Here is a 72089-nt window from a genome sequence, read left to right on the forward strand (position 1 = left end):
GGGAAATGTTCCCATTCATTCCAGTACTAGATCATGCTGATAGAGGGTGTAACGACGTCCGTCATAACCTGTGTAGAATAACAGATCGAAATAATGTTTGTATCATAGAGCTGCAAGTAAAGTTTGACAATTTCGGTCATTTCAGTGAAGTGCATCTCCATGTTCAAAATAACTTGATATATAGATGTACTAAAGTCGAATAAATGGAATGGTTTAACTCCTCATGTTATCATACAACTGTGATATTCGTTGCAACCATGCTGTACAAATGGGATAGAGAGATGATGATGTCCTCGCCTCACGATTTTCCCATTAATTTGTGTTAAATTATGTCAATTCAAAGTTCAAACAATAACCCAGCCTCCTGTAAAATCACCTTTGATCAATTGTTACAACTCTTTGAAAGTCTGATTTGGATTACACGATTCGTTCTTGTTTCACGTCATTAGAAAAGCAAAGGTATTGAGGGACGATTTGTATGCAGGTACATAAGAGAATCTCGTAATATGACGTCATTTAATTGGCATCACGTGATTGTGTCCAAAATCTGAGTTTTTCTCTCTTTTTTGTGAGAATACGTGACCCTCACGAAATCTGTACATAACCTTCTTATCCCTATCTGATTTTAACTTCAACTTTTAAAGTGTCTCTTTATTACTCTCATGGATTGAGGTCTTAACGTCTAAAAGTGGAGTAGATTCTACTTGAATTCTGAGATGATCAATCATCCATGCAATATAACAATTGGCTGTGCCAGGTTAATAATATTTTTGGGGGTTTTTTTGTTCATGTTTTAAGATGAGATGGGTATAAACTGCTGCAAAGGCCCATATATTTCCTTCAGTCGGAATAACTTAGACATAAAAGTTGTCAAAATCACAGTTGTTATAATCAGTCTTAAAAGTTGCACGCATATAATGATCGGTGTGTGTACAATATTGGTTAACACTTTGCTCTTTGTGCAGTACTTCAATAACACGTAAAACTCCTGAAATTATGGCTGTCCTTCCAAATATCGTGTGAGTTTATGTCGCCATGATATAAAAGTAGTAGCGTTTTGTTTTGTCGGGCAGAGTACCAAGTAGGGCCTATTGTATAACATAATAATTAGAGTGTCACAGACTACAAAAAATTAATATTATTTGTTTAATCATTCATTCTACCATTCTATTATGACGTAAGTGTTCATAGTTGCAAAGGGCATCTGACTGGTAAATTTTGTTTGTCCTGCGAATGAAGGCCTATAAAGCATATTCTCCGACTCCATTGTCGTTTATGCCACATGCGAATTCTTATTGCAGGAGCTAATCAATCAGAGACAGATAATCGGTCAAAATATAAATTGAGCTAGATCAGAGGAAATTCTTCTCTTCTAAGTCTCCAAGTCTTCCTACCCGGATCATAGCGTGATTGGTGGTTGACATCATATTTATCTTGGGAAGAAGGTAATAGACTCTGAATTTCCCCATTCGCCACACACCATAAACACGGACCATTTCGAAATTAAACCTTTTTGAATTATGTGTCGTGTTAGTGTATATCCCTTCATTTCATGGCTTGCCTCTATATACAACGACGGAGCCAGCGCCTGCACATCAAGTTGTAAAAGTTGAGCAGACCAAAACGCCTCGAATGTAAACTTCCTGGCAACACGCAGCATTTGATTGTAGAGTTTAAATACCAATCAGTGGTTCTATTTCCTCGCCGTTCGTTTACGGGAGGACTTGATATATGCGTCGTGATACAAGCTTGGATGTCTCTTGATTACTACCCATCCCGATGCCCATATTTCACCATGGATTAATTTGGTGATTGAGGTAAGGGAACGGACAAGTTTTCCCCGCGAAATCGCTCTCCGCCATTTGCGTCAAGACGGATCATGGACCCGCGCCGGAGCCGGGGATGGAAGACCGCGGCTCCGGTCACGGGTTCGAGGGAGGGGGAAAAAAAGGCGCAGTAATCCTGCGCGAGAAATCCTAAACCTATCATTAGCCACTATTTTCCAATCAAGAAAATGAGAATTGAGATAAGACAACAAAGAAAAGTAAGACAAGAGAAGTATGGCGGTGATTTGTTAAACAGGAAGATGACAAGTAATGGCGAGCCCAAACCCCTTAATGAATCTTGCAGGTAAGGAGACTTTATGGGGATATTGCGAGAAGAAGAAGCGCCAGTCGGGAGAATGATGACGGCCTTGTCATATCTGTATGATAACGCCAAACGACCGTCTGCGCTGATCAATCAGGGTAATTCGGCGGGAGATTAATTAGAACGACAGCTGAAAAATATGGCGCGAAATCGCGAGGCATTATCCGCGCTGTACTCTGTACTTGCCCGGGGTCGTTTGTAATTAATTAGTTCGTTTCTCTGATTGTTTTTCGGAACGGTGGGTAGCTAAGCGGGAAATATATCCCATAACCGCGGGAAAATGTGAGGATTGCTTCGTCTTCGGGCCATCAGTAACTTGTTACGATAATTAGGGGCCCGTTCTGGTAAACACGAATGGCATAGGGAGCAGGACGGATCTCACCCACTATCGGAAATGGTTGTTGCAAACAGTGAAGTAATGGTTAGGAGTTTATTGATTTAGTGGTGAGTTATCGCCTTATTGGATGTGCTGTATGTCAGTTGTGCGTGTGATTTAATTACAGGTGCCTCTAAATTATGCAGATTTGTTAGGATACCACCGGACAAGTTCACTATACAAGACACCCCTATAACCTATATCTGAAAGATCCAACAGTGCACTTAGAGTTTTCCCCTCTCTGAAATGATTATCAATTCTTGCTTGTAAAGTTTTCAAATTATGATTTTCATGATTTTTCCTGCCTTTCTCCGAAGAATAGGAATTGTGTCTTATTCATCGAATTAGATTCCATTTATCGCCACGGGGCACTTCTGTGAGTTCTCATGGGGTAATTGTGGTCGACAGTCCAAGCAATCACATAGCAAGGAGGCAACACTTAATGAGTTTGCTTTTGATGGCCAAAGAAGTCAACCGACAAAGCGCAAATCAAGTCTTGGAAGAAATGAACAGCAAATTCTATTCCGCATCAATTAATCTATCTAAATCTGAAACATCGGACAATACGAAATTAATATCTTACAATAAAGACCTATAGTTTGAAGAAAAATATGGTAAAAAGAAAAAAGAATGAATAGAAAATGTGGATGGTAATTTCTGATTTCGGCTGATAGCCGCCAAGAGCTGGTTTTAGCAACCTTTACTTCACCTCAGCAGACAATAGCGTATATAGAACATGAAACACACTCTCAATGCCGACAGCAATCATATACCCCACGCAATACCCAGCGGACTATGGAACAAGTTGATAATAACATGTGCTAATTGCGCGCACATATTGGCTTTTGGGTGTCGACTTAAGTAATTGAAACCGAGCAGTGTGCATTGCATCGATTTCTGGACATCAATGACCACTGGTCAGACATTCAGCAATTAGTCTTGCAGGAGAGGCTACGAACTGGACATAAACGAAACTGACCACAGCAATAAACATTATTACTCTCATGGCCTAAACATAACCTCTGTATTATATTGGCCCGATACAAGGGGTTCATTATGTGCTGTTCTTTTTATCAACCTATCTCACTTTTTTTTTCTCTCCCTGCAAAACAAGAGGGAACGTATTTGTCATGTTGTAATTTGTTGATGAAACAAAAGGGATAATTTGTCTCGACATCGCAGTTTGTTAGGCGACCGTATTTCGTCGATAATATCGATATGTTTAATGTGGCAATGAAATGAGAACACATTATCCTCTCGCCAAACGAGTAGTGATAGGCCTGTCTATGTAACACTATGACAATGGCATGAGCGAGTTCTGGTTTGAAATCGATTGATGTTATTGGCCAACATTCGTAGTCATCATTCGTTTGAGGAAAGAGGTAGGCCGTATGAACGTCACTAGTCTGCGTAATGTGTGCGGATTTGTGTTCTTGTTAATTAGCGCTCGCGAAACACCATCACCAATCTGATTGATGTGAGGGAATCCGACCACCACATGTCTGTGCCACGCTATATTGTTCTTTATCAGATGCGGTGTACTACAATAGTGAAAGTGACGTGGCATTCATTATAATACTGTCATTATAATTCTGTCTAATTTAAATGAAATGTAACCATTTTGCGTGTTCGATCTTTCTCTGTCTATGAAAATCAATTTCATTCCATTTCATTTTCAACAACACAAAACATTTACGTACACATAGTAACACAAACTCAGTACAATGTTGTAACAAAGAAAAATACTGCGTAAAAATACTGAGGCACAAGATGCGAGGGCTCACCAAGGTATATGAAGGAAATTGTGTATTGAATCGATAAACGATTTTGATATTGAGAGAAAAGGACTTGAAATTAGGAGCTAAAAAAAAATATAATTCATTCTGCGACAGAAGACTTTATGAAAAAGAAAACCTTCAATTGTAATATAAAAAGAATTTAAAGTTAAAGTCTTCTCTTTTTTTTTTGCTGTTACCAAGAGAATTCCAGAATTTAGGGCCAAAAAGAGAAAATATAGATTTAGCAAAAAAAAAAATTATCCTTCAAAAATGGTACCTCAAATTTCAAAAGGAAGTGGAGTTACATCTTTAGGTGCCACCCACACCTTTCAAGAGCCCTGCCAATGCTGGTGATAATGAAAGCTCGTGGATAAAAGGCACTATATCATGCAATCAATTGTGTCAATAAAACCGAACTTTTGGAAAAGTTTTCCTAATTCAATTTTGCTTCCTGCAGTGTAAGAACAGTTCTGGAAAATGGTCATTTCATGCATAAATTGTGATAAATGTAAACGTAACTCAAACCGAAGGTTAAAAAGCAGCCATACATGATATCATCCTTCTTGAAACATACTCATAAAAACAGTTTACACACAATGCAAGTTACCACACGCATGTACACATGTATTTTGGTACAGAAATTAAAAACGAATCATTTCATTTCAATTACGTCTTTAAAAAATGTAACAATCTTGCAAATAGACATTTGAATACACACAATTATACAAAATCAGTACACATGTGTACAACATTTTAATCGTGGAAAATACTGTGAACTGAAATACAATAGCCATTGATTGTGATCTTTATGACAAATACTGAAGTCAGACAGACAAATTGTCTTGAGGAAACTTTTTTTACATAAATAAGAAGTTCAGTATACACCAAATAACTCGAAAAAACCCCACACGAATACGTGGATAAGGCAAGGGGATAGAATACTAGTAATGAACGAACGCATTACTCCACATATGCATTGGAATTCCATTGAGACTCTGAGAAGGTAAGATTGGGGTATCGACCGGATGACCATTGCTAGAGTTGGGCTATTTGAGACGAAGGCAGTCAAGAATAATTGCCTTCCCTTTTGTTGTCCGAGGGGCCGTTATTTTCAGCTTGAAAGCCATTATCATTAGCTCGGCAGAAAGCGTCCTGGATGAGAGCCGAGGATTAGCTTGAAATGCCCCCTTGTTCTGCCGAGCGGCTAAACCCAGACGTGCTCCTCCCTACCCATCAAAATCGTATAGGATTAACAAACCCGAGGTGTATTTATCTAATTACCTCATCATTATAAATGTTAATGGCAGTTGAGGGGTGGGAGGGGCAGGGAACGGCTCAGAATGAATGGGATGCCTGCTCCTGGCGAGGAAGCTACTTCTTTCTTAAACGAAAAGAAGAGAGAAAATATCCAGTTCCTGTCTTATCTGCAGAACCTAGACTATAGATGGCCACAACTCTATCTGGTGTATATACCCCTGTCCTAAATCTTCCCTTCCGTCATAGTGGTGGATGACTACGAAACCACTCATCTCTTTTACCTGTCCAGGAGATGGGTTAGGGAGCAAAGGCGATGGAGTATGGTCATGTGGGCCTCGCTGACAGAGGGGGTTCAATTAATCCTCGCAATTCTGGAAAGGGGTCAAAGAATGCTAGTCAAAACACGCTGAAATATTTACTGGAGTATATACATTGCTCTGTCCCAATCATATTCATATTATGCTGTCATAATGTATCTCCTGTAACATTATAGAGAACAGGACATTACTGAACTTGAACTTGAACTTAAACTGCATAAATTGGTCGGAGTCCGACTATGTCTATCATAAGCAGTTCTCAAAATGTGAGACTATACCATTCAGAGCTGTAGCATCAAAAGAGCTATTTCCAAGGTCGGAGTTAGCATATAATAATGTATTTCTCGAATTTGATCTTTCTGCCATACTATAGACCTAACCATAGTAAACCACAGTCGAATACGAAGTGATGTTGTGTTTTCCAAAGTTCCAACATCTCGCAAAAATAGAATTCAACTGAAACAATTGTATTGATCCAGAATTACGAGGTGTCTTTATGCAATAGTACCTATCAATATTTCTTGTGAATCGACTGCACACTTGAGATATAAAGAAAATATATTTTCACTTTTCTAGTATAATGAAAGAGCTTTTGAACACGTTTCAAAAAGCAAGGAATGATATCAAACTTGACATAATATGACAGTAGGAATTCGAGGAATGCGGTTTTGTTTAATTTTCTTGATATTTTCGAAAATATCTATCTTCACACGCGACGTCACAAAATGTAGAAATCTTCTCTTCCAGCGATAGCTACACCAAAACTTTGATAATTCATAACTTTCGAAGTGTTCTACTGATATTGCTACATTTATTTAATTCACATATGTGTATGATTTCATTCTCCTTTGAGGAAGAACTGGTAATAAATTGAAAGAAGGCAAAATGAACGGAGATAGACAACTGTAAAGAGAGGTACACGTATAGTGAGAGAACTAAGGAACCAGAAGGCAAAAAATCCACAGAGAGAAAATTGTATGGTAAGGTATGGGAATCGTCCTGGTATGGACAGTCGTCAGAAGTAGTTTGAAAGTAAGTGGAAACGGAGAACATTTCTGTGTGTTTGAAAAGTAATCATCGGGTGAAAGGCCAATTCATTATTGGAAGGAACAAAATAAGACTCTGATGAAAAGAGAAAGAGCTCTGACAGGAAGATTACCCTCGTAGTACTGGCGTAAATAATGCCCCAAATACTTGATCTTTGTTGCAAAAAGGTTCCCCGGGGGCTTGGACAATGGCTCGCTTGGTCACTTCATTAGCATGAGTGGCTAATTGGATAAGTAGTGGACATTGTGGTCCAGGGAAAAGTTGTAAAGTAAAATCCCATTTGGGAGGGGAGAGCGCGAAAGGAGGGGCGGGGGCAGAAAGGGGGTAACCATTGATGGAGAGGGGGTCGTGGGCGCACCTCTCTCCAGGCGCCATCTAATTATCTCCGTCAAGAGCTCATAATGTCCGATGACACCTCTACAGTCTATCGGGGTTATCGATGCTCTTTTGCCCCCTTCCTTATTCTTCCTCTTCAGCAAAACCCACAACCTTTTATCTCTTGCGGTGGAAAGGGGTGGCGCCCGCCCCAAAGAAGCTCTTTAGAGTTTGACTATCCTTATTGAGTGCGCTCATCAGGAGGTATTCACTAACAACAATTGACATTTCAGATCTGCAAGGCCACCGGCATGGATTAGAAACTGCGGAAAAAGAATTGAGATAATCTCCTATACTCTCTCTCTCTCCCTCTCTCCCTATCTGTGTCTGTCTGTCTTTCTGTCTGTCTGTCTCTTCTCTCTCTCTCTCTCTCCGCAAATAAAATGCTGAATAATTTACAATTTGTGCATGCTAGAACAACTTCTCATGTATTCACCACAAGTACATAAACAGTAGCACACAACAAACAAACAAGCACACTTGTTTTAGAGAATGTCCACTCGTGGAAAATGGAAATGAAAGAGGAGAGCGGGGGGGGGGGGGGAGGAAAATACAAAAATCATTGAGAAAGAATGAGAAAAGGTGAGGACAAGAGATATAAGCAACCAGTGGAAAAATTAATGGAGGATAAGTAAGTGAAACCTGTAGATACCAGCTTTGGAAAATAAAATAACTTTTAGAGACGATAATGAAAACTAGTTTTCAGATCACGAAATCAAGTCTTATCAGGTAAATGAGAGACTTTTATTGCTCTACAACTGAGTATTGGTCTGTTAGACTCTTCCTCAGTTTTTACACATGGGTAATCAAAAGATAGTCGACCCGATGACTGAAACTGTTACATATCCCCTTTCATAACGAGCAAGAATCCAGAATTGGAAGTGATGTCCGCCATTAGAACAGAAGATATACCTGAATCTAAACAGGATATCTTCGTTAGATTTACATGTCTTGTATTAATCGATTGCTTATAAGGAGAGAGAATTAGTTACGGGTGATGTAGAATTACATAGGAAATAGATTATATGCATGCTCCAAAGACGGTATATCTCATAATTCCTATCATAGATCAACAAAATTACCAAAAACACAACCAAATTAACAGTCCAGTGACATCAGTGATGTCCTCAAGACCCAATTATCTACCTAAAAAAGAAGAATTACTTCAAAAAATGAAACTTTTCATTTTTTTACTTAAAGAGATTTACTCTTCTCAATTACCTGTGAAGGCAGACAACAACCCAAAGATGCCAAAGTTAGACTTAAGGGAAAGTGTTTATATAACTTAAGGACTTGTTAATGAAAAAAAACTCTTATGAAACTGCAAATTGGTTCACTAAAAAACTAACCAACCTTAAAAGATGACATAGTTTTGGTTGAGATGGGGATTGAGGTTTTAACTCTTTAAGAGGTAATTAGAACAATTGATATAAAATATTAAAGAGCATACAATCCTAAGAGGACTTAAAAGTTTATTTGATGAAAATCGGTTCTGAAATGCTTGGATATAAAAAAACAAAGAAAAACAATGTGCTTCTAATAAAAGGAGGGTCCCACATTTTACTAAGACTACTTTGTTTTTGGATGTCTCGGCCATTTCAAACCAATTTTCATCAAATGAACTTTTAATTCCTCTTGGAAATATATATGCTCTTTAATATTCCATATAGGTGGTGTCTCGATTATCTCAATAAGAGTTTATACCTGAATTCCCTTCTCAACCAAAACTATACCAATTATGACATACTATGACATGGTTGATTATTGCACTCTAATACTACTTGATACTTATATCTATATTAGGCTGTGTGTTATAAAATATCTTTACGTCATGAGCATTGCTGCTAAAAAATAGAGAAACGCTTGTCTAAAACCACCATTGGAAACAAAAAATATCACAAAATGATCTGATCTTCTCATACGTTTGCAAGAACAAGAGGAATACTAACATGATACATCATCCCACCAATACATGTACCCCATTATATCATATCAGCAGTATCAATAGGAAAGAAAATTGTGTTGTATTTGTTCTGTTTAATATTGCATCCAATGAACAGCAGTGAATACACTTCCAACAATTCCTCACTGTTAACCGTCTCACAAAAAAGCCAACAACAACAACAAACAGATAAACAAACAAACATTGAAACTTGGTTAACCAAGCGCTTGAAAAAAGTTATACTGGACTAAAGTAATACGTGAAGTGTGCCTGTCCTCTTTATCGTCATTGCAGTAGACCATCTTTAGGGGAAGATAAATTATTACCAAGTGGTCAAATCACATTTTTTTTACAAGCAAACATGAATTATTGCATACACATACACACACACACAATAAACACAAAACCAAAACACTAAATTTGTATGTACTGTACATCTATTCACACGAAAATTCCTAGATTAATTTTACATCCTAACATGTCACCGAATATGAATGGCATTCGAGTACGATGCAGAAAACTTTGAAGACACCATTCTCAACGGAGACAAGAAATACTAAGAGAAATCTTTTAAAAAAAAAGCGCAACCGTGTGTGTGCATCCTACAAATAGATATGTCACGTGATCATCTCCTCGGATCGAGCCACATTTTTTCCACGTCAGTGGCGGCGAAAAGGAAGCCTACAGCTGATGACAATGCGTAAGGGTGGGTGATGATCCACTATCTCCCAAAATGTCGCCATTTAGTTCCAGGGAGGAGATCGGGGCGGTGTTCTTTTGATTAATCAAGTCCGATCGAAAGTTTCTTCCAAGATGCTCATAATACGGCGGGTCGCAGGCTTCGGTCTACTAATGTTACCCGGATTGTCTGCTGTGGATTAAAGCCCGAAATACCCTGCTATTGCCCTCGCCACCATGGTACCACGAAACATTGATCCACTATGTATCAATGCAACTGAAAAAAAACATACATTTTATTTTTACTTTTCGATTGATGCACTTACAAACACACACACACACACACACACACACACACACACACTCTCAAAACCGATGCAAAATAAGACAATAATCAAGATGTACAGATTATGTGAAAACACGTAAAACACACGCACACACACACACACACACACACACCAGATTACGTTTACGCACGCATGTGTGCGCTGTATACATGTCTGCATAAGTATATATGTATGTATGTATATATATATATATATATATATATATATATATATACAAGAATAAGCCCCTTAGATGTGTTGGATATTTCAGTTATCAAAACATGTCAATACAAAATATCCAAGAAAATCAACTGATCATGCTTTATGAATACATAGAATTTTATATTACTCGATGACGATGCTGCGGAAAATGGTTAATGAAAGTTTTCATTGGTATGTGCTTTACCTCTGCCTTAATTGGGTCATAACATTGTTGTTATCAAAATCATTATAATCATTGTTACACGTATCATAAACATTATCATCATCTTTTTCATCATTATTCTAAACATCAGTGATATTGCGTCCAACTTGTACGGGACGTGAGATTTTGATTACTAGTGAAATGCAAAAAAAAAAGAAAAAAAAAGAAAAAAGGTTATGGAAGATGTAGGGGCCTACAAATGGTGCCTAAGAAACCCTAGTTGCATCAAACCATTTGTTACTTTCCATCTTTGGTACCCTGTATGGCATCATAGCAAATTCATACCTTTCCCTTCTCCCTTTTTTGATCTCCCTCTCTCAGAACACTTATCTTCTGATGATCAGAGAGTTCAGGCCTACAGGTCAATACACTGAAGGCGCCACACTAAACCACTAAGTCTTCATCCTACAGACCGTCGCACTCGGACGTCGTCGGAAATCGGACTTGGCTTTACAGGAATGCACATTGATTTTCATTTTGGCGGAGAAGAATAGAAAATCCTATCTTTCTAAGACTCCCCATAATGATAATTCCACTAGATATGCCTTGTACTCGCCGGCCGACAAACGGTATCACCGAGCAACCCCCGGGTCGGATGCGTTCAAACCAATTTAGCGCGCGCAGCGGGGGAGCGAGCCCGCCTCCGGTTCCCGAGCAGTTTAAAGTCAATTAGGGCACCATTGTACGCAGGAGAAATCTGAGTACCACTTGCAAAGCGAGATGAGAAAAGGGGCAGAAAAGCAGAACGATGCGTTCATGAGGAGGATAAAAGGGACGCCACCCAACTAAGAAGAAGTTTGGGACAAACAGTGCTTGTCTGAGTCGTAGAAAACTGAGCAGAAACTTGTATGATTTCAGTAATATTAACCCAGATGACTTTACGAGTTCTATTATCGCAAATCGGCCCTATTTATACAATTTACTTTATGGCTCGGTAGGGTTGTAAATGAATGAAGCAATTTTGTTTTCACTTGTTAACTTAAAAGGTCTCTCCCATTTGGTTTTTGACATGTTGAAATGCTATATCAGATTTCCAAAATACCTCTTGTTTAAAAAAAAAAATTGTTCGAAGAATGGCATTCACCTTTCAGAATGTAGGTAATTACACATCAATATCATTTTCCTCGCCGGCATTTTTGCAAACTATAGTACAAAGCTTACTGCATTTGACCAGTGACTATTTTTGCTGAATTTGGACTGCTTAATCTATTTATTTATTTATTCATTTATTCATTCATTCATTTATTCATTTTCAGAGTTTGGACCGCTTTTACATGTATTAAGCGATACTCGAATTAACATACCGACAGACAAGCACTCAAAGATATATGTAGATGTATATATATTATAATGTATTTATATAAACATATATATATATATATATATTTAATATACATATGATACATAAACATACACATATAACTATCCATATCCTGACTATGCGGATGAATTTAAAGATGATCATAATTATTAAACAATAGCCCTCGAAACTTGAAATAAAAATTTTCGTACCCATGTTTAATCGAACAAAAAATACACAGACACAAAATTGATTGGAATCTCGGGCGAGCAACAGTCATTGCACCGTGTTTATTGCTCTTTGGTAACAATAAATTTCATCGATAAATACAACATTATGATAACACATTTTTATGACAAAAATATAGCGAAACATGATACAAAACGTGGGATTACATTTGAGACTAGAGGACGGACATTTTCATCATATCTCTTCAATATATTTGTACATGTTTTTGACAAAAAACCCACTTAAATTGTAATTTTTTCATAAAATGTTCGCAAATGTTCGCACTCTCAAACCGAATCTTATCCCTTTGGCTTCAAACCGGGCAGTTTGACAGTACGTGTTATGTTTCATTTCTGTCTCTATTAGAGTATCTTTCTTTTCCACCGTGTTTAACTTTTAAAACGACTTTGTATTGTAACCTAAAAGAAATTGGGCGAAAACAAGTCAGTGTACTAATGAGTTCTGGAAGTATTCTTTGATTCTTTTTCTGTTAAAAGTGTGCATGCATAAGCCTATTAATGACGTCATTCTGTCGTTCCAGGATTCGAGGAGTAGGATATGACGTACCTAATTGTCATTAATGTTGTATGTTGGGTGAGTTGATAATTCAAACTGTAGCGAAGTTATTTCCTTCTGGGCTTAACTGCATGATGTGAACCTAAACAGCTCCTTTTTCCTGACGTACTGTCTGCGGCCGGAATATCATTTGTGTCTGCACTTTCATCCACTTTCTTCCTAGATAAATGGATGCATTTGCTGGATAAAGTAAACAAAGCATATTTAGTAATTATCTGTCCAGACACGTCGAATTTCTTATACATGTAGTTGCATGGTCGTGACTGAACTTAAGTTTGCAAGATGAGCACGAACGATGCTGTTAGGAAAACACGATTGTGTTTCCGTATCGGAGTTAACATAAAGGGAAGAGATCGCCTTACAACGTGTTTATTTCGTCTCGTCACAACATCAAACCGAATAGGGTCAAGGATTGTAGAACACACACGAAACCAATGAGAAGGAAATTGCTCGAATCGGCGCTTAGTTCAATGGTACATGAAAGGCACGGACCTACACCAGAGAAGTGCAATGCCAAAACTGGCTTCGAAAAATTTACAATTCACCTATTGACACCAATCAAAATTTACCGAAAGTCTGATCTCTCATTTTCGATATGTATACTTGAATTACTGTCGATGATAAGAATAAATCGTGTTTAACGGAAAAGTGGCGATTTGATAAAGACCTTCTCTGTTTTCTTTTTCGTGCGCCTCCACACTGTAGAAAACACACTGTGTGGAATACGTCCTGCTTGTGCGAACATCCAACATCAAAAGATTGTGTTTGAGTTTTCTTATGCATTTAAGGATGGCGAAAGTACTTTGCTGGAATGTACTGATCGGATGGGTGAGGAAAAAAAAGAAATACTGATTGACAAGTACGTGTTTGGAGTGTGTATGAACATGTATTTCAGTTGTATCCTTTGAAATCCAAATTAACCGCAAAAAAGATAATTCATTTTTGATAAACGTGACGCTCCTCCTCTTTAGCGCCCTTTCTCTCACCAACGTCTTGCTAATCAAAAAATGGCATAATGAAGAGTATTAATAGCTGATTTTACAAACAACTGAATTAAAATGGAAGTGGGAGGGGGAAGGTTGACAACAAAGAGAAGCTAGACCCCCCCCCCCCTTTTTTTTTTTTGGCCAGTAAATCCTTGAGAATAGTTTGTTAGTTGTTCTGTCGGGAAAGGGCTGTCATCTCGTCAAACATCATTACGCATTTTTATTGTGTCTGTCCTTGCAACGTGGAACATGTCATGAAACTGAAATGCCACAATCTGTTACTGAATGATGTTTCTGAATTATTTATTGATTTTAGTTTAAACACTTCATCTTCGATGTGTTGTATTTTCGTTGGTGCATTGTATTCTTGAAAAAAAAAGTTGTAGAAATACATCGTAATTGAAATTGAAAAAAAAAAGATACAATGACTTTTTGCATGCTCGGTGAAAGCGAAGGAAACATGTAATAAGATATCTCAACTTAGCCATCAACAGGTCAGTCAAGGGCAGCGTCCCCCCCCCCCTTGTTTACTTGCTAAAATTTCGGCACTTCCAAATGATTTGATATTGATCTGTAAGTCAATTAACTGTGACGCCATTTACGTAGTATACCCTTCATTCATTTTTGGAGATGAAACAGATATGAACTTTGCTTTTCTCTTAAGAGAGGAAAAATTACTTTTCCCCTTCAATTTAATTAGCAAAGAAATTATCGCATGCTTCCGTTATATATGAAGCGCAAAATACTTCGTTCAATTAAGAATGACATTATTTTCTGTTTTTGTGCAGAAAAATGAGGAATTTTGCACCAGTGTCGGTAGCGGAAGATAACGATATTGACTATACATTCCAATGACGCTCAAATGTTCTTCGATTTTCGTCATTGGATACTGATTTTGTTTCCACATATCTGTTGCACTCACTTGATATTGATCCCCTGGAAAATATGCATAATATTTAACCTCAAACAATCAATACATAGTAATTGATACAACGTATGCATTGCGAAGGAACTGAATACGCTTTTCGATATTATATCTGCCAAAATCGCTTATCACCATACATTTTGTCAAGAGCTATAAAGTATTGATTATTGAGTGTTTTAAATCTGCCCCCAAAAGAAGGAAATCATAATTCTCTGAATGAGAGTTCAATTAATTAGCTGCTGAGTACATTCGTGCAATTCGGAGGAAGAAAAAATAGTCATTTTTCATCGTCCAGTGTTCTTCAAAAGTCACTGTCAATAGAGTTATCGCTGAAGCATGAAGCGTCCGTTAATTCAGCCGACATTCGATTCGAATCGAGGTAACTTCTCGAAGACAACGATTGCAGATCGCTGTAGAGAACGTCTCGGCGTTCGCTCGCGTAATCGTCACCGTTCGCCATCTCTTCCAGCAGCATTCGGTCGTTCGGGTCGAAGTCGGCGTTGTCTCCGACAAATCGGATGAGTTCGAATTCTGTCGGCTCCTGCTGCATCACTCCGTTGAGGCAGATGCCGGGCACGATCATGGTGCGCGCCCACCGATTACCGTTGACCGTCCGCCCATTTCCCGTCCTCGCATTGCCGTCGTGTGTCGAACCCGACTTCTCTTCCGACGACAAGGTGATAAGGATTCTTGGCCCGCTGTCCTCCGCGTCAAAACTTGCCCACACGCTCGACGAGTCGTCCCCGCTGCTCTCCATGCTGTTGCTCCGTCTCAGGTTGGTGAGCGCCAGGCGGCTGAGGTTCATGCGCTTCTGGTGACTTCCGTTGGGGCGTCCGCGTCCCAGAGGTCCACGGCGCAGTTTATTCTCTACACGACTCTCCAGCTCGTCGATGCGTCGAAGAGCGCGCTTCAGTTCACCGTCGCGTTCACACAGCTGTTTCTTCAGGTCATCACACTATTTCCGCGTGGAGGAATGAGAAGCAAAATAAACATACATGGGTAAGAATTTGCATTACAATTATGGTGCTGCAGGACAGGAATTAAAAGTAAATGTAAGAGAGGTAGCTAGACTTGGAGAAAGGGAGGGAGAACGAAAGAGATAGAGAGGGGGAGGGAGAGAGAGGGGGAGAGATGGAGAGAGAGAGATAAAAAACATCGAAAATAATTCATTCAAGATGTATCAGAATACTGCATGAGAATGATACATGTATCATGGGAGCAGGATGAAAAATATGATAACCCCTTTCTTTGTACGATAACGAATGTAGAATGTTACATCGACTGATCTTTTCACCATGGTAAGAAGTAAAGAATTAAAGGCCACCGCACACAATACGACTTTCTGACTGACAGACTTTGGATCCGAAATAAATCTCATTAGCCTCACAATAAACACGTTTGTTAATTTCAAATCCAAAGTCGCTTAGTCGTGTAACCGAAAGTCGTACTAGTATACTATAGTAGTGTACATACGGTGGCCTTAAAGGAATACATAGGAATAGGAGAATGAGAGAGAGAGAGGGAAAGAGAGATGGAGAAAAAGAGAGGGAGAGAGAGGGAGGAATGGAAGGGATGGAGAGACATAAATACATAAATGTAGGGGAAAAGAAGAAAATACGATTGGGGATATAGATAAAGGAAGTTGAGCAGGAGATACAGGGTGGAGAAGAGAGAGAAAAAGGCAGACCTGAGTCAGCGTTAGATTTGAACACACCAGACAGTCAGACAACGACAGATAGCTTGAAGTCAAGTGGGAGTGGGTAGTGGGGAGGGGGGGGGGAGGGGACGGCAGAAAAGTGGCGATATCAGACTCCAAAACCGACATCGGGCCGGAAAGGGGTAAGTGGAAATTGGAAGAAAATTGGCCTCATTGCAATCGAGGGTTGTTATGAGAAGATTCCAAAATGAGCTCTTCCGAAATCTCCATCGACTTTCATCAAGTTGATTGGTTTTGGATCGAAGCCGGGTAGAGATAGAAAGAGAGCTCCGCTGGTGGACTATCCCGGAGATCGCCGGCGCGTGAAACTTGAGAAGTCCGTCGGTGCGCCGAGCATCTCGGTGGCGCAATTAAAGAACAGCGCGACGGAAACTGCGTTTAAATCGGATAGGCAATCACTCGTTGGCGGGGGGTTTAGGGACGATGGGCTTTCCACGCGCGCTCACGGATCGCTTTTCTATTAGGAAAATGGAACGTCGATGCCGTGCGACGGCACTGCTCTATCATTTCACGGCCGCCATGATGAATGAAAACCAAGCTGTAGCATCCATTGCAATGCCCAGTCTAAACAGGCGCGGGGAATTAATCGGGACAGGAAGAGACCAAGTAATCTACTGGCGATTGTACCAGCTTTATTGAGCGTGAAGTGAGAGATGGGTATAGGAAGAGTAGAGTGAGAGAAAAAAGAAAGATATAGCGAAAAAGGACGGCCTTTTGTTGAGGTGTGATAAGTGTTAGTTGGTTTGGCTTCCCCTTTCGCCTCCATCTCTGAGAGGTTGTTTATTGTGTGACAAAACGGTTACTTTGGCGTTGCTTTTAATTGCACTTGAAAGCGATTGGATCAAAGTGGATAGACTAACTCACTCGCTTCGACAGTTCGGCAACCTTTTGTCTCGTAGCCTGCAAGAGAAGAAGAGAGAAACAGGGCGAAAATAACACAGTGGCGAGACTTTCACATAGGAGCTAGAGGGCGTTGGCTCTCTTGGGCAAAAAAACGGCAACAGAAAAAAAAGAAAGAAATTGATGACATCACATGGCTGACGTACTTTAGATGAAGGATATTACTGTCCATTCTGTAGAGAGTCATCATTTTGTGCAACTATCAAAAAATGTCTCATTCGCAGTCACACACACTAACACGAGATATAATACACAGGATAATATTTCTTTCCTTTTTTTACGCAGGACGGACCGTAAAAAAAGCATCCTCTGACATACAGTGTACTAGAAGAACAACGAATTTTCACTTAGTTCTCACGCTCACCGTAGTTAATCTATTCGTCTTAAATTGCATGTTTTTGTTTACCCGATTAATGCACTAGACCTTTTTAACAACCGGAGTTTTTAAGTAGTAAATAAGTGAAAGTCCTAGTTTATATACACATGAGTGTAATATTGACATACTGGCTACTGTGTGTAAATAACACGTCAATGCAAGTTACAAAAAGACTATTATCCGAGAAGTTTAGGTTTCTGTTAATATCACATTTAAAGTGCATCAAAGTACAAACCAATGCATTACTTGTGATTCAATGACATAATCGCGTTATCTTATTTGCATAATTATATGTGGTTGCGACCAATCACACTATTTGGTGAAAGCATTAATTTTACACTCTAACATTCTCTTGGCATGATATGACCTTCTTTTTTGGGGGGGGGGGGGCAATAATGATATTATACACGGAAAGATATTGTAAGTTAACAGGCATAATTTTCTCTCCAGCGCTGTCATGGTCACAGGGGCAGTGACCTATAGGAGGGTCGGATGACTACTCATTGTTACCACACTATGTCGTCAATGTTTACTTTTGTCCTACAAAATGTTAACCTATTGTTTCGATGACATCTGCGTGTATTTCTTTTAATGCTATATGTGCATGTCTTTGGTGCGTATCTATCGATGATTGAAGCCAGCAACCAACTCACCAGACTGTCGAAATTGCGAAGTTCGTTGATGATGTGTCTGAGTTCGCTCGTCTCTTTGGCTTTTGGATTTAAAACAAGAAGTATGGAAATAATGTCAGTTAAACTTCACGAAGCGACGCTATATACGGATACAAACTGTCAATGACTTATACGAAAAAGGCGTCAACAACAGCAATGATACCGTTGTAATAATAACAATGATAATGATACTGAAAATAAACAATCATGATGACAACAGTAAGAGTAGAAGTAGTACTCATAATAATAAAACAGATAACAATAGCGACAATGATATTGGTAAAGACAAGAACTTTTGAGAGAAAAAAATGACAATAACGGAGTGAAATACAATTCTGAAAAATGAATGAAATGGAAAGATGAAGAAATGAAATCGAATGCATCAAATAAAGACGACGCGACGGTCCTCGAGCAATAGATACACATGTCAAAAACTTCAGAGACTCAACCAAACTACTTCTTACAAGAATTAAAACATGATCAAAGAGTTTTAAAAAAAGACATTTGAAATTGATACACCTCGTCGATGAGTCGCGCCAAACTGGGTTTCATTCAACATCGATCCCACCATGCCCGACAAACACCCATCTCATACCACAGAACCAAGAGCCTCCCCGGTCGCCCTGTTGGATCGATCAATCCATGAAATCTAATCTGCTCTGACCATCACGCTCAGCCGAGCAAGCAAGGCTATATCGGAAAACGGTTAGAATGATTATACGCCATTGATTGACACCGCATTGCACTTTAAAGTCCGTCATGTTAAAGCGCGGAAGTGCTTCCTATGTCATGTTGCTTCCAGCACATTGGAATGCTACCCCTCCCTCTGGAAAGACTTAAAGGATAAACGTTGACCACATGGAAGAAACACATTTTGTTTACTCACTGTTATCTTAACATTGTGAGCACTTTTTCTTCCGTGATAAGAGATACTTAATACCCAACATGAATATGAATCGAAACATAGATATAAATATGAATATAAATATAAATATAAATATATAATGTAAATAGATATACCTATACATATGAAAATAAACATAGATGTAAAAATATAAATGTAGATATAAATACAGATATAAAAAAAAGATATAAAAAAAGATATAAAAAAGGAAATGATTATAAACACCACAATCATTACCCCTTCTCTGACGCCCGGTGCAACTGTAAGTATTGATTAAAAAAATTAACAAACAAGCAAAGAAACAGGAACACAAGCGAGCAGAATCTGCTAATGTGGTAGGTTTAGGATTAGCTGTGTTGCCGATTACTACAGAGAGTTACATAAGACTAACTTCATTCTGAAAAGATTTTAGAGCTGTATGCACAAAAGCCACAGTCCGCATTTACATCTGAAATCATTCCTTGGGAGGTCTCAAGAAATAAAGGCAACTCGTTATCTTTACATGCCTCTTTTATTCAAAATGAGAATTTAATTCACGCTAAGAGCTAGTACTACGCTCAATCCTTAATTATCTTGTCGTATTTTCTCGTCCCAACCACACGCTTCGATTTTCAGTAGAAAACATAGCAAAGTCGAGATTTAGTCGCAAGCCTGGGAATAAGAAAACGGTGTTATTATGAGATTTTGACTTCAGCAGAGTTACGTCAGAGAAGGGAAAGTACATTGATTAATCATCGGTGTCATTCATGGGGGCCAAGATTTAATTCTGGAGAGAGAAGACGTGTCAATCAACGAATGTGCCATACGCCATAAAATAGGAGATTGATTAAAAAACGAAAAATCATGCGACAAATCGTGTGCAAAAGTCGGTCCACAAAGCCAATTATCTTTCACGATTCCTGTCCCTCTGCTACGGGAAGCATTTAGATGAAAGAAAAGATTTCATTTCTAAGGTGTGATGCTTCATTTTCTGGTAAATACTGCTGATTAAGCTGTCTTTATACAGCTGCATACGCTCAATTAGGCATTGTTTGGTTCGCTATAAGTCATTATAAATCGCAACGTCTATTAATCACTCGCAGTTGTGTCCAAAGTTACATACACGATCGACTTTATCTTGATAAATGCTTCGTTCCTAACCACCTAATGAGATTAGAACCCTTTTTGAACACCTTCCTAGACGACTGCGCTCTATTTCCCACTCTTTCGTTCTCTTTTCCCACTTTTCCCTTACTTAAACACCAACAATAGAGTTCGGTTTAGGGACGATTTTGAATTACAAGAAAAAAAATAGCTAGGACACTGTAGGATGGCTGACGAGATTCTTATCATATCGACGTACTCGAGATCATTAAACCCTTCATATTTTTAAAGTACACCTTTAGAGTAACGAATTGAATAAATTTATATTCTCAGTGGACAGAAGGTGAAAGTATATTTATATAATTTTAAACAAAGGGTGAGTTGAGTCTCACATACTGTATCTTTACATGACAAACTGGTAAAGTGTTTACAGCGAACATTGAGGAAACCTTCGATCTGCAAGGCGACAGGATGACACGTGAATATTCCTTGCGTGAAGTCAGGGCACCCGAACAAAACATTCAGTACCAAAGAAGGCGAAATAAAACACCAGTTATGGTACGAAAGGGGCGTTGTAATCACATAGTATGTTTCATCAGAAGACAAAATCGACGTAAAATGTTTTCCACGAACGGCACCGATAGAAGCGAATGTGTATTCTGCTTCTTACTATCTCAACGCATAGAGATGTAAACAGAGCGGCTATGTGTATGTGTAGACATACACGTGAGGGTGGGAAAATGAGAGGAAAGAAGGAAGGAGGAAAACTGTGGTATAGTGGAGGGTGCTCTGGACTCCAAAAAGGGGGTCCTGAGTTCGAATCTCCCAAAGATGCGTACATTCTAGTAGAGCATGGTGTTTGACTGATAAATGATGATAAAAGTAATGATAATGATAATGATGACAACAATGACAATAAAAACAACAACAATAACAATAATGATAATTATGATGATGATGATAACAATAGTAGAAGTAGTAATAATAATAATAATAATAATTATTATTATTATCTCTATTATTATTATCATCATTTTTATTATTATTGTTGTTAATATTATTATCATTATCATCTATCATAGTTATTATTCTCACTATTACTATTGTTTTTGTAGCTGTTTTATTAGTACTTTACTTTATGTAAAAAAAAATCAAATGAACGGTCTTCAGTTATGCATTCTATTACGGAAGGGAGGGAAATCCTGGTTGGGCAACAACATGTCACACATTCTGACACGGAAACAAATCACCACCACCAATGATATCAAACTTAAAGAAACAAAAAACTTTATTCTTCCCTCCACCTCAAACGGCATCGTCCTAGTCTTGTCTGGATCCATCTTTTTTCCCAACGTGGTCCGAATAGGCCACACCCACTTCGTACAAATTATGCATATTCATGGAAATTCATTATCTAACTATTGTTTCATTTCCACTGGTAAAAAGAGTAGGCCTAGGTAGTAAAGAATGAGTTGATGTGACTTTCTTACTCCTGTCAATCATGCGGTTAAGAATGCCCGTGACTGCTGTAGTTTGTTTGATGGCATGGTTCGTCATATTACCGCCCGTACTGCTCGCCTGACCCTCACGAGAACTATCGCCACTGTTGTCTTCTGATGGGCGGGAACTTTGGTCGGGAACTTGCAGCGTCGCCTCGGACTTTCTCCGCTGCATTCTGTGAACGAGGAAAAAAAAACCAGCAGGAACAACATCAAGAACAAAGGGTGGAGTTTTCCTTTGATTACGCTTGCTTGATCACAGTAATTATGTTGAAACAGTTCTAAGCCTGTGTGTGTATTTGTGCGTTGTGTGTGTTAAGTGTATGTGTTAATCTTAATTCTATGTGTAGCCTATAAAAGCTGAAGCTCATTCAAATGTCAATAAAAACACAAACATCAGCCATCACTGTCAGTGTATATTATGTTGTCATAATTACGCGATCGTCTGTACGTACACTCTTGTGAAGAAATTAAGGGTATCGACAGTTAGGCTAAACTTGAATTTTAGTCGGTGAATATTACCAAGGTATAAATACGCTACGTCTACTGTTTTAGAAAGGGACAAAACACGAAGCAAAGCACGACAAGATTTTGATCGTTTTGGAGAGAAAAACACGTTAGGCAACATATCGTTAGACAGGCAACTCAGTGAAGGCGTGGGCCTGATGATGTATTGATGTACAGTTATTCCACACCACAGTCCCAATCAAATCGATTGTCATAACTGAGTATCGAGTTGGCCTGAATCTTGAGACAGCTGTCATTGTTACGATGATATGAGAAACTTTTGCACACACTTTCAGTTTGAGGTATCGTTTCTCTTACTTTCAATGCATGCTCTTTTTTTTAACAATTACACGTTGATTACTCATCCCTTTTAAGTAAATGTTTAATCTTACTTATCATCTTCGTCCGTATTCACTGAAATGTTTTGGAAAGAACTTTAAAAATATTTATTTCTCTTTTCAGCCAACTAATTGAGTTCTTACCTGAATCGTGACATTTCTAGATATTGGATGTGATTGTACGACTTCAGAGTTAGCCTAGGTTATTTCCATAACACAATTAGCCGCAACGGGGACGCGTTGGGTGGGATAGCCTAGTTTAGCAAGCTGTAGACAAAACAAACGTGGCGTAGTGATTTCTTCTCGTTGAAGACATCATGTGGAAAGCACAGCCGAGATTAGAGCGGGCTCATGTTCAGCTTGTACTCTTGTATTACTTCTTGAAATGGATCCAAACGGAACGTAATCGTATATGTTTGTATGCCTTGTCAGTGCATGCGTGTGCGTGAGGCGTGTGCGTATGCGAGCGTGCCTGGGTGATAGTTGACTATCAAAAAACCTAAGCAAAGTGCGTCTCTTTTTGTCCCCCCCCCCCCCCCATACCTAGAAATAAAGCGAAAACCGGAGTTCTTGTGAAGGTGGACAGCATTTTTATTACGCAGTTCCTGTTGGTAATGCCAGTGTTGTCCATTGATTTCATAAAGATCGAGAATGGATCTATTCGAGCATGAAAAAAATATATGTTTTAAGTCCAGTGGTGTGTCACTGGAAGGGTATAAATGGCAACAGTTGCATGTGTGTCGTTTTAAATGGGTCCTATTTTCGCATTTCTCTCCTTACACATATTGTGACATCAAAATATAAAGCTAACAGATAACTATTTCGCGATGTTATTTGAATAAATGATCAACTGCTGATACGTAGTAACGATGCGACAATGTGATTAGCAAGACAATGGGACGATATTTACATGAGACGTTCGTATCGAGCTCATCAATGTTATCAAGGGAACTCCATTCGTCCATTAAGATCAATTCCTCAAAAGCAGTATAAACATTTCACGAAATTATTTCACGAAATTATTTCACGCTCGAGCTTTTCCTACAGATTGAAATACAGTGCCAATGTTCCCATACTGAAAACACAAACAGAAATATTGAGTGTCGAATTGTTAGCAGGAGGAGGGAAAGAAGAAATAGTTCAGAAAATGAAGAAGTAAAACAATTAATTAGAAGAAAGAGGAAGGGAGAGGAAATGGATGACTGACTGACTGACAGCAAAAGAGAAAAAGAGTAAAATGAAAGAGAGAACTATTGTGATTGAAAAAGAGATGATCGTAAGAAAAAGAGAGGAGGGAGTGAGTTGAAGAGGGTAGAAATAAAGAGGAGCAGGATGAGCAGCAACAAAAAGAAGGAAAATGAGAAAATGGAAAAGAAGAGAAAAAAGAAAGATAAAGGTTCCTGATTCCTAGACGGAGTGAAGAGGATGAAGAGAAAGAGGAGCAGAATGAGCATCAAGAAGAAGAAGGAAATCGAGGAAAGAATGAAAAAGAATGAAAATAAGAGAGAAAGAAAGGAAAGATAAAGGTTCCTGATTCGCAGACGGAGTGTAGAGGATAAAAAGAAAAAGGAGTAGGATGAGCAGCAACAAAATGAAGGAAAACGGACGGGGAAGAATTAAAAAGAATGAAAAAAAGGAAAGAGAAAGAAAAGATGAAGCTCCTGATTCGCATATACGGAGTGAAGAAGGGGGAAAAGGCAACGCAAACAGCTCTGGCAACGACTGTGTGGAATGGCGATGAATTACAGTGTAATATCAATTAAAGATTGGGGGAAGGGGTTTTCCGCGTCTCTGTTTATTTCGCTATAAACAGACGGATTGTCCGACAGCCGCTGAACCAAACACTGTGAGAGAGAACGTCCCAATGCCAACTAGGCCGTCTCAGTTGACGAGCGGGGAAATAGTAGTTAGGCGCGTTTATCAACTCTATCCGATGACGTATTGCCCCTCGACCCAGTAGGGCTGGATTCGCTTGTATACATCATATTGAATAGCTGGGGACATCACAGTTAGGTATGGCTCCGTCTTTTTTTTTTTCCTTTCTGGATTGATATCAATTTGTAGATGAACAGTCATTTCTTGAATCTTTGATTCAACAAACATCCAAATTACGCAGAGAAATTTGCAGAAGTCGTGGTCAGTCGAACCGTATTCGAACAACAAAGACAAAAATAGTTTCTGCCTAACGCGACTGTATTGATGATGTACTTGAACGTACACAATCGAGGATTTTACTGCAGTAAACAGACAAATAAGGACAGTCATAATTGCTGAGCTCACCTTGCTGCCTCCTTGTTCTTCTCCATCCGGTCTCTTCCATGCATTTCAAGGACCTTTTTTGCATCCGGGTATTCGACCAGAGCCTTTAGGTAAGGAAATGCATATAATGAATGGCACTGAATAAATACTGTAAGATGAAATTATACATAAATGAATACCAGTCAGTACATATTATTTGAATTTACCATTCATGTAAACATAAATAGATGGATGTACATAAATGAACACAGAGATGAGAACAGATACAGATAAAAGAAAAACAACACAAAATATCAATTCATTTTTTTTTTCGAAATACACGTGATGGCGACAAGTCTGCAGATAACCTAATTCAAATATGACTGATGAAGTCTTCAGTTCTCATTAAGACTACATTATCATGCCACATAATTATATTATCTTTGAAGATTAAACTGTAAGATCTTATGAAAGTAGGGCTTATGCGGGTGTCCAAGATTCAAATGCTAATGGCCAAAGTGATGGAGGTATAGGCATCTGGATTATCATTGATCCCCTTTGACAATTAATTCCAGAATATTGTCATCCGTGATATTTCATTTTTGTCCAACCCTAACTTCCCGACATTAAAGGGCAAGTTCACCTTCATAGACATGTGGGTTGAGTGAATGCAGCAATATTAGTAGAACACATCATTGAGAGTTTGAGGAAAATCGGACAATCCGTTCAAAAGTTATGAATTTTTGAAGTTTCTGCTCACTCAAGGCTGGATGAGAAGACTACTATAGCTTGTGATGTCACATGAGTACAACGATATAAAGAAAGAATAAAGAAAATTCAACATATTTTTACTTTTCTCGCATAACAAAAGAACACTTGACTTCTCTCTTTCAGAAGGCAGGGGGAATAATATTACCCTTAACATATGTCAGTAACAAGTTGAAGAAACGTGCACTTCATTCAAAAAGTAAAGTTTTGTAAAATTCTCTTTTTATTTTCTTTATATCGTTGTACGCCTATGACATCATACACTGTAGTAGTCTTCTCATCCAGCAGTGACTATGCAGATACTTTAAAAATTCATAACTTTTGAACGGATTGTCCGATTTTCCCCAAACTTTCACTGATGTGTTCTACTGATATTGTTGCATTCACTCAATCCACATGAATATGAAGGTGGACTTGTCCTTTAATATTCTTCACTTCTCCAGTAAACCCTTTGTGTGCTTTCAATGTCAATTGGCACAGAAAATCCCATAGTATTGTACACACCGTCCAAATCCTCGGAACGAAAGGGGTTAATAATACCTCCTCGGGTTCACCACTGATATTTTCACACGGGCATGACTGACTGTGTCCTTATATCTATGCTGACTTCCTGTAAAATCCAATCTTTGATATATTTCTTGCATCATTGGCATTGGATCTCTGATACCTTTGACCCTGCATCGTCAGACCACGTGACCCACCTGCATGAGATCTTTCTTAGAGAGACAGAGCAGCTCCGAGTAGCCCAGCGAGACCACGTCGGCCGTCCGCCGGTTCTGCCCCTCGTCTAGCTTCAGCAGGCTGATCTCACCGAAGTAGTTCCCCTCGGACAGGGTGGCGACCACCATCCGCTGTTGGCTCTCCAAATCCTGCACCACCACCTTAAGGTGAATGATAGGGAGACTTACTTCAAATTCAACTCTACCATAGTTAAACTTTTGACTTATGATTCATAATTTTATACTTTGCAAGATGGATTGACCAGAAGAAAAAACCCACAAATATTATACACTGATACAATAAGAAGAAAGTAATTGACCACAAATCCCATCAGTGTAGAAAATATTACATATAAGGTGGTGTGATGCCTACGAACAATTACTCATCCTTTGTAAACTACAAAAATGGCGCTACCATCGGGACAAATCAAATTTCGACCGGCTGAGGAAGTGGCGTGAAGGCTCAAATATACTTGGCCCATTTTGTTGTTGTCCCTGTCTTGTGGGATTCTATCTGTCACGTGGTACTTACATATCGTGGACGCTATTGTGAAATGCAATCAGGGAGGTGGCATTCCCACCTCCCTGATTATGCTGATACCCACACTTGACGCATTTTATCATAATGTATCTCTACCAAGGAGGACGTGCCTTTTGCAGGCATTTGTTTGTTTGTTTGTTTGTTTGTTTGTTTGTTTGTTTGTTTTCCTGTTGGTAGCATCACCCAAAAGGCATGAAGCTAATTTTGTGAAGGTTTTAGAATACTGTATGCGTAGGTCCATCGAGTTAAAGGGAACAGGTGATTAGTTTTGGCGATGCTGTGTGGACCATGATGCGGATCCAATATCTTCTTACAGGATGGGTGCAAAGTTCTATATGGCGTGAGTGACCCCTTGCGCTCTCCGAGTGCGACGGTATAATACACGTTTTGTCTTGCGGCATAGATCACCGTCATATTAGGTCAGGACTGGTGTGGCAAAAGAAGGTTATAAAGAAGGAGGTGAAGAATAAAGGAGGAAGAAAATGAAACGTAAATATGAGGTGAAACAGAAAAATACAGAAAGTATAGACAAGAAAGAAAGATAAGACAAGATAGAAAGATAGACGTGATAGATGAGGTTGAGGTGAAAGCAGGGAAGGATAAAAGCAAATGAATTGTAAACGGAAGAAAAAGATACTAAGTAGGCAGGCAGAGAGAGGGGATGGGGGAGATGGGGGATGGGGGGGGGGAGATATTTCCCTAACATTATGAGTCATCGGTCTAATGCGTGAAGTGGACATACAATGACCACTGCTAACCTTTGTTAATGTGAGTCTAGATGAACTTTCCGTTTTGCATTATACGCTTATAAGTGCACTATTTCGCACCTCAACAAAGAATGTTAAAAAAGCTACAACTATTTCTAAAATGATCTCACTCACGTCAAATTAAACCATTTTAACCTCGAATTCCTCTCCTCTTTTTTTTTCTCTCTCTCTTCTTGTATACTGTGTCAACTACATGTATTCGTCATATCATGAGACATGGACAGGATTTCGCGGAGAGTTCGATTCATTAGCGGCATCGAGTTTTTACGGATTGGAATCGAAAGATTTACTCAGGAGAGTTTAGCGGAGCCATAGTTCTTGGGGCTACTTCTCCGGATCTTCCAACCGATTAGACACACCCTAAACAGCGGTTGTCCGTGGGTAAACCGATCCGGGGTAAGAGGGTCGTCCCGTGGGCGACGGAGGGCGCCTTACACTTGGCGCCTCGTTGATACGGAGATATGCAGGGGGCGGAGTAACTTAGCAAATGGCACGGAAAATCCCTAATTGATTGGACAAAATGTTTGAGATGAGGTAGAGTAGGATTGACCATCTTAGACTCCTCTCGAGTCGCTTCCGACCGTATTCGTGTGAACGAATGGAAGAAGGCGCATTGAATAATCTTTTCTCTCTGTGTGCCACAGTAACTTCCTGTTCATGGGGTTGTGTGTGAAATTATATAGGTATGTGTGTGATGAATTTGTGCACATTGATATTGATTCATTGGCACAGAAGGGGGTAAATATCCATGTTTAATAAATTATTTTAGTTGCACCCTCGTACATCCAAACGATTTAAAAAGAATAAGTGCATAGGTAAAGTAATTTATCAAGTAATCAAATGTATAGAATCTCATAGAAACTCAAATCAAAACTGACTTCCCATCTCCTTCCACTTTTTTTTTCTAATGGATGTAATGATAGACTTGTATACAAGTATAGGCTATCCTATTGTGTTTATTTTTGTTTTGTTTGTGTGGACAAAATAAAAGAGCATAAGTTAATTCATGTGTTCGATTCTTGTCTCTGACATTGATAACACCGGGTACTTTGACATAACCATTTCAAATAAGGTATTGATTATGTTGGCTATGTATTATGTGCCTTTTTGATCAGGCTATTAACTGCAACAGGATAAAGACTCGACAAATTAGTTTCATCCTGAAAGTGCACAATACCTTCAACAGACAAAGGCCTTGACGCAATTAACATGTTTGAAAACACGAACTCATTTGATATATCATGACCGTAAAATTCGGTCATTGATTTAACAGCGCTATATGTGTTCCATAATTAGCAGCCATCTCCGCTCTTGTATGGACGTGGCGGAGAAAATGTTTCGCATTTACGTCACGTGGAACAAAGAAATCTCTTCAAACAATCGTCCGCTCTGTCAGTTATGGCGCGAACAAAACGCTATTTTAATCCTCATTAAGGGGGCATCAATAGGTGACTTCTTATCATGGAGGCTGTAGGTTGCATGATGGCTCGATTGTTGCGCAAAAAAAAAGAACAAAATAATGTACGTGAGAGAAGGCTTGAGTGTCGTCTGCCTGTCGAGGCTGGTGAGATAGCGGGCTCGTCGCCAGCAGACGACGCTGAGTCGCCGCTTGTAGGCCGGGGAGGTCTGACTACATCCACCTTCATTTGTTCCGCTGAATAGGCGCTGGATATCTTACATCCGCGCGTATGCTATCATCCTACAACCACAGGGTAAGCTTATCGGACTCGCGGATAATACGTTGAGTATATAATTGAAAAACTACGGCTGGGAGTCTCCGAAAACGGACGAAACCGAAACCGAGTCTGATTCAAAGTCATCGGGTTCTGGTTACAGAGATGTTGTTGTACATCGAATTTCAGTTCCCCTCTCATACTAAAGGAGGACCTTGGGTGTTTGCGTGATTGGGTGCGTGCTCGACTCGAATGTGAGGGTGTATGTGACGACGAACATCTTGTTTGTTTTCCTGTGTTGTAAACAACGCTCTCATGTCTCGGTGTCGTCATCGTGAAACACTGGCAAACATGGGGCGTTGTAGCCAGTTAGTGTCGGCTTTCAGACAGGCAGATGCATATGACCAAGTGTTACCATAGTGTGGTGAAGTTTGTGATCGGGATCGCATGAACGGTACCAAGTGCGTTCGCCACGAAAACGACAAAAATGACGATCTTTGACCCAGTTCAAATCTCTGATATTCGATGTAAACTTCTCATTCTGAAGATTGATAGAGCGATTATTGTGATTTCAGTTTTAGAAATTACGCAGAAGAAGCATCGAGTTATGGGACATAATCGACATTTCGACACCAAAGACACAATTCCATAGATGCACTTTACTGCCGACAGTGATTGCGGTAATCATGGCAACAGCTTGGTAAACAATCAGCCAGGAGTCTATGGGCAGTCACTGTGATAACTGAAGTTATCGAAACTTGTCATTAGCAAACCGTCATGAAACATGGCTGTTGGCATGATCATAATATATTATAGAAATTGGGACCCAATGTGGAAACTCAAGTCAGAGTAATCTCGCAAAGAAATATTCATAAGAAACTTTTAAGTCATATCAAAAGTAGGTATACCATTTCCACTGTGATATAAATGATCCCCACCCCTAATCCCTGAAATTCACTTGAAGGGATTACACAGGAACATGTCGCACAGACTTTTATTTTAATCACCACACCTCACCAGGCAGTTTGATTCCCAATTTAATCATCATTTTAGCCATTATGACGTCATCATTCCAACAGCAGATTCTACTTGCCAATTGCCACACTCAGATATTGAATTGAAGAGTTTGAATACAACAGATAAACGTCATTTTCAATTATTGTTTAAAAAGTGAGTAGAGAAAAATCTTTTGAATGATACCTCACTCCACTCGTTATGTTGTAGCAAGAAATATCTCTGAAGATGTAATTGAAGTTATTGAATAAATCCTTACTATTTTTTTCAGCAGCGTTAATCTGAAATGTCTCAACGAGATAAAAGTGGATACATTTGCTTTTTTAATTAAATTCTTCAGTTGGTCCATTCTTCTGTCACACCGTTCTCGATCTGTTTGTATACAATGTCAATGACATTTTGGGGTGGCGAGAGTAAAAGGGTTAAAGATATTGACAACCACTGCAGACTTCATGGACTCACCTGCACGTGACCGTGGTTGATGATGTACATCTCTCGCCCGATCTCCCCTCTGCGACATATGAAGTCCCCCGGAGAGAAAATCTGCGATCGCAACTTGAGGACCAGCTCGCATAGGAGCCCCTGTTCGCAGTCTTCGAAGATCTTCACCTGCAGGGATGGGGCGGCGGCGGCGGTGGTGGTGGTGGTGTTGGTGTTGTTGTTGTTGTTATTATTATTATTGTCGTTGTTGTTGTTGTTGGTGGTGGTGGTGGTTGTGGTGGGGTTGGTGTTGGTGTTGGTGGTGGCGTTGGCGTTGGTGTTGGTGTTGTTGTTGGTGGTGGTGTTGTTGGTGGTGGTGGTGGTGTTGTTAGTGGTGGTGGTGTTGGTGGTGTTGGTGGTGTTAGTGGTAGTGTTAGTGGTGATGGTGGAGAAGGAGGAGGAAGGAGCAGGAAGTGGTGATGATAGTCATTGATGATGAGGAGAAATATTGCTAAGACTGAAATACTACCGATAACAAGCAATGAAGAAAAACATTCTAAAATCATCTTAATATAATACCTACAAATCTGACCACCACGACGACTGATGCTGATGATGACGACGATGATGTTTGTGAAGTTGCGTGGTTGTGGTGGCAAATACAAGAAATTAAGAGCATACTACTAGTATTCAGTATCGCATTTGTGTATTTCATTTCACAGTTCCGAGTTTGAACAGCTACAGCGAAATGTTGATGAATGATAAACATCATGAACAATCTTGTTTTCACTGTCAATATCATAATCATCATCACAATTATGCTACTCAGCATGAACTTTATCGTCTACTTTAACATCTACAAAAAAGAGAGTGAATAAAACATTATCATTTTTATCTTTTTCTTTTTATGAAAAGAATCCATAAAATGTTTAGTGGTCGGGATCTAAGGTGTCACATTGCTTTGCCTTTGAGCACTGGAAATTTGCTGCAGAAATAGTCTTTGACGTAGAGAAGAAACTCATAAAGTCATAAGAAAGTGGCACAGATTTTGTCATGGTAGATATATGGTCAATATGGCCATTTTAGTGAAAGTAATCAAACAAATTAGAGATGTAGGCTACTCTGACGCTGAGGGAGAGACTATCAGGTGAGATGTTCAAGGGATGGTTGAGATACGCACGCTCATCGTAGAGGGCGCATATCCTCTACTACACAACCACTGTACCTTTTTCAAGGTTTCGAGGTGAACATGGATGGCTATCTCGGCCCGGAGTCTCGGTGGAAGTATATCTAGAAAAGTTTGGTCATCAAGTGCTTGTGTCCTATGACAGAGAAGGATAAAATGAAAAATAATGAGAAATACATAAAAGAGAGATAGAGAAAGAAGGGTGAGGGGAAGTATTCATACGTACTCTAAATGAACTCGAACTCACATTTTGACTGACACTCATGGTGAAGTTTTAACAGTTTAAATGACTAAACAAAATTTGAACCGAATTGGTGAAGAACAAGGAATTCACAGTTTCTTATCTTATTTTTCAAGATACAGGGCAACATGTAGGGACAACTGTCTATTGTAGACAACTCTTCGCCTATTTCTTCCAGAACTCTTCATCGCATTGATATTTCTGCCGATTCATTCGTTTTCACGGTGAAACTTCGTATTACGTCAAGAATACATTAATTTGTTTGCACAGTATTGTAGAAGATCATGTAGACTGTTCTGTCCTATTTTATAAAACACTACAAGCTTTCCTTTTTTTTCTTTTTTTTTTTTTTTTTTTTTTTTTGGTCAACCTTATCTGCTCTTTATGAGGTCACGTATCATCAATATTGGGGGTCATGACACTCACCTACTCCAAGCGTAGTCTGACCATTTTTTGACTCGGTCCTGTAAGTGTTCTGGAACTCGGCGGTGATTCATATAAAACTTGATCGCATCCATTCTACAGAATGTAGAATGGAAAAAAGGTACATATTGGTCTTCATATTTGAAACACATTTTATGCATTAGATTTGCGACAAGCTTGAAAACGGGTACTACAGATAGAAGTTTGTAAATACTAATAAGGCGTTTGTGAGCTAAATACAAGCCAATACAGTGTAACAACCTCAAAATTAATGACAGCAGATTTGGCGACAACGTTGGACTGGAAGTTATATAAAAATAGTGATTGCTTTGCAGATATAAGAAATGGAAATATAAGACAGTTCCTCTTGCACGGCAGTTTTATCATTGACAAACGCACTGTCGATGGAATTTAAAAAAAAAAAGTCGCCATTCCTCCGGGGTTTTTTTTCCCGCGTTCTAAAAGGAAAAGCAATTTGTTTGTGTCCAAACAGTGTAATCAAAGTATGTACAGCAGCTACATATCTATCAACATTTGCAAAAACACTTCTGTCCATCTATATTATCTGTCTACCTATCAGTCTATCTATTTACCTATCTATGTATTTATTCATCTATCTATTTATCTACACGGTGTATGTATCTATCTCTGATGATAGAGAGAGATGGACACACAGAACAACGTACCTTGCTTATATTGTGTCCAACAAGTCGCAGGAGAATTAGTTAGGACAGATAATGATGCATTCCGACCGTTGTTTTTTGTTTTGTTTGTTTGATCGTTTTTCGTTTTGCTTGTTTTTTAAAAGAAACCACAAATCCCAGTGAACTTTTACTATAAGGTATACAAGGGACTTTCCTCCCAGGAACATCACGGAAACGGGAAAATATGGCGACAGCGGGACTTTCATACTTAGCCGTGAATTCCTGTCTGGATGCATTCATATTGCTGATCACGTCACCCACGTTCCCGACCACGGCAGCAAATAGGAACACGCCAATGAGGAACGTGATCCCCGTGAAGGCATACTCCTGTATGGAGACAGAGAAAAAGACAGTGAGAGAAAGATACAGTGGGGGAAAAATATAGGGAATGAAATTTGATCTTACTGAGCTAGGAGAAATTGATAGACTGGTAGGCAGGTGGATGATTAAATCGATAGAAAGATGCACTGATAAAATTAGGAGAGACATTGATTCAATATGAATGCAATTCAATTCATTTCAATTTGATATAAATACAGACTACACCACAGAGGATGTAGATAATAAGGTAGATAATAATGAAGAAAACTAGATAATAAGATAATTCATAGCAGTCAACTAGATTGGTAAAAGATAATTATAGATGAATAGTCGGACTAACAGGAGGACAACGTTAAATGGATAATCAGGCAGATTGGCAATACCGCGTCTACTGTCTTTCAACAAGAGAGGGAGACAAACCGAAGAAAAAAAACGGTGGCAGCCAAAGAGGGCGTCAAATCAGAAGCTCAGATTTACTGCATTGAGTACAATGTCCATTTAACTGATTTCCCCTCTCGTAATTTATCGGGCGCAGAGTGTGCTGACAAGAATACTACGTTGTAAATATTTCCTCTAGGATCAAGTTTCGGAGCTCTACTTGAAATCAGAGGGAAAATTAATTGCTGTGGATGCGTCAGAGGCAGATAACTTACTATGTTAGTGACTGGATTCGCTGTCCCTCCGATGGTAGTCAAAGTCACGGCAGACCAATACATTATTTTAATGTATTTGCTGAGTAAAGATGAACAAAAAGGGTGAAATACATTAAGTTAATTGACATATTGCTCACTTTTCCACTCTTTGTACTACGTCATAAGTAAAAAAACAAAAAAAAAAAATATTCTGACGTCAAGGGACATTTTACGGTACTGTGCCAAGTCATGTTTGACGTGATTGCTTTTAAAAATTACATCTTCAAACAAAAACAAAAAAAGGTTAAATTAGGTCTTTCTTTGTTTCCTAACAAATTAATGTTAGTTTGCACTTCCCCATTATTTATCATTCTTAAATTAAACAGCGGGACATCTTTAAATATATTAGAGTAGCATACGTCATACGGTGTGAAGGATGAACAAGCTTAGCCATGCCTTTTTGGTTGTCTCTTCTACGTTCGTTGTCTCGGTTATGCTATATCGGGACAAGACGAGACATTGTATCATTTAATTTATCAACACACGCCTCTCCAAAATTCCTTGCACTGTCTCATGTCGTCTTAAACAATCAAGGGAATACCACAAATCATCAATCTTTTTACCTGTGTTCTTTTTAGACAAATCATGATTAGTATACTAGTAACTAACGATATTAATCGGTACGTTAAAAAAACTGTCAAAGCTGGTCAATAGCATTATGATACTATTTTCTGACATAATGACGTTACATGAATTGATATTGTTCGATAAGATGTGATTTGTCAAATATCATCCTGCCTTTCCAAGTTGGTTATGTGTGTGTGTGTGTATGTGTGTGTGTGTGTGTGTGTGTGTGTGCGTGTATGTGTGCGTGTGTGTGTCTTCGTGAGACCTTCTTCTTGTAATCTGATTTTCATCTCAGAATGAAATATTGGGATTAAAAAAAACAAAGGTAACTTATACTCGACATGTTTTGCTCAACACTTGTCATATTTCATGACTCATAAGTTCCTGTCTTTTTTCCGCTATGTTGATTGTTAAATCCCTCTTTTATGACGCCACGTGGCAAAGCTTAACCAAAAGCTGTAACATCATGAAAAAAATATACACGGCTTACCTCATGAAATCTTCTTCGGTGGTGTTGAGAGGGTAGACCCAAGCATTGTAGCCAAATCCTTCAAGCTGGCACAAAGAGAAACCAGAAATGCGGTTAAGAGAGAGAGAGAGAGAAAAAAAAAAGACAGTTTTCGTGGAAGTGATTAATTTTACAAACAACGATGATGTCAGGTATTAAAGCAACCACATTTGAATTTATTCGTTGTAATCTTACACTAATTTTTTTAACAAGTTCTCGAATTCACCCATAATTCCCAATAACCTGATAACAGTACATCGGATATATCACGAGATATGAGCTGAACAAACGCACTTGAGATGATGACGTCACTGACATCCGAGAACCAAATTAATTCCATCTGTCACGCTGTTAAAAGGTACTCATCCAATCATCAACCTGATAACACAAATTATGGACAGAAAGCGGGCACAGATCTGGCGTCGTATATACTGTAGTCTTTGGAGGTAAATGTCAGTCATCAGGAGCTAGTAATGATGAAGTCGAGGTGAATATGTATTTACAAAACGGAGCCCCCATTTCATATAATACTGGTAGAACCCATGTAGTCATCCTGCAGATCTGACCTTATTGGGAATTCCTGTCAGTTGTGAGCGTTATTCAAATAATATATCATCAACTCTACACGCTGGGAAAGATATACAAGCACACATAACTGCTAATGACTAATGCACGGTCAATGAAACAAATCTCGGCTGTATGATTAAATTGCATTGACATCTTCTTGTAGGCTCTTTTCTTAGAAGCGTGTTTTCTACACCTGTCAACCTCGTATTGAAGATATCAATATCTTCGATAAGATCCCAATATAGGACGCTCATTTTGCATTGTAAATAAACGGGATGTAGAAATATCATCGGCTATCAATCAGTAAATAATGGTCAGAGAAGGGGGAAAGATAGGAAAGGAGGGAGAGAGAATCAAAAAGTAGTCATAATCTAGAATCTTCGTTGTTTGATCCCAATTAAAAGACGAAAACTTTACTTGACATTTTGTAAGCGTTTATTGGTTGCAAAATGTGCGTTTCATCGCAACACTGCTGATGTAATCGTATTACTTTCTCTTATGTTCTCATCTCCATGAATGTTAAGAAAATCAAGAGTCAATTTTTCTTTAACTCATGAGAAAACTTGTTCTGCTCTCCTACAGAAGGGCTATACAGCATAAGCATAGCTAGTTTTGCTTGCAGCCTTTACACATGATACATACTAATGAGTATGTAAAAGAGCCATATAATAGTGTGCAAAACTCCTTTTATGCTTAAAGGGATCGTATAGTTTTGGTTGAGACCTAATATCACGTTTCTAACATTTTTTGGTGAGATTATGAGACATCTCATAGGAAATATGAAGGAGCATGTAATTCCAAGAGGAATTCAACGTTTGTTTGATGAAAATTGGTTTTGAAATGGCTGAAATATCCAAAACAGAGCGATTCTAGTAAAGTGTGGGACCCATACTTTATTACGATCGCTTTGTTTTACTTTGTTCATGGATGTTTCAGTCATTCCAAACCTGATTTTCATCGAATAAACTTTGAATTCCTCTTAAAATGATATCCTCTGTATTATTTCGTAAGTGCTTTTTTGGTATCTCACAAAAAGTTAAAAGCCCAATTCTCATCTCCACCAATACTGTACCCTCCCTTTAATAATAATCAACTGTTAAGTGAAAAAGGGTGCTTTGAGTCTTGATTGAAGAGCGAACAGTTAGTGACTTCCTGATTTCTGATTGAAAATATTATTCCACAGTTTAGGAGCTGCATGAGCAAATGCTCTGTCTCCTAATGTTCTTTTTGTTTTTCATCGTGTGATTTGTTGAAGAAGAGTGTCTTAAGAACTACGCAGGTTTTGAGAGCGTTGGTGGATTATGTACTATATATATATATACTTTCTACTATCTTGTGCCCTGGGCTGCTTTACTCTAAATCGTATCTGACAGCAGTAGCAGATAACACTACTGGTTACATAATATTATGGAAAACCTTAGAAATTTGAGAAAAAAACTACATTGTCATGCAAACTTGGTCTACATGTGTCTACTCTCCACCTCCTACAGTACATCTTGTGGGTTCAATTAGTGATAAAACTTGCCATCACTTTTGTTGAGCTCACACATTATTTTGTATACCAGTGCTTAGCTGGACCATCTTTATACGAGTTAGTGTTTGATTTACATATATCTCTTACTTTGTATTTTCATAGCGCTTTGAGGTCAGTGCCTTTCCCGGCGTGCTTGTGTGCTCGCCTTTGCATCTTCTCTGATGAGTATGCAAATAAACATTAGATATTTTACGACTGAGCGATATGTCGCTGCGACTACAACGGTGACCATGACAACGGAAAACAGGCAAATAACCACTGACGCAAATTTACGCACGCGCAGACTAATGCGTAAGCCTACGTAGACACATTTGTGCTTTCGTTATATGCATCAACGACAATTCAACTTGTTTCTTCCTGTTTTAGCTATAAAACTCAGACAGTGTGGCGACGACTTAAGAAGGAAAGATAAAAGGAAATATAAAAAATAACATACACCGACAAGACACTGATTTACACTCTTTACTCGCTAACTACTTTTCTCCATGACATTATAATACATCCTAATCAATGCGCATTCATCATATTGCAAAGTTATGAAGAATCGTCAACGTTTGACGTCTTTTTCAGGTATCATAATGGCACGCACACAGTGTCACAGGCATTTTGTGACATCAAGATAGGTTGCTTCAGTGTAAGGACGAACATGTCATATGCGGTGCGGTCGTCCTCGAACTGTACAAAACAACTGACCGCCCTCAACAGAAACCAATAATATGTATTTGGGCTCTCGCGATATTCCACTCTGTCCTACCCCTCCCTCCCTCCCCCTCAAGCAGCTAGAAACTGTGATAAGCAGGGCAATATTGAGGTCATGTGGCACTGAAGGCGTGAGAGATGTAACTGCATGATATCGCTGTCTGATCGCATTCTGTGCAGACGTCGCCAAAACACATTGGATACTGGTGCCCCAACGACACGTGGGTATTCATCACCGCCGCCATTCGATACACTCGACGATTTATGCGCGAGATTTCTCGCTGCTCTAGTCTCAATTTGATATCATGACAAACAACGATTAATTATCACCCTCTATAAGTTTGAAAACGTCAATAATCATTAACTACGTGAAGTTAATATCTCAACAATCATGACAGGCTGAAAGTAATAGATACGCATTGTATGATTTTGGTTCTAAGAATATTACTAATCGTAATTGGAGCATTTGAGAATATTAATCTATACGCGTCTGGCTCAGCACAATTAAAAGCTTCTTTTTTTTTCAAGGTTCCAAGGCAATTCGTAAATCAGCAACGTTTACATTCTGTGATTCATTTTGTGAAAGCTGATGAAAAAAAAAACAGCGCCTCACCCCCCCCCCCCACCTACTTCAAGCACGGTGATGGCGAGCCGTAATAACTCACATCTACTTAAGATATGAACGTCGTCCTCACATGACATGTTAATAAAGCCGAAGCGCTGTGAAAACGGGGAAAGGGGTGGGGGTGAGAGGCTAGAGACTCGATGTAGGGAACGAAAGTATATTTAAAGAAATTATAGAGACAGATCATCTCTTCTATAAGAAAGTCTGAACAGTAAACAATACTTGCAGACATCAGAAACCGGAGAACACAGCCTAACACGATGTTATTTTTCTTTAAAGGAATATTATGTGAATAAGCTAGCTATAGCAATAGATAATGAGATACGAAATCGTAAATCAATTAGGCTTTTTTTTTTAGAAATACGGAGAAAACACTTAACAGTAACGCAACTAAAAAAAACAAAACAAAAAAGAAGATAATAGAAGTGTAATTTACGTCATACGGTGAGAGATATTTGATTTATTGGAATGGAATCATGATTATTTTCATTCAATTTGTCTCTGCTATTTTTGAAATGGAAATAACTACATGCGTCGGCCTTGAGGGAGTCAGGAAAGCAATCCTATTTGAATATGAATTTAAGAACGGCTTGGTGGTTGATTCTATTTCGCTTCCCGCCAATTTACCCCCAGGCATGCCAGGCGGATATAAATTACTAAGCCGGTTACTGTCGGGACGGCTTAGGTCACGTGCCAGGTTTGTCATGGATCATGTGACAAAGGCGTCAGCTTTAATAAAGCCTGCCGAGTCACATGAGCAACCACTGAATAAAGATGCGTCTCGCTTGACCAAGGAGGATTTCGGGAAGCCTTCGGAAGATGATCCCGCCATTTGATCGATCAATCAGCGCTTCCAGAACACTTCACTGCAGTCTGAAACCATGCTTGTGTATAGTTTTGGTCGGGGTTCCTCCATCGTGTATAGCCTGTGCTGTAGCGATTTTGTTTTTATTTTATCGCTGCATTTGAGGTAGGGCAGCTAGCTTTTTTTTTTCATAATGCCCAGAGATTAGCCACTATCTGATAAGATTTCATTCAAATCCGCCGCGGTCTCCAATAAGTTTTCGGGGTACAGGAAATTCGTTTCAGCCTTATCTATACTGTCCTGGACATCAAATAGGCATAATTCTTCTTTGGCACGTGACGTTCAACTTATACCTGTACTTTCTCTAACAATAATGGCGCACGCAAACCTTATTCAACTGAACTGTATTCGATATTCAAATATTGTCAGCTCATGTCACAATTTAACACCAGGCATTGCCAGGAGTAATTAGTTTGCTACGGAACAATGGACAAAAACTGTTGCCTCAAATCGCAGTCATGAGAACACTGGTGATAAACCGACATTTCCTCAATATATTGATAAAGATTGAAAAAGGTGTTATTGTGTATTGTAACGTTTGATGCATGGCGACAAAAAAAAAACAAAAAAAAAGTCTAGTCACTTCTACTCTCTGAAGACAAAATCAAACAAGCGAACTTTCAAACTAACAAACAACGCAAAAACATTCTATCACGAAAACACTGTACAGACTCGATCTCTCCACATGAGAACACTCGGAATTCATGAATTCGTTTCAACCACCACAGCAGCACTACATGGTAGAGGCGAGGCTATTCGCCTGACACTAACAACGCAATGCTGCATAAAATCTGCCACTTTGTTTATGGGTCCCTTCACACTAGAACGAAAGCCCAACGAATGCCCAACGAATCCGAAAACTTGAAGACACGTTCGTATCACTGCCGATACAAGAATAGTTCTTTGAACATGTTTGACATTCTTTCTATTCATTAACTATTCGTAGGGATTCACAGAGATACTCTGGAGCCGATTTTCAATTTTGAACAAGTCCAAAATCTCCAGCGTATCTCTGCGAATTCCTACGAATAGCTAATAATTACAAAGAACATGTTACGGACGATAGTATTAGCAACAGATGCGAACGTATCTTCAAATCATCGAATTTGTTGGCATTCGTTGGGCATTCGCCCAAGTGTAACGCAGCCCTAAGTCCTCTGTCCACCGAATTCATCATGTCGATATGATTTTCGACCCTTACACTTAACCCTATAAAGCCCAAGGGGGGGGGGGGCACATTGTGCCCCCCTACCAGATATTCGTTTGCCACTCCTTCGTCCTTAATCCGATTTCAACCAAATTTGGTGACTTTTCCTAAAATCTTATTGCAAACATTTTGATATATAATTTAGCTATATTTGATGTTGCTGGTTGCCATGGCAACCATAAACTGATAACCATGTCAGTCAGATTTTGCATATTTTTTCTGTTCCCATTTCATTTAACAGCATTACAGTGTATGAAATGGGTGTTTCTTGGCTGAAATTTGTTGAAGAAGCAAAATTTGAAGTAATCATGGTCCTGGAAAGTTTTTCTTATTATTTCCTTTGTTTTTTATGTGACAAAGGCATAAAACAATAGATACAATAGAGATAACTGAAAACAATAATATTTTCTACAGATTGCCCTTATATTTTGAGTTATTTTGATTCCTTCACCCAAGTTATGCCTCTAATATCATTAGTTTATCATATTTTCAATTTGCAATCTCAAAATTCCACTATTATGCAAATATGAAATGTCATAACTATACATGTACCCATCCCAAACATTTCATCTCAGGTCTCATAATGTATCACTATGTTGATATGAATAGCACCCCATGTGGTGACCTTGAGAAATTTCAAACATAACAAATAATAAAATTCCACTTGCTTATCATTTGTGGCAAATATGAAAATGATTGGTCTATAATAAGACATATATAATGGGGATAAAGAAATTATACCGAAAAATCATGTTTTTAGCATATTTCCTATGTATTTCTTTATATTTTTGTAAATAGCGCCCTCCATGGGTGACCTTGTGAAAATTCAAATGTACGGTCATGTAGAGTATGAGTTACTCTACCTGCGTGCCAAATATGACGATGATACATCAAATAATAAAAAAGTTATATGGGGGGCACAATGTGCCCCCCCTTGGGCCTGCGAGGGGTCAAAATAGCTTGGGCTTAATAGGGTTAAACTGTCAGAAACATTGAGTGAATAATGTGTTGAAATTGCCACTAGATACTAAAACAAAATGGCTCTATGTGGTGCCATCTTTTCTTCTTCTTCTTCTTCTTTTTCTTCATGCACGCACGCTCTCCATATATCGCGATTCTTTCACCCTTCAACTCTCCGATACTTTTGACGGGTGTGAACACGAAACCCAGGAACTCACCTCTGATAGCATGTAGTAGAAGCAACCGATCCAATGAATGCTGATCGCCAGGTAAAGCGAGAGTCTGAACGCGCGTAACCGATTTGGATTGCTCGTCCGGCTGTAAATATCAATGATTACAGTATACAAGAAGGACAATAGATTAAAACGTGGCCAATACATTAGTATTGTAAAAAGTCACAATCAAATCAAGCCATCTGTGTTATTTGTCAGGCAGCCGATAGGGATGAACTATAAAGTGAAAAGGAGCACACACACACACACACACACGCACACACACACACACACACACACACACATACAGAGTATACATGATGTTGTATACTGTAATATTGGTTACTTCGTTATTACCAAGGTTCGTTATTCCGAAGGTTCTTTAATCCGAAAATGAAATGATGGTCTTTATTCAAAAGGTTCGTTATTCCGAAGGTTCTTTAATCCGTAAATGAAATAAAGTTCGCCATCCCAAAAACCAAATAAGGTTTGTACTTCTCAAGGTTCCTTTAGTAAGCACCGTCTAAGATTTAATTTTCGGATTAACAAAACTTATTTTACAAACCTCCGGAATAACAAACATCACCTGCAATATCGAATGATCAAACTAATCAGATTCCTCGTATTGCTGTAAGCCTGATTAAAAGAGGGACCAGAGAAGAGATGATGGCAAAAACAGAGTAAATTCATCATAAGAAATTATTACTTCTACATGTATCCTCATTTTTTAAAGACGTCTGCATGTTTAGTTAAACATAAAACGTTTAAAAATGATAGTCTATTATTGGTTCTTAGTCAATATTTTTTTTCTTGTTTGATAACGTCTTACCCTCAGGTGAAAAATTAACAACAACTCATTTCGTCACCTGAGGCATAATGAATTCTCAGTGGTTCTGGAATCAATGGTAGCGAAAAGAATTTCGGCGCCACATTGTTTGTTTGTTTTGTTTGTTTGTTTGGTATTCATGCCTAAAATTCACACCTGTCAGTACCCGTGTTGGTAACCACCTGTCATTTTGGTTTGAATGCTATTTGACATGCTTTTCGTACTATTCGGCGCCACATTGTTGTTGTTGTTTTTGTTTTTTTTGGTATTCGTGCCTCAAATTCACACCTGTTACCACCTGTCAGTTTTACGTCATGAATGCTAATCTACATGCTATTCGTGCTACTCGGCGCCACATTGTTTGTTTGTTTAGTATTCGCACCTCAAATTCACACCTGTTACCGTGGTGGTACGCACCTGTCCCATTTGGAGAAGAACGTATCGAGAGAGTGCCATTTCAGCAGCTTTGGCAGTCGCAATACTGGTGTTGTAAATCTAGCTGTTATACAAACCACAGCAGATAGACTATTACAGTTCTCCCAATTTACATAATTGCATGTTAGTGGCGAGATTAAAACTACCACATACTGTGGGTGAAAGTATAATGTTGCAGGGATACACAACACTTTAAACCTATAGCGAAAAGGTTGTTTACGAACTTTCGGCTTTCCGTAATTGCATATAATTGTCAACATTAAAGCTTACAAATCTCTGAAGAGTTAATTACATTGTGTATAGGACTGGTAGGGCGGTTTCACAGGAAAGGGTTGTACGATATGAACCACAGTATCCGCACGTGCTAGGAAAACAGTGTAGACAATTGACAATTTTGATTTTTGATTTTGATTTTGATTTGATTTATTAGTTCCTGCATTATATCACTGCACATGCAGATACATATACACGTACATTGTTGGTGCCCTACATATACATAAACATTAGTCGTTAACAAAATAAGTTTCTTCATTGCCTTTACAATATAAAGCAATAAAGTTTCTTCATTTCCTTTGCAATGTACACCAAAGCATATCAGCGATGCAATGAATAACACAGAAGGGCTACAGCTTAAGCATTGCTTGATTTGCATGCAGCCCTCGTACATAATACATGGGGAATATAAGAGGGAGGGATAACTTGCATAGAGATAGGATAGAAGAAAGGAGAAAGGAAGGGAGAGGTCTGTCTACTTTCGATAAAGGTTTACACAAAGTTAGATCACCTGGATCACTGGTCAGTAAAGCATGACAAAGATGTTTAGTTATTTTCTCACCGAGGTACAGGTGAACAGTTACAGGTTATGGTCGATTACATAACATGCATTACGTAATAAATTAAGAACGGCGATTTTCCATGAGGGAATTTCATATACATTACAATTACAATGACATTATGAAATCACTGATATCCAAAGAGCAGCATTGTCTTTACAGCTTTCTTAAAAGAGTACATAGACTTTAAAGTTTGAATTTCAGAAGGCAGAGAGTTCCAAATATCCCTAAGAAAATCGAAAGTTGTGCGCTTGTCTTTCATCTCATAGGCCAAGAGTATTAGTTTTACCCTGGACATTTCCGGTCACAAGCTGAATTTTTTAGGATAGCTCCAGAAATGTATCTAGAATAACATACTAAAAGTCCTCATAGATCCTCCTTGAGCGTTTTCTGCAATCCAAGATGGTGTCCAAAATGACCGTCACATTTCCTGAAATTCTCATAACTTTCCAACCAAGTATCCTAAATACAAAATTTAAACGTCTAAATATATGTTCTGAAGCATGAAGAACTCAATGAAATACAAAATAAGAGTTGTTAAAGCACGCAAGTGTCGCAATCCAAGATGGCGTCCAAAATGGCCGCCATTTCCTCTTTTTTTTTCTCATAACTTTGCAAGTAGATTTCACCTGTACACACTTCAAATATCGAAATATACATTTTGAGTCACAAGGAACCACACAAAATACTTTTTTCAGATGTTCTGAAACACCCATAAAGCGCTTAAGCATTTTCAGAAATTGAAAATTGTGTCCAAAATGACCGCCATTTCCTGTTTTTCTCATAACCCTGCAACTAAGATCCCCGATGCGCACTAAAATATCTAAATATATATTTTGAGACATATAAGTAACCCAATAAAATACTTATTCAGAGCTCATGAAGCACATAAGTACCAACAAAACCCGCGAGTTCTTACCGGAAACCAAATAGTGCCCAAAATGGCCGCCATTTTGTTTTATCAACACATTGCTGTTTTTAGTCTGTTTCTATAGCTCAGTCGGTCGAGCACCGGGCTAGCAATCCGGAGGTCTCGGGTTAGAATCCCGATGGAATCCCATTTTCTTTGCTCAATTTTCCACTAATAAATAATATTCATTTCTGGTCAGTCTTTTTGTTTTCGTTTGTTACATTATTTATCTAATGTACATGAAATGAATGAAATAATTTAATCACTGTTTTGAGGTGGAGCAATAGACTGCAACACAGATATTTACTGTCATGTGGTAAATTGCACATTATTTTGTAGCACATGTAGACATTTATTTTGAACATGTATATAGTACAGATACCAAAAAGAATTGTTTTTACTTCCCAAGTGATAATAGACAGTTTCAAATGGAACTCACCTCATGGTAGACATCAAATGCGTTGGCAAAAAAAAAGGAAGAGGCTAGCACTAAATTTTCATATCATGTGCTTGAGGTGACGAAAACAGACCATGTGGTAAAGAATATCGCCTTCTAAAAATTTAGTCTGTTTTTGTCTGTTTAGCAACAAATCTTATGGTGAAATGTTTCTCTCGTAACAAGGACGCACTCCTTGATTTTAACATTCAAATCTTTTAATTTGTATTCACACATAAGACTTATTTTTAATAAAAAGGTTTTTGAAAGCTTTTCGGATGAAAATTCACACGTTAACCATATACTGATATGTATTTACATGATTGTGAGATAAAATTGTTATTGCCGGCCATTTACAGACCATTTTGAATGCTAAGAAAAGTTCGAGCAGTTTTTTCGGCACTTGCGTGCTTAAACATCTCTTAATATGTATTTTATTGTGTTCTGCATGCTTCAAAACATGTATTTAGACATTCAAATTTTGTGTTTGGGTTACCTGGTTGAACGGTTATAAGAATTTCAGAAAATGGCGGTCATTTTGGACGCCATCTTGGATTACTGTACTTTTGTGAGTCGACCTCTCTTCATATGTATTTTATTGAGTTCTTCATGTTTCAAAACATGATATATTTAGACACTTAAATTTTGTATTGGGTTGCTTGGTTAAAATGTAATAAAGATATTCAGGAAATGGCTGCCATTTTGGACGCCGTCTTGGATTACGGAACTTGTGTGAGTCAACATCTCTTATTGTGTATTTTATTGAGTTCTTCATGTTTCAAAACAATATATGATATATTTAGACACTTAAATTTTGTATTGGGTTGCCTGGTTGAAAGGTAATAAAGATATTCAGGAAATGGCGGTCATTTTGGACGCCGTCTTGGATTACGGTATACTGTGTGCGTGTATTTTATTGAGTTCTTCATGTTTCAAAACATATATTTAGATTTTTTAATTTTGTATTTAGGTTCCCTGGTTGGAAAGTTATAAGAATGTCAGGAAATAGCGGCCATTTTGGACTTTAGATACTTTAAGTACTTTAAGTATGTTATCCTACACATATTTCTGGATCTACCCCGAAAAAATCAGGTTGTTGCCAGAAATGTCCACGTTTAAGCCTATTTTGACCTAATGCTCTTGGACTATCATATCTATAGCAAGAAGAATTTGACATTTAACTGATATCCATTCTGAACCATGGCTGTCTTTATATATATATATATATATATATATATATATATATTTTATATATATATAAATTTGACAAACCATCTAATGTTTTTAGCCACAATACCACTTATTGGCGAATGGGCTATAACACCCTAAAAAAGCAAATGAATGAATAAAAACCATCTGTGATTAGATAGAAAGCAATGTATACACTACGGTGAGGTTTAATCAAAGTCGCTATTAAACGTGTTATACTACTTAAGGTGACTGTACTCACGGAAGGATATGTCGAAGAAATGCAGAGGAAGAAGTAATTCTGGATAACAAGAGAGATTGACAATGGTATTGAGCTTTGATGATCACGTGCAGCGTACACGTACAAATATCATGGACAATCGGAATCTGGCAAAATGTCTGATTAGTAGGACATTGCTGTTTACGTTCATTATCTTTTGAAGTAAGTACAGCAGATTTTAATACATGTATAACAGTAATCTTTTGCACGTAGAAATCTTCATCTTTCTTCACTATTCATCAATCTCCAATTTAGCGATTTAACATCGAACACTTGCCCTTCTACAGTATATGTAGGTCTCATAATCAGCGTCCATTGTATTAAAGCACAGATACAATTGCATTCATATCTTTGACGATCTGGAGAGGAATGGTTCGTTTGGTGTCTGTGCTTAAACGTTATTATGACGTCATTCGTTGCACTTGGGTCCCTCCATTTTTCGCACTTTACGCAAGGTTATACATGTTCTTTATTTCGCCCACTTCTGTTTCTTTTTTACTACAATGTATAATTACTATGAGGTTCCTCAATTATTGTAGTCTTTTCATTCTACAATGTCCTTTTTACCTTATTCTCTGTTATCAAAGGAAGTGAAATATATATGTTTTGTCGAAAAATGAAATAAACTTTGAATAAATTGAATTGAGTTTCCATTTGTTGATAATGGGGTTTGATTTATGAAGAAATAAAGTATGTTATGTATATTGGAGATATTCTCTTAATCGGTCACAAGGAACATGAAATGTGCTTTCAACGAAGTCCTAGCACTTACAAGAAAACAAACAAATTTTTGCTATTATTCTTTTATTTTTGATATTATTGTGTGGCGACTTTCGGCAATAAACTGAATTACTAAGACGATAAGCTTCGCCTAACCGTTTGTATACTAAGTAATACACTGATATGTCTTTGACAAGGCAATCTCTACAACGTTTGGAAACGGCAATATCGAAGCCTTCTGCTTGTTTTGATATTGAAAGGGGAAATTATATTTGCGCTTATTCCTTATGTGCAAATATACGAGCGTTTCATGTCTTACCTCTTCCAATTCCATAAGCGACACCCCACGGAACCATAGCAATTATGTCTAGGCGAAATGTGACGTTTTGACGATAGTTTGCCGTCAATTTTGAAGGATCCTTCACCTGCAAATTAAAGATAGGCTAATTATATTGTTATCTGCGCAAGCTCTCTCTCTCTCTCTATATATATATATATATATATACATATATATATATATGTTTGTTAGATAGATATATTATATTTAATTTCATATTATATACATAATTATACATATATATTATATCATATTATAGTATATTATATTGTATTATATTGTATAATATTATATTATATTATATTATATCATATCATATTATATTATATTATATTATATTATATCATATTATATCATATTATATTATATTATATTAAGTGTGTATATTCTCCCTAGCTCCTCGTCCGAAAGTCAGGGATTAAGCGTACATTGCATTAAAACAGGTTCAATGATTGTCAGTAAATACGCGATATGCCTTCGACCAATGAAAGCAGCTTCCACTGAATCATGCTCCATGTCATACCCGGCGATTGCCCTGAATTATTGTCTATTTATGAGTATAATCCGCTTATAACCTCGTGCTATTGTCGAGGGATTTTGCTCGCTGACGAACACAAATTTCAGGCATCATTGTCGACGCAACATTACCCTCAGATATAAAAATAAAAGATGAGCACTTGCTGAAATTAAGCTCCAATAATGCCTGATTCGTTTCTGAATAGCACCACTCAATGAATACGTACAATAATCTCGATATTCGCTTGATCGGGAAATAGTGTATTTTACTGTCTAGGGCAGCTTAATGTATGCGCTTATTTCAGAAAAAAAAAGTGAAGGCCCTTGACTGAAATGGAATTACGTAAGAAAACTCGCATGTGAATGTGAAGCTGTACTCATCGAGCCACGCAGACACATCCACCAGTATGTGCAAGGGATGTGCAGTGACACTCAAATTTGATAATTGGCAATGTGTGTGACTGTATATACGCATGTGTTTGTTTGTACTCAACGTAGCATGTGTGTCTGTGTGCGTATAATAAATGTGCGTTTTCCACCTATAGTTCACTGCAAGTTGATTTTTAGGCAACGAGAAAATGCATAATATGATATATATGTATACTAGTATACCTTATATCTTGGATAAACAGACACTAAATACAAACGTCTATTGGATTACAAGAGCGTAATACCATAGTATTAGTATGAACAACCATTATTCGTTTATGTGTACCATATATCAAGATTCTATTTTTCAATATCCTAATCATTTTCATCGACAATGAGTTCAGGCAAAATTTACACAATTTGATTCAGCTAATATGTGTGAGTGGTTGTCTATTTGAATTTACGAGCACGATAACTTGTACTCACAATACGTTTATAGTTTATTTTTATGACGTCATGGAACTAGACACTGACGCTTAGACCATAGCGTTAATCACAGTTTGCTTGAACTGAACTGAATTGAATGATAACATATAGTTCAACTCACGAGGAGGCCGTGCTCGAGAAAGGCGACGCGAAAGTTCACCAGGAAATCCACCACGAAGATTGTGTCACACACGAGATCAACTGCGCAGAAGATCTGAGCATTTGTCTGGTGAATTTGTAACAAAGTTGACATGAAACAATGAGAAAATTCAGGATAATGATTACAAAGAAAGTTAAAATGCATGGATCATGGTAAAAATGCTGATAATCAAATCAATGTTGAAAATCTGTGATATAAAAGTAAAAAGACGGTCTTTTACTCTTGCTTTGTCTCATAATGTTTGGCGGGCTAGCTGGCTATGTCATTAGTGTGGTTCATGCACGGCAAGACGTCGATCAACACACTGACACTGTTGTATTAAATACAATATATTCAGCTATGGCAACGCACTATATTCACATTTTTTTACCTCAAATGGAGGAAAATATGAACCGTCTAAACATGCACAACCAATTATTTATGGTGTATAAGCTATATGGAGGGGATGTGTAAACGTTCAAGTGAGATAACCAGCTCATGTGAAATGAAAATGTTCCTTGAACCTCTATTCAATGTCTTTTGAGTGTTTTAATAACGCCTTTAAATCACCTTCCTACAGATAATTATAACGACGCCGCTTTTAGTTGTGGTTCAGATACTGAGAACGTAGAGAATAATAAATCTATGTCTATAGATTTCATTCTGTCAAATAAGCTGCGACAAAGCCTTATTTTGAGCCCCCCCCCCCCCACCCAACAGCGCTTAGCAAACCCTACCTTCTGACTTCTATTGGCCCACTTTTGAATGTCCATAGCCTATTTCAAGTCAGTCGCTTTCGAACGGAAAGGTCTCAGTTTTCAACCTTGCACTAGCATGACTAGCTTTCGAGAACGAACAAAACACTTGGAGTGCTATTGTACGACGCTGTGGTTAGTTCTTGTATCCAGGCCACCACCCCCACCCCGTAGCAAGATGTATATGGCTTCCGTCTGATATTAACCCTTTTCTAACCTTGTTGTTTGTCGTTACTAAGAAGTGGTGTATGGTTTCCTACATCAGATAAGATACATTCCATGGTTATATGCTATAAATGGCAAAATATAGATGTTTGGAAACCTAAAGGAGTAATATCGTTTCTCCAAACTGTTTATTTGAAATCAGGTTAACTTTATACTACACTATCTGAGATTGTATATTTCGCTACAACAGTAGTTATGCCTTCTTCTTTTTTCGTCGGAAGACATGAAAGAAAACAGAGCGAAATTCTATGCGCAAAATCATCAGATAACAGTTGATGTAACAACACTGTCTACAATGAGGTATTGCTGCATATTGTAGTAGGCCAGTAAAGGTGGATCTGTCATGGACGGATATACGGAAAATGCAGTTCGAAATGTAGGTCATTTTAGTACATAATATCAAGATCATAAAGATAACAAAGATGATGAGGCGAGAGCCCGCCGAGAACATGCATACAAAACATTCACTCCCCCAACTTATCACGCTACCTGATCTCATTATTCAGATGAGCCGACATATCTATTGAGGTAGATTTTTTTCCATATGGGGACAGCAAGCTTGATTCGAAATTATCGCTGAAAATTTCATGCGGCACCATTCATAGGAGAAGGAGAAAAGATTTCCACTTTAACAGGGAGGACACCGAGCGCAAGGTAATGACTGCAAAAGAGCGTACTACTTCCTCCTGTTGACGGCAACAGAAAATACATGCAATTTGCAAGCGCAAGTATTAATACTGTGGCCATGGTTATGACAATTTTATATTAAAGCTGTTTTAGTTTGTTTGTTTTTTTGTATTTTTTATGCAGTTAGTATGAATTGTGTCGCGCTATTATATCGAATGGAATTAAAATCTATTTCTAACACAATAATAATCGATTTCTAACACAATAACAGTTTTTATAACAGCTTGAAAAACCTTTGTTTTTCCAGAAGCTCATCTATGATTGGCCAAATAAATAGTGGTAATTATAGTCAAGTTATAGATGTTTTTAACTTTATTTTTTCTTTTGCTGTACATAACCCAGCTTTTATTGTTTTTCACAAAATGACACGGCCTAAAATACCAAATCACTACACACATAAAATGGCATTGCTGGTAAAAGAAAAAAAAATCCGATACTTGCAGATTACGATTATTTGCACGGCTAAGATATGTCTTGATTATGTTTATTTGTGTCTTTAAACGCATCTGCCTTGTAGACAAGCACTGTTTCAGGAATCGACATATATTGTAATATATTAACGATTGCATTATCTCTGTTGTTGTTTTTGTTGTTGCTATTGCATTTGATTTGCTCATAGAAATAATTGAAGTTAATGTATTATCCTTTATACGAGAAGTGCCTTAGCGATGGCTTAAACTGAGTCTACCCTGTTCCGGGTTAAATAAGTAAAGAAAAGGAGAGGGGAACTTTTGCCTACTTGCCTTATGCACGAGCTATAGACAATTTCTGTTTTCTCTGTTTGTCATTAAACTTGCTAAATACACCTTCAGAATGTCTCTCTTTGTCCTTTGTTTTTTTAAAGGGGGAAGGTTGTAGGGATGGGAGAGCCTTTTTGCATGCATATTCAAGTGGAGGATTTCAATACGACACACAGGTTTGACGTAACGGCAGTATACGGTGATAGGTACAAGTGACCGGGGTATTTAACTTGCATGCTTCCTAGGACGGAGGAAGCGTGGGTATTCGGAACGCGTCGCCTTCTATTTACAGTGTAACGTGACACTTTAATTTAACAAAGGTCACAATCGAATTCAGACCCTTTCGCGCGCAATCTATTGATTTGTCATGATGGTTGAAGATTTTGGGGGACTTTTTGCTTCTTTTTATTTATTTCCTGTCTCTTTACGAGGGATGACGCATTGATCATACGAATGCACGCTGCATCCACAACTTGAAATAAGCGTTCGAGGAGCAAGACTTAATTTTGCATCTTGAAAGTACCGGCAAAAGAAAGTAAATAAGGTCCTCCTGGATAAAAACAAAGACTGTCCCCTTCAAAGTAATAATATCGATTCTTGTTCATCGTAACAAATTTATATATCAGCTAAAAGCGACCGAAACACAGCTTGCAGGAAAAAACGCAAAAAATACTCAACCGTATACTTTGATTTTAATCTGTTATTAAATTGACTTTTATAGGGGAAAGCTCTTGCTTTTTTCTCTTCTCAACTACGAGTAAAAAAGATAAAAGTTACTCAATGAGATGACTTAGTTCGGACGCAGCAATTCTCTTCAGAACAGGCTAATAAACAGTCCGTACGCCACATTTTCACGTTTGTTGCCCCTCTCGCTCTTCTTGAGAACAAATCTCGAAACCTTTGATGTAAATTTTCAGTGATGGAGAATTCTCAAACACACGATCGGTTAAGAAAAAGATACAATAACAAATGAACTATTATATGACCACATCTCCCAGCAAGAATACAGACATAAATACAACATTGCAATAAACAGAATGAAAGGGAGGGGTCAAATAAAACAAGATTTTGGATGGACAGCATTTCGGATTGGTCAAAAATATGTGACAGAAGAGTAACATTTCACCTGTCTCGTGAGATGATGATGAAAAGCGATACGCAGTATGGTCATCCACACGTTATAGGCCACCGCACAAGCAACCAGTGCCTTGAATTGAAAAATAAAATGTCATGGTTATTTGAAATTGAAATGTTTGAGTGAAACAAACAGCCGTAATGAAGAGACAGATTTTAGAATCATTTCGTGATACCATGTCTGAACAATGACAGTCAAAGCATAATACATTCCTAACATTATGACATGATAACAATGATATAACATACCACTATAATGTCATGAAATGAAACATGAATCATAATGACCTCTTATTGGCAGCTGAAATCATTTAAACAAATTTTAGAAGTATTCTAAACACTCAACGTAATCTAACGTTTGATTTATAGAAAAGGTTTATGAAAAATGTATTGAAATATCTGTTTTGGTAAACTGGACGAATTATCGATTTCAATTCTCTAAAGTTTATCAGAGAGCTCTGGCAGTTCAAGTTCCAGTTAATGCTTGACAATTACCTTCTATCCGTGTTTTGTCTTACGAAAAGCATCCCCACAAAAACTAACAGTACGTATATTTCATCGCCATTAGGGAATTACATTGTCAAGATGAACCTTGCAATCCGAAATATACAAATCGGTTTTACGATAATGCGTATGGAATCTGCAAATCAGTCTTTAAGAGATCCCTCGAGGAACAACCCTTCGAAGAGCCTCAGGGATTGGGGAAAATGTAGCCTCTCACTGTGTCTTTCTCTTATATGCGGCAGTAGAAAATAATATACTCTCTAAGTCATGAGATTAAAGGGAATATCGCGTTAATGATGCATGAAGTAGGACCTACTATCTCTTTTTTCACGACCTCGACATACACTGCTCTAGAGATTTGGCTTGCACATTTCACGACCGTGTGAGGGGATACACACGACTTATAGCTGAGTAGGAATCAGACAGCCATGAGAAAGATGATACCAAATAATGATTTATTAGGAGACCTCTCACCAGAAGAGCTGTGCGGAATCAGAAAAAAATATATGTCTGTCTGCCAATTTAAGAAGGCACTAAGCATCAAGAGTTTTTGCCTTGCTGTATAGAGAGGGCGAGAGAAGGGGGTATTTTCTTTGAAGGAAACTAATACATTTCATAAATGAAAACTGTAATTACACTCACCATCCATCGATATATACCCTCTCCCTCGGGATCGATGACAAATTCATTTCTCGCCAGAAATTCCTACATGCGTCACACATTCACACACACGGGGAAAAATAGAAGAGAAAGAGTGTGTTTGGTGGTATATAGGGAAGTGTATTTACGACGTGCGGAGAAACAAAAGTAGCCATGAAATATGTCTATAAATCTTTGATATCACCTCCGTGACTATATGGGCGATTTTCTACCTTCATCCCACCACTCTGTCTGATTTAGCGGCACCCTTTTTGTAGTCATGGCAACGGATTAGGAGGAGAAGAGACCAAACTCCTGCGCCCTCCCCTGTACGTTTTCTTGCGTGATAATCTTGTAGGCTCTCCGAGTGCAGATAGAAAGTAACGTGTTAATTTGCTACTGATCTGTCTTTCTTTTCTCCTTCCTGAATTTTTTGTTGTTTCTGTAATTTTTGTTGTCCTTAATGCTTACCTGTTGTTGTTTTTTTTTCAGGGCGGGGAATAGTCTTTTATCCACTGAAGCTTTCAATGACAAGGACGTGACGAGTTGTAATCCGGCAACTATTTTTAAACAGAGTTTTATAATAACATACTACAAACTTTGCATGCTCACATTGGACTCTGGTAAAATGATGCTTATCGGTGATAATCTTTAGATGTGTACCCAGCCCGAAAATAGCCTGGCAAAAGTGGAAATTAACTTGTTTACCTCAGCATTTAAAGGGAGGATATAGTATTGGTTGAGGTGAGGATTCAGCTATTAACTTTTTCCGAGACACTTGGAAATCACTTTATGAAATGTTAAGGTGCATACAATTCTAAGAGAAATTCAAAGTTTACTTGATGAAAACTGGTTTTTGAAATGACTGAGATATCTAAAAACAAAGTAAGACAAAGCGATCCTAATAAAAGGTGGGACCCACCTTTTAATAGAATCGCTTTGTTTTGGATATCTCAGCTATCTTAAAACCACTTTTTCCTCAAATAAATTTTGAATTCCTCTTAGAATTATATGGTCTTTCATATTTCTGAGAGGTTTCTCATTATCTTTAAAAAAAAATTAATTATAGAAGGTTTGAAACCTGAAGTCCCATCTCAACCGAAACTGTACCATCCCTTTAAATAAGACCTCCTAAGTGTTCGAATGCCGAGTTGATAGCCCACCCTCTTTCCAATCTGTCGTTTTATGCATTTGGCGCGTCATTCCTCTTGACCGTGGCATGGCCAGTATTACTATTTAGAATTTCGAAAATATATTACTTACGTACAAAGGTTGTAGTGGAATAAACAAATCAATAAGGTGAAGAGATGAGTAGAATTGTCACGGACGGAATCACATAAATTGCTTTACATGAAGAAGCTCACTGTCAAAAAAAAAATTGTTTGGATATATACGTTTCCAGGCAGCACAAATAATAGGCAAATGCTTATCACAGCCTGCAAATTACTATTGGGAGAACATTTTTGTAAACATGTTATCGCTATCTCAATTTCGGTTTTGTTCCTTTTTTGTATGTCAGTCCTCATATTGCCATTACGAAGACCTCCTTACCAAGTTCATGCGTCATTATTTATCTACAACACGATAGAAATGAAGTACGCATCCCGAGTTTTTCTGGTCGGATGACGCAAGCGGCATCGGAGCGTCTCACCCAATTAGTGCAGATATGTGTCAATGACATACTTGCTCCCATTGCACTAAATAATGTCAGCAGTAAGATGGATTGAAATCTAACTTCGGAAAGAAAGATAAGCTGCTATTTTAGAAAATGATTGTAATTTCTGGAAGAAAAAGAATCAGGATTCTCATGAAAAAAAAATACATATACATAATGAATCTGTAAAATTCAAATGTGTGCACACAAGGGGAAACTTCATGCATGTTTTTCTGTAAAAGTAATGTAAAGCACGAACATATCTGTGATGCTATAATGGACGTGTAGGAATTCAGGAAGAATACATTCAAGGGGAACAGAGCCAGAGAGGGAAGTGCTAAAAAAAATAGATTAATATCACCATTATTGTATTTCCATTGAAGTACCTTTTTTTTGGCAAATCACGGAGCAATAAAATGAAATATTACAACGGTACAACACTAATCGGAGGAAGACAGATGTAGAATAATGAAAACGGAACAGAAAGAAGCTTCATATATCCTGAAGAAAAAAAAATGTTGGTAAAAAATCTCCAGTAGAACACTTGCCACTTGTTACTTACTGTGGTGTGTTTATGCAGTTTATCCAAAAAAAAAAATGAGGCGATTATCATTTTGTGCGTATGTATGGATGTAATTTGTTATTAATGAAAATCAATATTTCACACACTCGTCCTCATTCATGTACAAATTAAAAGCAATGCCCAGTGTTCGAAGTCAGTTCTATCTACATATCACTTATACGAAAAAGAAAATATTGTGGAGAAATATCGAGAAATGGAATCAGTAGGTACCTCCTTCATAAGGCTTAAGATGTAAAAGTTGAGTATCGTATTTTTTTTTACGCACACAGACACACACGTAAATTGAAATTGAATCAACTGGATTTACCTCAATCTGTTTGCGAAGCTTCGTCACGGTTTTAACTGCCTGTAATGTAAAAAAATACAGTGAATTTGTGTCAGGTGCCGAGGTTAACAGCACTTGAATGCTTAATAAGATACCCCCGAATAGGGGATTTTTGATTGTGTCTGTTTTTTAACAGTTATTATAAGGCAAGAACAATAATTCGCGTTAAAAAAAAAGGTCCAAACAAATCTAAAAAGCCAAAATCATGACGTGACAAAAGTTCTGCACAAAATAAACTTGGAATCACTCTACTGGAATAAGTGTGGCCAGCGTCCATTTACAGCTGTACAAATTTTATACATGGTTTCTTTCCGTAAATTGTTTAATGTGTCAGAACTATCAATTCAGTGTTCATCGATACTTTGCTTTCATTCAAATGTTCATGTGGTTGCACGTCTCAGTGCTTTATATACGTACAGATATGTGCAATTATTTGTAAACACATACACACGCACACAAACATAAATTTTTATAACACGGTTTTTTTTTTTTAAACTTATTTTGATTAACACACAGGTGGTACCGGAAAGTATCCGATGAGAATATTGAATTTTTAATATCTGATTCAACCCGGGATTTTGGAGTGATTTTTTTTTCTTTGAAATCAGATGCAGATAAGACAAACACCCTTGGATTACAAAGGGAATAGTGCGTTCAATGAAAATTCGTAATAGATTATATAAAAAAGCAATTTTCAATCAATATGATGATCATTTCTAAAGAAAATTAAAAAAAAATATCGAAAAAAACATTGAACAATTTCATTCGGTTGTCACGTAAGATGTATTATTCTGAGAAATTTGAAAATAAGTCAAACAACGGTGAACGGTTTATGGGAGACGGCAAATTAAATTACAGGAAAAAATAGTAAAGAAAATGTTCCAGTATTTTATGATAATGATAAGAAGTTGTTAACACTTATTTTGTTAATATAGGTCCAAAATTAGCATTGAAAAATTGTTAATAATTCCAATATCAGTTTTACAAAGTATCATCCTCCTCATTTCCATATGACATTTTTTCTTACTCCAACAGATGAGGAAGAAATACTTCAGATTGTTAGAAATCTTAAGTCTAGTAAGTCAACCGGCCATGACGGACTTAGTGTGTGTCTACTGAAGAAAATTCATATCATAAACGGTTGTATATTTCCTAAATATCAATCATTTGCTTGTCGCTAACCAATTCGGATTTAGAAAAAAAAAACACCCTGCTGATTATGCTATCGTCCAATTATTGAATAAGGTGACAGAATGTTTTGCGAATAAAGAGCATCTGATTGGCGTTTTTATGGATTTGTCAAAGGCATTTGACACCATCAACCATGACATTTTGATTAATAAACTGATGAGATATGGTATCCGAGGTATAGCCCTATCCTGGATTGGTGATTATTTATCCAACAGAAAACAATATGTTGCACTTTATTCCTCAGAATCCTCCAAATTCAATATTACATGTGATGTCCCCCAAGGATCCATATTGGGTCTCTACTTTTTCTGATTTATTTTAATGATATTATAAATTCATCCTCGTCTCTTAGCTTTATACTTTTTGCTGATGATACAAATATTTCTTATTATCGTGAAGCATTTGAAAGTCTTATTACCACATTAAATTTGGAGATAAGTAGAGTATCCCAATGGTTATTATGCAATAAGCTGTCACTTAATATTTCTAAGACAAATTTTGTTAGATTTAAGCTTCATAATTCTTTAAATATTAATTGTATTGATTATTGTATTTACATTGACGGACAGCCAATAGTTGAAAAGACATCTACTAAATTCTTAGGTATTACCATCGACTCAAATTTGTTTTGGAATGATCATTTACACTACATTTACAGTTTCTAGAGGTACTGGAATTTTATACCACCTGAGAAACTTGGTTTCTCAGAAATCTTTGCTTATATTGTATAATGCTTAAATGTTACTTTATGTTACGTATTGTAATATTGTGTGGGGAAATTGTGGTACGACTAAAACAAACTCAATATTACTTTTACAAAACGAGCTATGCGGTTGATACAAACTCCCACTACTTATCTCCCACCGACCCGTTGTTTTCTCAGTTAAAAGCATTGAAGATTAATGAGATTCACACTTTCCAAACGGCAATTTTTATGCACAAATACACGTTCATCCAACTTCCCTCGGTGTGCAATGATTTCCTAATTCCTAATTTCAATATTCATTCCTACCCAACTCGCCGTTCATCTGATTATCATCTTGAAAACCCAAGAATTGTTTTAGCACAATAGCACAAAAATCCTTATAACATCATGGCCCTGATGTTTTCCTGAATTTCTGTACATCAAGAGTTGCCTAATTTGTCTTTAAACAATAGATATAATGCAACTTATGTTTGCATGAATGTATGCATAAAATAGTTTATTTTCATTTTGCATTATGTCAGAAAAAAAATGTTGGATATTTGAATTAATCACTTATTTGTTTTAATTGTCAGATTCAAATTATACAGTGCTCAATTAGTTTGTTCAATTAACTTTGTATTTCATTTATGTACATGTATGAAAAAGAAATTCAGAAATGAAATCAAATCAAATCAAGCCTGGATATAATTTTACCTCAATCAAGCGGATTAGAAAACTGCCAATTACATAAAACATGTAAAACTGTGTTGTTGTTGTTGTTGTTGTTTTACTTTTTATGTGTATGTGTTTCTGGGAATGGAAACAGACAGGAGTGGTGTATATTAGACATTGAATGTGGTAAAGCAGCGGGGGGGGGGGGGGGGGGGTGGATAAAAAAAACCCAACAACAATTGCCCACGCGTATTTGTTGCATCTCATTTATCGACAGAGCGTTGTACCCAGGTATTATGTATGAACTCCCAAGGCAGGTGTCAAGTTGTTTTATATGTTTTATATATTTGTTTTATATATTTGTTTTATATATGTTTTATATATGTTTTATGTATATGTTTTATATATTTGCAATATTTTATGTATGTCTCCAGCTTGATATCATGTACTTCATTTAATTTTGTTGTATTTGATGTATTTTTTTCATCGAGAAATATGAAAATAAATCGAAATCGAAATTCAAAAAGTTTGTTTATAAATCCGTCCGCTTATCAATTAACATTACTATTACATATTGATTATGTTTATTGAATCTATGAGACAACTGTGCCTATACAGACTACAGACTACATAAAAAATAGTGAATGGATATTTTAAATAAACGTGGTGATTCTGTATCCCATTTGTAAAAGGTAATAAATACGTGACCAAAATCATACAATCTGTAATACGTGTGTATAGTCAGATGATAATGAAATGGACTAATTCTGCTGCACAATGTGCAGTTTAGTGCAACATAATTAGACGCAATTGAGCTGATGTTCATAGCATCTATACATATGATTATAAATATATAGGGAGCCTATATATATATATATATATATATATAATGTATATATATATATATATATATATATAACATGTATACATTTATATACATGTATCTTCAAACATGTGTGTGTTTACTCCCGCAGGCAAGCAAAAATAAATGTAGATCATATGAATAAATAGGATGTACATATACGCTATACAGAACAAAAGAAGACATATGTACCATTTAAAGAAAGAGTTTTGACTTTTTAGAGCGTATAAGACACAAAAATAGGATTCCACTTACAGTAATATTATTATAATGATATAAACTTTTCTTCATAGTGTGTAATAATGTGTACGAAGTGCAATAACATAGAAAGATTAAAAAATGTAATGTCACCATACGCGACTTTAATTAACAAAATTTTAATGATTAAGACTGCAATATTTCACACCATAATGTCATTTAGGGGCTTTGAAAATCATTATTACATAATTCAAGTCAGATCTACGGTAGTGCACATTCAAAACCCTGGAGTGAATTACGTTTAGCGACGTATTCCCTAAATTCATTCTTGTAGATATCAAAATAGACGCAAGGCACACACTCCATCGTAGCAATTGCTAGAGCATTACGAAGTCTGTCCTCAATACACAAGTCATCATTCCTAGTTATTGGCTCGTGTCTGACCTCTTAGGACAAACTAACTTGATTAACTGTAAATCCATCGATGAAAACCTAATGAAGGCATCATTTCTTGTCTTGAAATAACAACGGCAAAACAACCTGCATGTATGTATATGCATGCACACGCAAAAACATAGACATATAATAATATGTGAGTTTGTGTGTATGTGAACTAAATATCAGTATGTTTGTGTAATTAGCTCTCATTGATTTCATGCATTTGTATGACTTTGTAAACTTTGTATATGTTCATATAAATCTACAAACACATACAAACACATGCACGCAGTATATATATATATATATATATATATATTGCAAATCCAGATAAAAACCGAAGAACATGTGTATCTTTTATACATACGTAAAAGACAAAGGCTTGAAAGACCACGTAGTTAGTCAAGTTAGTAGGTGAAGATAATTAAGGAAATGCCATCTTTCTCCTTCCCAATAGTATATTCAACCTTTTTACACCATTCTCGGTATACTTTGAATGAATTATCTGCTATTACCTTAGTTTTACATTATGATATATATATATATATATATATATATATATATATGCATATACGAACTTCACATGCAAGATGAGAAAAGGAAAAACTTACGTTCTCTCTCAAGGCGATGTCTTGAAAGTAGGATCTTCAAGGTGTTGCATTTCTTTGTACCCGTCAATATAAATAATCCCCATTTTTTGCCAAGCTGATTTGGCTTTGATAATCCCCTTTTCCTCTGATGACGTATTTAATCTGTGTATACTTGGTATACATGATCATATCTATTGTTTTTCATATTTCAATATCTTCTTCCTTTCCAGTACAGTCCCACAATGCGGTGTGTTGTCGTATCTTATGGGTTTAGAGATTAAAGACAGATAACAATGGTTTTAAGAAAGATTAAGCCAAACAAATTTTCACTGCCTGCTCAGATAGTTCATATTATATCCACCTTGAAATGCAGCGACTTTCTCAGATGAACAATGCTCATTTCTATTGTTCATATCGATATGGAAGTAAGAAGCCATCCAAGTGCTGTAATAATGACTTTCACCAGTGTTCATAAATGATGTTGTTGCATTGCTTTGACCGTCGTCTGCATTGTTGAGAGCAAAAATAGCTCGTCAAGAAAAAAAAATGAAGGAGAAGAAGAAGGCTACCTGTAACACAGAACACGTAACCACAACAAGTATTGCTGGCAAAGAAATGTGCCTCACCTCGCTGGTATTTTCGGCGGCATCTAACTCCCGATTGTCATCACTGTGGTTCGTCTCATCCTGGATATCCTGCTCTCTAGTGTCTGATGCACCTCCTCCGTCCGCCGCACTCCCACCACCAGTACCGCCACCTCCAGCACCGCCACCACCACTTCTTCCAGCTCCCCTTCTCTCTCCACCCCTCGGCTCGCTTTGCCCGCCAGTGCCTCCATCACCCCGTTCTCCCCTGTCGCACTTTAATCCAGCCGCCACCGACTTGAAATTGACTTTCCTCTCTGCGTTATCCCCAGTAGACGCCATCTGCCTACCCCTGGTCCAGCTGGCTATATGCAGGATGGAGTCTGCATGATGATATCCCCATGAAAATGCTCCGCACCGCGATTTGATCAGTTCACCAGTGCAGGCTTGAAAGCATGCAGTTCCAACACTTCTCTCGTGCCGTACAGATCGCGAGTGCTGTAGCACGACGAATGTACACTGTACGTCTCAAGTTGCGAAGTGCGCGCGTATGTGCGTCGTGTCTGTGCTGTGTGCGGCAGCCAGCAGGACATTGTAAGGTTTCACACCTGTAAATAATTCGCCATGGAAACACATGAGAGTAAGAATGATAAGTCTCTTTCAATAAGTAGTGTCATTCGTGTTTCAAATTAGACCTACTTATTGTATTCCAATCCTGAAATTAGCAAGGGGGAGGTGGTGGTTCTCCTTTAACTTCTTTCAGAGGATCTGAAAGAAAGACTTTACTGTTTTAGCAGTCAAGAATTTTACGTATTTCCTGAATTGCCGTGCAAACAAGCAGTCTCCCTAAATTAGATGTATCTTGTATACATAGAGGGTTAAAATGCAATAACTTTCTCATTTTAAGTCCGATTCTTATCTAACTTATTGCCATTCAAATTGTCCAATGACGCCAATTTTCTCGAGGTGTAGAATTGCACTTCAGGTTTGACTCTTTGATTAGATCGATACTGTTTTTATCGTTTTATCTCTAAACATAATCAATTTACAATAAATAATTTATTGGACATTATGGTAGCTAGGACCGGTGGTTGCATCCTTCATACAGTACTAGTAATCCATAAGATATCAAAGTTAGTCATTGCTCTTATCTTTTCTCAAATCATTGTCAACTGATAGATCACTCCTATATCCAGTGTTTGACACACACACACACACACACACACACACACACACACACACACACACACACAAAGTGTTTTTCCTATACGCCTGTTGGTAAAAGAGGGGAAATCTGACTTTCTGTGTACACACGGAATTCGGAGCCTAACAACTCTTAATGAAGAACGATTTTACCACAGAGATTAAACTTTCAAATGCAATTTCGTAATAAATCATTTTTATTGATTATAGATGCATGGTGCATTTGTCTGTCTGGTAAGTTCACTTTACTGATCCTTATTTGCAGACAACTTTCCCCGAATTGCGAGAGCTTCTTGCATCAAATGCATGGTAACATTCCAAGTGCATGTGCGTAGGCATTAAAGTGTACACACGTGTGACGAGTGTGTCAAGGAGCGTGTGCTGGTACATTCATATCAGCACTAGATGTATCTGACGTAACCTTGATATACATGCTGCACCTTTTTATGTTGTGTGTGGAGCAAGGCTCACTGCTGCTGTGTACAGGATGAATGTAAGCTACTTTGAAAACTATATTTTCCACTGAATGCACCCCCTGGTGATTTGTCGTCATTTGATATGAATCCAACCTCGTTGATACCTCAGATTGGCAAGATGAGTTGGAAGAATCGCATAGAACCCCCGTCGAACGTTCTCGAAGTGCAAGGGCGCCGTGTACTCCATCGATGAGCGAATCCTATTGTCTGTACTGTTACAGGGCAACCCTACGCTCGGTGCCTATCCAAATGTAATGACTGATGTTATAAGGGAACGTGAATAAGGTTAATAAATAGCCTGTGCTCTAGATTTATTCAATGATAACCGTTTTCCATTTCAGCATTTTGCCGTTATGAATTCTTGAAGCATATAATTATAGAGAATATAATTTCAATAGAAAAGTCAATAATTGCTTTATTACAATATTTCTCTTCTACTTTGATGCATTATGTTTTCAGGGGTGCAGCGCTACTTCAGAAGCTATTATGGAGAGAAGGTAAATGACATCGAATGGACATAATTCCCTCTGATTTTCTTAATATTACTGAAACTCATATGCCAGCAAAGTCTTGAATTCACCTGTCCTCCTTCTTTTCCACACTGACATAATTACGTCAATCTCCTCAAATATTTCTTCGTCTTCTTCTTTTTACAAATAAGTACAATTTGACCATTATTGTTCTTTTAACTTTCACTGAATACACGACCACTTGGCACATACTTTTCATGAACACGACCTAGGCAACCATTTTGGTTGCGCAATCAACTAATATTCATAAAATCATTATTTTGAATGATGTTCTAGTTAACTCTGACATGTAAACGCTTTAAGTTGTCAGTTTTTGACATAATAATTGTAGATTTCTCTACTGCCTATATCTCTAAATCTACTGTTAATAGAAGAGCAAGGGAGAGAAAGAGAAAAATGCAGGAGAAAGAGAAAACAAAGTAAAAAAGAGGGGGAAGGAGAAAGGGTAGAGAGAATTTACCAAAAACAGCTTGTTCGATTCAATTCTACTGCGCACGCTACCAGAAATCATTGGAGTTGTGTGTGCGAAAATCAATTACTTATAGCCGATACGGCAACCCTATGTCTTTTGAAACATTGACGAGGTTTTTCAATAAACCATGGGCTGCCACATTAACAATCGTTTCCATTCATATCTCAAGGTTTTGATCAGTCGATTGGCTGGCCTGAGGATTCCCAATTGGAGTCTTTCTGTGGTCGATGAATAATACATTGATATGAAAAATGAATCAAACCCCGTGTTTTTGACTGATAGAGTGTTGATTTACATGCGTAAGTTTAATATGCAGCCTGATTATGATCATGGTCACAATCATGACCATTTTCATTTTCGTAAGTATCAACATTGATCCATATTGTTTGGGGATAAAAACAACAAACAAACTTGAATTCCATGGGTTGTGGCTGCATACATATCCAAATATGCTTATATTTATTTACTGTTATATTATGACTTTGAATAGTATTTGTTCCATGCAAATCAGATGGTATATAAATTTAGTCAGGGCGAAATTAAAATAATATCAAAAGATGATCGATATCTTTTCCATTTTGCTGTGTAAATCCATATAAAGTTTGAAATATTCTAATCTGGAATGCCTAGACAATTCTTTAGGATAAGTTGTTTTAGGGAAATAACTGGAGTTGAAACCACTATCTCAATCAGCATTTGTGATTTCTCCTTTTTTTATTAAAAAAGGTAAAATTGTGAAAAGTGTTTCCAGCGTCCTGTAGATTAATAATGCTTAGCAAAATGATACAAAATAATACGCCAATAAAACAATGGACGGTTTTTACCAACTCTGCTATAACCATTAATCTAGTTTATGTGTATTGTGTATAACGGTTTAAAATGATGATCATACCTTGATTGAGTTTGTCTTTTTGTGAGGACTAAATATCGTTATTCGGCAACTTTTTATTCTCTTTGTGTTAGTTTTTATGCAAGCGGATCAAGTAATCACTACTAATCATTTTAGCATGTCCTACTGCAACAAGCCTTCCGGCAAGAAATATGGCTAAACAGTTAAACGTAAATTGATAATCAGGTGCCCGATTTCGAGGCTCCAGGCCACACGTTATACTTCGATGAGGTGAGTGTGTCTGGCGCCTGTTTTGAGCACAAGGCCATCAAGGAGTCCCCTCATGAGCTTAGTCGTGGGATATGGGAAATGGAATAAAAATCTGTGCCGCTGAATGGGAATCACAAACCCATCATCGATTCCGAACGCTTTTTCGTCTGTTCGGATTATGCTCATATATTGTTCAGTCTAAATCACGGGTTGTCCGCATTATGGGAGTAGACGTGACTAATTAATTGCCATAGCAATTGAATTCATGATACGAGGATGACTTTCGTATCATTAGGAAACAAAGCCGAAAGTGAAGGCTAAATCCTCTCCATAAGACGAGATCCTACCATCAGACATGTCTGTGAGATCCCGAGGACTCTAAACAGACGGGAAACTATCATTGACTACCGTATATAGTGTCTCTATTCAGTCCTCCGGTGGTCTGTACACTTGTAAACTGCGATGCTTCTTTCAAATACCTCATATATAGCACATGTTGCAAATTTATTACAACCCGTATGTGCGTTCAGATGGAATGACAGAAATTATGCACACTTCGTGAGAAGACTACACAGGGGCGATCGAATTTTACAGTTTAGTTGACGGCGGGAGAGATAAGCGCCACTTGTCATCACATTAAGGTAGAATTCGTTCCGTTGTCGTCACGGCCTTAAAGCACTGGCGCCACCTTGTTACCCAGGTCACACTGCATACCGTTGACATTTTGCTTTTAATGCTCGTTCCTATTATATACAATCGTTGAAATAAGGCGGTATTGACTTGTTTTCTCCTGCTTTTTTCCTTCAGAAGGTGGCTCAAGTTCATTCCAAGGACGATTCAATCAATACCTCAGCTAAACTTTACTGCTGTTTACCAACCCTCTATCTATACAAGATACTATAGGGGAAAACGCTTTGCGGCCCAGGTATATATATATATATATATATATATATATATATATATATATATATATATATACAAGATGACGAAGTAGGGTAGTAATGCATTTCAGTCCAACAGTGCTATTTATTCAAACCAAATTTTCGACGCATACACACGTCTTCTTCAGGGTAGACATGAACAATTATCACGTCTTCTTCAGACACGTCTTCTTCACATCTTCTTCGACCCTGAAGAAGACGTGTGTATGCGTCGAAAATTTGGTTTGAATAAATAGCACTGTTGGACTGAAATGCATTACTATACCCTACTTCTTCATCTTTTCTATACTGGTACCAGCGCGCGGACTACAAATATCAATATATATAAGATATGAATATATATATATATATATATATATATATATATATATATGTATATGTATATATATATAATTATGAAATTTTTGCACAGTTTGAGATTAAACTATTCGTCAAGTCAGGACACCCGTCAATATCCTTGAATGCACGCATGGTATGGCTCTAGCGATCGCATTAAACTAGATGACCTTCAGCGGCTAGACACCCGGCATAGGGATAATACATGACATTATTACAAATGACTCGATTGATACTAATTAATTAATTTATTATTACGCTAACTGTATTGCACAAGTACTGCAAAATACGTTGCATGAATGATACATGATTTGTTTTTTGTATTTGCTTTCCTTCCTTTATTGAAGCATCAGGGTATGTTTTTGTACTTTTTCGGGGAGGAGTAAATACGTCGGAAATACAGTGCAGCAGCGGAATGTCAAAATTGAAACTGTAGGTAATTCAGCGGCACTAATGAGGTGGCCTCAGGGGAAGAGAAAAGTAGTGTGAGGATGACTGAAGATAGCAATCAAGCAGACTGCATAAAAAAACAACAACAAGAGCCTTCCACGGCTGTCCTTCTATGGGGAACTATGCCTCAACAGTAATGTACGCATATGCCAAGGCAAGATTTACTGCATGTCCTCCCACCTATCTTTCTATGCGGAAAAAAAAGAAAAAAAGATCTGCCCACACGGTATCCCCTCCTCTCTCTCTCTCTCTCTCTCTCTCTCTCGCTCTGTCTTTCTGAATGTAGACCTTCATCCGCCCTTCTCTCTCTCTCTCTCTCTCCCCCCCCCCCCTCTCCCTCTCTCTCTCTCTAGTTGCAAGTACACTTTCCTCCCTGCGCATCTCCTCTAATTGCATCGTGGTGACACCGGCCACGCCTCTTCGCCTACTTTCCTTCTGAATATCATCTACTTAAAGAACACCTCCAGATGATTTTCAGACCTTTAAATTTGAACAACTATATAAAATAGTTATACTGTGTACAGAATGTCAGAATTTATAGTGGTTGGGATGAGGAATAAGAATGTTTTCAAAATTAATAACAAATTGCAGTGAACAGGGATGATCACATGGCAACCTCACCATAAGAATGTATGAGCTGGGGCTCAAGGAAGCAGAACAAAAGAAGAAGACATTCATAGATTATACACAGGTGAACTTGTTAAGCAAGCGGTATTGTGATAGAATTACGCTGCTAGCATTTCTGAAATATGTGAACCTCCTATTTAATCATCATATTGTTCGGGGCAATTTGTTTAAGGGTTTTTTTTTTCAAAATATAGTTTCTCTGCTCAACGACCACAACAAATCCAACAAATCTATACATGGAACTGTCGACTTTAGTACTTCATGTGAAATTATGAATATCGTCGGGAATGCCCCAGTTTTCTCCACCCCCCCCCCCCCCTCGTCTCTCCCTCTTTATTTCCTCAACAAACTCGAAAGTCTAAATGTCTTGCAGATGGCAAAAATAGTCCACAACTGATTTCACAGAGCAATGATGTCGGCCATCTCTACTACTGATAAAAGGCTCCTTTAAGAATTTATATGCATCTTTTCTTCTTGAACTTTTCAATCCTTACAATGGTCGCATTTAAACTACGTATATTACAAGTCATTATCATGGTCGTAAAGGGAATCCCGGATATGGATAATTCTAAAAAATAATGATGCATCTTATACGGGAACTTGTAAGTCCCATGTAGATCCCCAGGGATTTTAAAATCTCGTACAGGGAATGGATTAATGTTCAGATGGAGGTACACTGTTCTACCCCTGATACAACTACTGTTATTACAGGCGCTACTTCTACCACATTGTACTATACAACTTACTAACACAATCCTGAATATTGTCTCTATCGCAACAGCAAAAACTAATACTCTTGTTCCTCCTATTTAAGCTTATTTTGGAACTTCCATTTTTTCTGTCAATTTCTATTGTAGTTTTTTGCGATTACCTTCACTTCAAGTCACCAAAGCGAACACGTATGATTCTCTGATGTTGGAGGCGAATTCTTTATAAGAACAATGTGGGTTGCGGTATCATCTTTCCCCAGCAAAAGCTTTGTTCACGCTTCAAAAGGCTTAAAGGGAAAGCATAGTTCTCGATGCCTGCAGAACTGTTGACTTTTTGCCTAAATTTAGGACCTACACGTAATAAGCACAAGAAATGTGTTATAAATAAAGCTGTAATAATTTCATTTAGGTAACGACGAAAATGTACGGAAGTACTACAATCTAAAAGCATACCCGATCATGGTTGCTTCGTTACTTTTTGTAATTGCTTGTCGATAATCGACATATCAAGTCACAGCAGTATCCACCGATCTTCAGCGCTATAAAAGAGCGAATCGCATGCAGCTTGTCGGAATTCCAAAATACGATTGCTAGGGCACGATCGATCACCACGTAACATTCAGAAATTATTTTACACTTTTGATCTCAAAATGCTCCAAAACAAGTCATCATCATGGCAAATTGCTTCAGCGGGACAAGTTTTGTGGTATAGACCCTTTTGATGCTTTGCTAGCAAATTCAAAATGGTGGAAGATTAATTTTTTGGCTTTTAGAATCCGCGTTTATTGAAACTAGCGCTAAATTTTTCCTATCGTTGCCTCTTAAGTCATGTCCCACGGCCAATGCCGGAATATCTTTAGACAATGAGTGACGTAAGTAGGGTAGTGGGACAGAATGTGAAGTTCAAGGGCGCCGACAACGTTCTTGATTGACAGTTCGTGTTGAGAGGCTCCATACCCTTATCATTGAAGGAGGCATAGAACTCTTACGTTTCACCACAGTGGTTTGAAGGAGAAGGTTGAGGGATAAAACCCAAGACGGCAACCTGAGCTTGTTTCCAATCCGGGCAAAATTGACAAGAGCGTGTTTATCGAACACACATCGTACAATCCAAATATCAAATACAGATGGCCATCTCCTGTATACAGCCACTTCAATCTCCGTATGTAACGCCCCCCCCCCCCCTCCTACTCCCTTTGTTTGCTTGCCATGTTAATGTGATTGGATGCCCAATGATAAATGTCGTCTGTTCTTACTGCTCCGACAAAGTTTGGATTTAAGAAATAATGAAATACCATCATGTAAGTAAAAACTCACTAGGAGTGCGGTTTATTTCTTTTTATTCTAATACACGAATTGACATAAAGGCTGACTCTGCGTGCCCAAAAGGTGCGTAACATATTATTTGTTATTAGGCCAATGCTGGTCAAAATCTTGATGTCAGCATTTTAACAGTACTTGTTTCATATTCATATTGGTAAACAATCTCCTTCATAAAATTTTCACCTTCAAAATGCTTTTTAGGTTTTCATCTTGAACCTATAGGGAAAGTGACACTTTGACCTCAATATTCACTGCTTTTATAGTAAAAGTAATCGCCAAAACGTCATAATTATCAACATAATCATAAGATTGATGATAATGTACCCTTGGGTTTCCTTTACGATCAAACAAAAAATCACAATGATCATGAGAGATGCCAAAGTACACGCATGAAACCGTCAGATCCCCTTCGAAAATACCAGTGTTCTGGATATGATCATGCCTACCGCAAATGAACGAGTTCTACTTTCATACATCAGTGTTCTCCCCTGATTTTCAATAATGGAGAAATGCAGAAATTTAGCTGGAAAATGGATCGATTTTTACTCTGGTTCATCACAAGCTTCAATTATTTGCCTCTCTCACAAGGACAAGCGAGCAATTAGCAGCGGCACTGCCTTGTTCGCGATGGATGCGTTATCATTCTGCCATGACCCTACAAATTGTGGGCGTGGAAAAAAACACCAACAATAGGAGCAAATCACTATCAATACAAGCACAGATACATCTACACATATAGTGCACGTACAGTAAATGAATACATGATATCTACACACAGCGTGTATAGGATCACATTCTTAAGATTATAAATATTTTAGCAGTCACGTTGTCATGGAAAAGCGTCGGACGGAGATCCTTTATTCATGATCCATTAGCAAATTACAACCACCCTTTTCTTTCCTCCTTCACAAGTCTACGCCATCCCCTCCCCGTTCTCTCTAAGTCTGTTATGAAGTATATCCCCTCTTCTCTCTACTTTCTATCTTTCTCTTACTTACTCTGTTATATGATATACGAAGTATACGAAGTTATAAAGCGTACATTTTTGTTTGTTTGTTGTTGTTTTTTTACACCAGCGCTATGATCCACACAGCCATATATGATGATTATCAAACATGTCACTTTGAGACCCATATAGGTTGTGCATCTCTGGATATTAAAAGAAGCCGAGTAATATGTGGTGTTGTTTTCCAAGAGCACTCCGTTTTGTTTTTCCGCCTCTAGGCGCAAAAAAGTGCGTAGAATGACTGGCGGTTGCATAGGTTTAAAACTAACAACAAAAGTTTGAAAGAATGAATATTTCATTATACAAACGGCGCTCATTGTCCACAGGCCCACTGCAACTTCGAAGCCGATCGAAAAGCGCAACAAATATGAACCGCAGCAAAATTGTGTAGGACAGCCTAGACTCTCTTTACTTGAATGTTTTTATGACAGGTAGGACAAAACAGAAAATCAATGAAGCCGTCTCGCAAGCTGAAAAAAAAGGAAGAAAAAAAGCTATAAAAGCTAACAACAACAACTACTACAAAAACCTGCTGGAAAGATCGCAGTGTCCCACAGTGAGTTCACAATTTGTTCACATAGTGAAAACGATCGAAAGTTTCACACTGTGGTGTGGTTTGTTTTTTTCACAGAGTTCACATAGTAATATTATCTTTCATACTGAGTATTGATGATTCATAATGTGTTCACAATGTTAAAACGCTCGAATTTAATAGTGTGAAGAGATTTCACACTGTGTTCACAATGTGTTCACACTGTATTTCACATAGTGTTCCATACTGTGGAACACTGTGTTCTTTGGGGGGGGGGAGGGGGAGATGTACACGATTTGGCTAAAGATACACAC

The 72089-nt window shown here is 37.8% G+C and overlaps 1 protein-coding gene across 1 annotated transcript; it reads right to left on the reverse strand.

Annotated features, from left to right (window-relative positions):
• Positions 1 to 14984: 14984 nt before the first annotated feature.
• Positions 14985 to 54333, reverse strand: LOC139738203 (cyclic nucleotide-gated channel alpha-3-like). The gene is made up of 19 exons (XM_071648864.1): positions 54292 to 54333; positions 53138 to 53218; positions 49587 to 49691; positions 48077 to 48182; positions 47020 to 47058; positions 43373 to 43454; positions 42136 to 42235; positions 35443 to 35507; positions 34347 to 34425; positions 33581 to 33699; positions 32672 to 32764; positions 32044 to 32140; positions 30861 to 31007; positions 26386 to 26565; positions 24959 to 25041; positions 21825 to 22009; positions 18330 to 18388; positions 17265 to 17300; positions 14985 to 15638 (listed from the first exon to the last, which is right to left on the reverse strand). Exons 1-19 carry the CDS (start codon positions 54292 to 54294, stop codon positions 14985 to 14987), a joined length of 2313 nt encoding a protein of 770 aa, XP_071504965.1. The 5' UTR covers positions 54295 to 54333.
• Positions 54334 to 72089: the final 17756 nt, after the last annotated feature.

The sequence above is a fragment of the Diadema antillarum genome, unplaced genomic scaffold (assembly GCF_040938485.1).
Source record: "Diadema antillarum isolate AM-2024a unplaced genomic scaffold, OU_Dant_1.0 scf00000029, whole genome shotgun sequence".
Taxonomy (NCBI): domain Eukaryota; kingdom Metazoa; phylum Echinodermata; class Echinoidea; order Diadematoida; family Diadematidae; genus Diadema; species Diadema antillarum.

Excerpts from the sequence above, each read along its gene's own strand:
- LOC139738203 (XM_071648864.1), bottom strand. Across the intron at positions 42,236-43,372 it reads TTCTTCTCCAAATGGGACAG|CCGGACGAGCAATCCAAATC; the intron begins GTGCGTACCACC and ends TGATATTTACAG. Across the intron at positions 35,508-42,135 it reads TCTACTACATGCTATCAGAG|CTTGAAGGATTTGGCTACAA; the intron begins GTGAGTTCCTGG and ends TCTTTGTGCCAG.